The 72,089-nt window shown below is 38.4% G+C and overlaps 1 protein-coding gene across 1 annotated transcript; it reads left to right on the top strand.

Moving 5' to 3' along the window:
- The first annotated feature begins 30,534 nt into the window (after positions 1–30,534).
- Positions 30,535–56,968, top strand: LOC149247978 (protein RER1B-like). Its single transcript, XM_089458321.1, has 4 exons — positions 30,535–30,690; positions 30,781–31,345; positions 56,355–56,535; positions 56,695–56,968. Exons 2-4 carry the CDS (start codon positions 30,999–31,001, stop codon positions 56,743–56,745), a joined length of 579 nt encoding a protein of 192 aa, XP_089314447.1. The 5' UTR covers positions 30,535–30,690; positions 30,781–30,998; the 3' UTR covers positions 56,746–56,968.
- The last annotated feature ends 15,121 nt before the right edge of the window (positions 56,969–72,089 follow it).

The raw sequence follows: 72,089 nt of genomic DNA, 5'->3' as shown, positions 1-72,089 counted from the left end.
ATGCACACATTCCATGTGTCGACATGAAACTTTATTTCTTTATTTTAAGTTTTACTTAATTTAATATTTTTTTTAATTTAACTCTTTTTATTTTATTCACTTTTACTTTTTATTAATTTTGTTAATTTTTATAGTTTACTTATATATATATATATATAACTTCAGTTTATTATTTATTATTTTATTTATTTATTTATTATTATATTCTCTTCATTATTATTTATTTATTTATTGTTCTTATTTTTTTTACTTATATTTTAATATTATATTATTTTTATTATTATTAGGGGACATTAGATACACATACAATTTCTGCAATTTCCTTCTTCTGTTTCGGCACTTCACATTCGTGGATCTCCTTGGAGGTCACCCACCTAATATAAGAACAACAAATTAGTATGAACCTTAAGTCAAAAATTAAAAAGCAATATAATATATATGTCTCTCAACACAAACATTTCATATCACATACTTTGCAAACGCTGACAATCGACTTATGGCATTCATTAAGTCAATGATAAGACATGAACCCCCCTAATTTCCAATGGCATGATATGCTATCAAACAAATTTCTCAAAGGTCATTACTAATTTTTCTCACAACAGAATATTAAAATATATTTTGTACTTAATAAAAATTACCAGTAAAAGTTTAATGATGATGTTAGATATAACCTTCACGAAATTATGAAAATCATGTGTTTTAAATCTTGTCAGATGTACATCAACTATAAAAGGTTTTTCCAATGATGACACATAGCCAATAGGTGTCCTCGTTGAATGGATGACTTTTTTAGTTGGTCTAGCTCTATTTTTTTTAAATCCATGGAACTTCTGCATATGTTTCATTTTCCCTATTTGGGCACAAATTTCCTATATCAAATTTGGTACATGAAAGAGCAATATCTCTCCTTGAAGGCAAGATGTCATTCTCTTTGCCTAGTATATGTCAAAATATAGATTATGGGACATTTTTGAAGATGTGTATAGGATCTAATAGGGGAGCTATTAATAGATCCTTCTAGTAAGGGAGCTCATAAAAGGTGGATTTCCTTTTCATTCCCTCTAGGATATTAACTACAACTTGTCTTCGTTCTTCAATTGAAATATCTCTATCAAAAAATCCTCCCAAGCTTTTGATTCAACATCTTCATACTTCTTAAGTCAATCACTTGGACCCATAATCATGGGAGGGCCTCTATTTTCAACTTTTCCATCAAATTAATTCTTTTTGTGATTTCTAAACTTATGATCTAGTGGTAGAAAAACCTGGTTGTTTGCATAAATAAATTTATGTAGATCTTTAGAATAATGCCCTTGAAATTATTTTGCACATCTTGAACATGTAAATACCCCGTTTGTTTGAAGCCCTACAATTTAATAAGTAATGTTAATAACATCAAAATAATAATATAAATGTAAGTATGAAAGTTGGGATGAAAATAAATTATGAGTGTAAATACGTAAATATTTTAACTTACCAGAACAAACACTAAGTCCTGGGAAATCATTAATAGTCCAATATAGCACATCATACAACACGAAGGACCTATTTTATGGAGGATGTGATATGTCATGCATTCTTGTGCTTTTCCATAGCAATTGTGTCTCATCAATAAAAGAAACAAGATAAACGTCCATTTTTTTTACTTGATGTTTTCTTGGAATAATGAGAGTCAACATAAGGTGCTCCTTTATAACACTCATCCATTAGGGATATTGCATACTCTTAATCTGACTGGTCAAACACTATAATTTGACCTCAGGAAAGAGAATGGGTACACTTCATCAATTGCAAGACCAACCCTAATACTACGGGGTTCATCTTTGAATTTTCTTGGCCATTTTTCCTCTATGTGTTTCATTGCTTTGGAGTCAGTCGGAATTCACATGAATCCATATTTACTCATGTTCTTTGCATGTCAGTCCATCAATTGTGTAAGTGAATTGCAATGAAACATTCGTTGAAGTCTAGGTATAATTGGCATGTGACGTAAAACTTTCTTTGGAATTGTAGGACCTTGTATACTTGTACAATAGCTCTTCTCTTTGCATATAGGGCATTCTACCTTGTCTTGATATTCATCTTTGTGTAAATTGCAATCATTTTTACATGAATGAATCTGCTTGTATTCAATCCCCAACTCGACCAACAACTGATGTGCTTCCCTGCAAGTTGGTGGTAATACATTTTTTTTAGGGAATATTTTAGTTTCTAGCACCCTACAAGATTGCTTGCGATTAAATCAATTGAATGTTTGAGTAGGAATTCATGTTTAATAACATCTTTCACCTCTCTAAACACCACATCGCGGTTGTACACAACCTTCCTTGTTTATGGGTTCCAAAACTTATAACCTTTTAAACCATCCTTATACCCAATAAAGATGCACCTTTCAGATTTACTATCCAACTTGGTTCCTTTCTCCTTTAGAACATGTACATATGCATCACATCCAAATACCCTCAGATGTGAAAGAGAGGGTTTCTTACCAGTCCATACCTCTTGTGGAGTCTTATGCTCCAACACTGATGAAGGTGATTTGTTGACCAGGTAACATGCAGTCTCCACCGGCTTTGCCTAGAATTCTTGTCCTAACCCGACACCACTTAGCATGCTTCTTGCCTTTTCCATCAATGTCATGTTCATTCTTTTTGCAACTCCATTTTGTTGAGGTGTGTATGGAGTAGTATTTTGTTGTGCTATACCACACTTCTTACAAAACTCTTCAAAATTCTTTCTTGCAAAACTCTCCATCGTTATCTGTCCTCAACACATTTATCTTATTATCTGTCTGGTTTTCCACAAGAGCCTTAAATTCTTTAAACGTGTCAGAGACTTCAGATTTCTTCCTGAGGAAATATATCCATGTATTCCTTGAGAAGTCATCTATAAATGATACATAGTACACAGGCTTACCCAGTGATGGAATCGACACAGGTTCAAACACATCATTGTGCACAAGCTCTAATATTCATTTCGCCCTCTTAGCACCAGAGGGGAAACTCACCTGATTCTGCTTCCCATATACAAAATTTTCACATAAATAAAAATCCAGAGAGAAATTATACATACCTTCTACCATACCATTACCATGAAATATTCGAAGGCCCTTCTCTCCAATATGTCCAAGCCTTTGATGCCATAGCATGGTCTTTTCTCCAGAGACCACTAGATTTTCTGCTCCACTTTCAAGAACCACAGAACTGTTGCACCCATCAATAACAATGCTACCCAGAAGCTTGTATAGAGTTCCAATCCGAACTCCCCGCATCAATACCAGTGCTCCTCGAACCATCTTGCAGGTATCTTTCTTGAACACTGTTTTTACACCTGCATCATCCAACTTGCTTATAGAAATTAGATTTTTGGCCAATGCAAGAATATGCAAAACACCCAAAAGTGTTCTAATCCTTCCACCTTGCAACTTCAACTTGAATTTTCCGTGACGGACGATTCTAGCCTTCCTGTCAATCCCTAAGAAGACATCACCACGATCATATTTATCATACTCGTAGAACCACTCTCTGTTGGGAGTGAAGTGAAAGGATGCAATTGATTCAATCAACCATGCCATGTGATCTACATGTGTACTTGAAGAAGAAGCCAAGTACACATCCACACCTTCATCTGAGGTGGTTTTCGCCTTTGTAGAAGGAGCATCATCATATCCCTTTCCTTTCTCATAAGCTTTAGATCTACAGTCCTTTTTGAAGTGCCCTTCTTTTCCGTATTTCCAACACACCTTTACAGGTTTTCCTAGAGATTTAGATCTCCCACTCAAGGAATTATTTTTTTTTCTGTTCCAGGACCGTACTCGTAGAGACAAGGCATCACCATTTTGGCCCTCCATATTTTTTCGTCTCATCTCCTCCAACAATAAGGATGAGACTATTTCATCAAACTGCAAGGTAGTCACATTGCTACCTATTGCAACAACCAGACTATCCCACGAATCTGGTAGAGAACACAACAAACTAATGCACTTATCTTCATATGAAATTTTTATATCAACAGATAACAATTGGCTTACCATAGTATTAAAGGCATACAAATTCTCTGTCACCAAGTCTTCGTCCTTCATCCACAAGGTATACAACTTTTTCCGTAGGAATATTTTATTCACCAGAGACTTAGATTGGTACAAAGTCCCTAACTTGTCCCACAAAGCCTTTGTCAAAGCTTCCCCTGATACATTCAACAATACTGAATCTGAGATACACAACCGTGTTGTGCTCTTTTCCTTCCGATCCAACTTCGCCCAGTCTTCAACTGACATTGTCGTTGGTTTAGTACCTGAATATACTGCGATCCTTAATCTTTATCCACCAACAGAACCTCCATCTTGACTTTCCACAATTCAAAACTTTGACCATTAAACTTATCGATCTTTATCTTTCCACTGCTCGCCATCTTCTTTCACCACAAGAATCGATCCCGCAGATCTCCCACTGAACAGGGTTACCACAGGCCCGAGTAAAACCCTTCAGCAGCAAATGCGTCCCCTTGAATCCAAAACAAATCCGATACCAAATGTAGGTTTTAACCCCGTAAAAAAATTACTTGCATACGAATTCTAAAAACAAAAAATAAACAATGGCGAGAGCACAAAACATAAAATAGATATACACAAAGATTTTCCCCTGGATCCCAAAACCGGGACTACTAGATTTTTTTTTTTTTTTTTTATATTCCTTTCAATATTACAACATATATATATATATATATATATATACATACGAAAGCATCCATAAACACCAATCCATTAACCCTGGATTAAAACATAATCGTAGTCCCCTTGACTGGATCTACAAAATACCACCGAGAGAAAACCATCATGCCCAAAACCATGTGTGAAAATCACGCACAAAACCATAGGTAGGTCCACCCACCTAATATAGGGTCCAAAAAAAAATTCCCTGAGGCGCTGCCCCAGACCCCATAGAGGGGGCTACCACCCCCCTCAAACCCCCTGACCAACACGTGGGGCTAGTCTTGGAAAGAATATAACACAGACCCAACATCAAACATGATGCAACACTACATTCTAAGGTTAGGAATTTTCCAATCATGTCCCATTTCAAATTTCATTACCAAGAGTGTAATTGGTTTGGTCTCGAAGTGCATATTTCTTCTGACTATGATTATTGGTAGATATAATCAATTGTTATTCCAGCATACTTGGATTTCAGTGCATAAAATCTCATTTGTGAAAATGACTATGGTATGTTGCATAAAATGGTTTTATATTTAGGTTGGAATGAACATTATCACATAGTCAATTAAGTACAAGTCCTGGTGTGCATTTATTTAAGGCACACAAACCTTGACTTTAACCCTACGAATTTGATCCAATTTGGCATACTCTTGCACTACATAAATTTCTATGTGAAAAATTAATGTTAATTGTGAGTAAAAAAGTAATCTCCAAGTTGAATCATTCAATTTGGCCTTTAAATGAAGGTTGGGCGTGCATTTTTGTGAAGCAAGCCAATATTTCCTTATTTCACTAAAATGCACACCCAAACTTCATTTATTGGCCAATCTGATTGATTCAAATTACAGACTATTTATTTAATTATTTTACACACTTTTGAATTATTATATGTTTACTTTGACCCTTAAATAATTATGCTTCAGATTTCATACAACATTCCAAATTTTGCTTCAACTTGAATTATGTAAAAGTCATGTAGAGGTTTTTCTTCAACTTGTTGTTGGGCAGAACAATTGTCCTTTTAATTTAGAACATTAGTTCAAACTCTTCACATTAATTGTTAATCTGGGTAGGTTTTGTTATTGCAAGGCTATTATGTGAATTATATGCGAGGGAAAATGATGATTAGTGCTAATGAATCTCAAACTCAATCGTTGTAATCACACTCTTAACAATTCAACACTCTTGTTGTTACACTCTCAAGAAATAAACACATAATGCAAAATAAAACTGCTTTGTCACACTACCACTCTTATTCAGAAAATAACAACACTTATGGAAACCATTCTCTCAAAAAATGTTGAAACACACATTCAAATGAAATGAACACACCATCAAAATGTAACAAGAATTAAATAACTTTCACACTAACAAAAGGACCGGTCCAAGGCCTTTGTTGTTACACAATACAGAGGCTAGGATTATGCAATCATTAAAGCATCAACAAGACTAATAATAACAATAGTAACAACCACACATGAATTATAACTGAGAGGAGATAAATCAAACAACCATAGCACCTTCCTAACCAGTGATCCCTGCTAAGAAGGAGGGCCCTTCCTTCCTAGTAGGGGATGGTACATTGTACTGTTAAAATTATGCAACTACGGCTAAATTCCACTTTGGACAGCTCATATGATGAAGATATTAATTTCAATAGATTCCTCTTTTCGAGAAGACCAAAATCGACCTAAAGATCACCTTATTTGGAGAAGAAAAAGTTGATTTTTTTTAATTTATTTATTTAATCATGTATATTGGACTAGGTCGGCCCTAATCACATGTACAATTGGACATGTCTACCACAACATCAAGTGGACCCTCATGAAATTCTATATATAGAAGATACCTCAAGCTCATTTGGACACAATCATTAAGCACTCTCTTCTCTCTTCTATTGTTTGGTTCGACAGGTCTGACGGAGGACAGCTCGCGCAAAGGGTTTGAAACTACAGGGTTGAAGCTCATGCGTGTGTAGTGTTTATGAGGCAAGGACACTCGCACGTAACTAAGGTTTTTCGTCCTTGGACGCTAGCACATTATGGTCCTAAGAGCGTCCGGGAAGTCTAGGAAGCTCACACAAGGTGTCTAAGGGAGCATCCAGGAGGCTAGGGATTTTGCAGTTCTGTTTGGTCCCCAGACGCTCACATCCAGTTCTCCAGAGAGTGTCTAGATCAGTCTTGGATGCTCGTACTCAATATCTAAGGGAGTATCTGGGAGGCTAAGGCTTTTGGAGTTTTTTTTGGTCCCCAGACACTCGCATCCAGTTCTCCAAAGAACGTCTAGATCAATTTGGGATGCTTGCACTCAATATCTAAGGGAGCGTTTGGGAGGCTAGTGCTTCCACAGTCCAGATCTGTCTCAAACACACTCATCTAGTCCTCTAGAGAGCGTCGAGATCTACCTTAGATGCTTGCACTCAGTATCTCTGCATGCGTCCGAGACCAAAAGATGAGTTATTAGTATGTAGCAGTGTTCAACACAGTGACAACAATAACCAATAGTTAACTATGGTTAGTGACAATGCATTATAGTCCTCAGAATCAGGATCTTTGAGTATAAGTATATTTAAGGTCATGTTATGGATATTCTAGTTGTTTTGTTGCATAGATAAGGATATGTATCATTGTACTCTCTTTTGTTGAATTATTTGATGACGATCTAAGAAGAAGAGGAATTCCAAGGGTTTTCCCCATAATGGGTTTTACCCTGGTCTCCGACCAATCCTGGTGTCTCTATGTGTGCATGTTTTTCTTCTATTTTTCCTTTATATTCGGTTGCATGTATGATGATGATATTGTTCTTTCTATATAGTTGCATATGTTGATAAGTAATAATGTAAATCTGAATAATGTTATAATGTTATGGGGTGAACTCAATGTGTTAATGAAGAAATGCAATTATCAAAGCAAAGAACAATGTAGCCCTATGAAAATTAACATGGTTTCATAGTTGGGCTGAAGAAAAACCATGGAGATCACCCTGATGATGACACCATTGATGGAAGCAAGAAGAGGATGGTGGAGACCTAAAAGAATTCTAGGGTTTGAAGAAAACCCTATGCAACTTGGTTATTAAGGTTAGGGTTTGAGAGAAAACCCCGTTTATGGAAAAGACATGAGATATAGCATGGTCAATGTAAATATGCTCAAGCACTTGTGAAAGATTTGATGAAGCCCTAGATGGGATAATCCCTAGTAGGCCTAGTTGGTTGATTGAAGGCAATATTTTTATGTGGAAAATTGACATTAATGGCTCTTGAAGGTTGGTTCAAGAGGGAGAGGATCACCTCTCATTGAAGATAAGTATCTCTTGACTTATGATGCTTCTTACTTTTGTTTAGACTTATGGGCCTGACTATTATGTTTATTGTTTATACTTCGTGCATATGTATTTGAGTATATGGATGTTCCTAACCTCTTAGTTTAGATGTGATGAGTGGATCCCTCTTAAGGATCATTTGAAATGCAGGAAAGGTGGCTAGAGCTGGAAAATGTTAAGAGGCACTATATGAAAGGATGACAAAGTGCTTCAACCTGCCCATGTCTAATGAAAAGGTGCACAGGTATTTGAATACCATAAGGTATGCATGGTATGTTGCATTTCAGTTGTAACATTGATGTCTAGGTAAGCCCTAAGGTATGATGAGAGTGTCTCTTTCTTTAATGGCTCATACATGCATATGAAAGTGACTTGGATCTATGTTTCCCATGATGAAATGATGCACCTGGTATTGATCTTCTTGAGTTCTATGAGGCTATCTAATGTTGATACACTGATATACTTGATGTTTGGCTAACATCTATTTATTGGATATCTTGATCCTATAAATAAGGCTAGCACCTTGACTCTGGTAGATGATACTCTCGATTCTTGTCGTGCATAAGACATGACGAATTTCACATAGAAGGTTAGCTCGTTAATTATGATACATGACATTATTGATAATGCTTGCCATAAGGATGATGAAAGCTAATGGAAAGAGAAATTGACACTCTTGTTGTTTTGGTAAAAGTTTTATTGAATGACCTAACTTGATCCTATTGATCATGATAAGCATGGTAAACTTAATGTTAGAGTATAGCTATGAGATTGATATTCTAGATCTCTTACTACATGTGGTCATGACTTGATGGCATATGTTTAAATTGAATGCCCTAACTTGCAGGATTGTCTTGATAGAAAGTGTTATTGTGCTCATATGATGTCACATTTGTATGATGCCCTAATCTTTCTAGTCTAACCCTTGATGAAAGATTGATGACATGATGTTGATGACCATGCCAGATATATGGTTATGATCTAACAGATCTGTTGTTGCATGACACTACTAGAGACAGGTTGGTGACATGAATGAAGATGAATGAAGTAGATTCCCAGTCAGAGGGAGAATCTCTTCTCATGATTCTTACTCATATTACTATTTACATGATGTAATTTTGAAGTATGATTTATTTTCATATGAATTGCAACAAGTCACATATCTGAAGCCCGTACAAAAATTAGGGTTTTTTAGGTAGATCAGACAGTATTGGTCCCCAAACACTCGCACAGAGTGGTCAAGAGAGCGCCCGGACAGTCCCAGATGCAGGCATAGTAACTAGAAGAGAGTGTCTGGGAGTTTGGAGTGGTTATGGGTAAGTTTTACCCCAGACACTAACACACAGTCTTCTTGGGAGCATTCGGGTTAAACACAGACACCCTCACATAGTGGCTTAGAGAGCATCCAGGATGCTAAAGACGCCCCCATGCTAACTTGAAGGGAGAGTCTAGGGGTTTGACTATAATTGACCATCATCTAAAGTTTTTTGAAGCTATCTGAACTCTAAATCTAGGTGTCTCTGACATATTCTGCCACTGTAAACTTATTTCTGAAGATGTTTAAATTGTTGATCACAATGAAGTATGTGCATGAAACCATATATTCACCTGGAAGATATATGTATTACAAATGTGTTGCAAATATCAGTAAGAGCTGAAACCAGGAAAAGCTTGAATGTTTGCCATAATATGAACATGAAGACTAAACTTGTGTTTGCAGGTGACCGAGACATACATATAGATATGTCATTATGTTTATGGTTTGTGCTACAAGAGTTTGGCATGATTTGGCTAGCTGATATAGATGAGCTGTATTTGGAGCTTTGACATGATGATTTACAATGACTTAGAACTTTGAATTGATGATTGTGATATGTTTTGGACTACAGATCTCTCTACGACAACAAATTTGGACTTGACCTAATGACTAATGATTTGATTTGACAATTATTGATTTGCCCTGATATCAATTCTATGTGGGCATAATAACCTTCAATGACTTATGTGAGTATTCAATTTTTTTTTTTTTGTATTGGCCTCCTTGTTCCTAGCAAAATGGTTGAAGTATTGATAGTTGTGATTCAGTACGAAGATGAAACCTGCATGACCTATCCTTGGTGTTTGCATTCGCATCTAGTGACATAAATGACTTGTATTATGATTATGAGAATGACTTGATGAAGTTTTGGATTGATATTGTGTGATAGATGACATACTTGTTGGCATGATAATAAATAAAGTCAAGACTTGCTATGAGCTCTACCTGTAACCTGGTTGAAAGAATTGATACTGCGATATTGATGACTTTGATAATAGTTTTGATTTGACTTCTAAACTCAGATGAGATGACTTTTCTTATACAACATTAATTTACATAAGGTTGATTATGTTGGCTTAGTAAGGCATTATGCTTGCAGAGAACATTACATGAAGCAAGCTCCCCAATCTAGATATGTCCATAATTGACAATTATCTGATGAAGTCAGGACGATGAGTTCCAAGGTATGACTTTGATTTTGATTATGGGTTTGGTTTTACACACTCATAGTCTACTCTTGACAGGTGATGAGCCCATGATGATCTAAGTAAGAGGGAGATGACTTCTGAAGCTTGAAATGATGTATCATGGCATGATGAATCAATTTCTGAAATTTGGGAAAGAAATTTTATATTGCAAGGTCGTGGAAAAATGTTTTTCAGTAATGGAAATGCAAATCCTTGGATACTCTGATTTGAAGTTCAAGATGTTATTGAACTTAACATGGCATCCAACAGTTGATTGAAGCATTGATGTCCCGCTTTGAATACACACACACACACATATATATACTTGATGTGTATAAAACCTGAATAAATGTATGATTGAGCAGCTTCATTAACATAAATTTGCCACCAAACATCCTTTAAAATGTTTGCATGAGATGTTCTATTTTTGAGGCTAAGATATTTATCTTATGATATGTGACTACAAGGATCTATTGTTGTTAATAAAGATTATTTTTTATGAACACATATGAGTTGTACCTTAATATGAGATTTTCCATGATATTATTGATTACAGGTCCACAACTTTACACTCAATTGAGATTGAGTATGATGTTGCTAGCATGGCTAGTTGCGAGGCAAGATGTAGAAGCTCCTTAGAGATTCATTTGATCAGGATCTGAATATGGCATGGATACATTCTGATAACACAGAATCCCATATATATAGTTGGGACTGAGATACTTCCATATATTGAGACAATGCAGTTGTTCGAGACAAGCTAAGCCTTGTTACTGACACCTCCTTGAGAGGGAGGATAATTGTGGTATCCTTTTGTGATTTATATGATTATTTATGATCTAACATGATATTTGATTTAATGTCCTGTATGAACAGGAAACAATTGTTATTGAGACAAGCATATACCAAATTTGAGTATGATGAGAGCATTGTTGATCGAGGACACTAAGCCAACTCTTCCTCCCTCTCTGAGCTCCCAGGGTGAAGAATTGAGATATAGGGATCCTAGGGTTGAGGGAACTTTGGACAATATGGTATGACCCCTATCAGTTACCCATAGGGTTGGATATGTTGCTCCCCTATATTCATAGGGTCGAAGAATGTTTCTCCCCTATCTGGTCTTTGCAGAGTATACCCCAGTTGGCATCATACCCACAAGTAGGGCTTGTTGGGAATATGCTCCTTGTCTGGCCAGCGAGTTGAGAGTGTACTTGGGGTGTACAACCCAAGTCGATTACGATGCAGGTGTTCTATCAGATGATTATTCAGGGTCATCGATGGGAAGATCAATAAGCAATAAGATGGGTTGAGATAACCCTATGCAGTTCCGAGTTGAGGTTGAGCTCCCTGATGTGATCCCAGGGTCAAGACATGATCCCCTGTGTGTTTGGATATCCTATTGCTCGATATGGGGTTGTATACGTATAGCTCCTCCATGATACTATGGTTCGAGATGTGCTCCTTTATGTGGTTACAGGTTGAGATGTGCTCCTTGATGATATGCTCTCTGATGATGATTTATGATGATATTTCGGGTAGTAGCCAGCTGGCAGAGATTCCACGTAGTAGCCTGATGGATAGAGGGCGGTAGCTTAAGCTCCCATCCAGTAACAAATTCTTCTTCTTTTAGATTCGAGAATGTTCAGCATATGAGCGAAAACAATCAAGAGATAAGCAGGAATAAGCAAGGGATAGATCAAGATGTACATTGATGATTTATGATGATGAGATAATTGAGATGGGCATGGCATGTTGACTACATAATAGATATGATCAGTGATGATACATGATGACACTTGAAGATACCAAAATGACATATTGATCGATGGACATGTATTGGCAGGTGGAATTCTCCCTAGTTGAGAGGGAGTGTTAAAATTAGGCAATTGTGGTAAATTTCCACTTTGGAGAACTCATATGATGAATATAATAATTGTAATAGATTCCTTTTTTCAAGAGGACCAAAATTGACCTAAAGATCACCTTGTTTGGACAAGCAGAAGTTGGTTTTTGAATTTATTTATTTACTCATGTATATTGGATTGGGTTGGCCCTAAGCACATGTACAATTGGACAGGTCGGCCTCAACATCAAGTGGACCCTCATGAAATCCTATATATGGAAGATACCTCAAGCTCATTTGGACACAATCATCAAGCATTATCTTCTCTCTTCTATTGTTTGGTTCGCACGGGTCTAATGAAGGAAAGCTCGCGCAAAGGATTTGAAACTACAAGGTCGAAGCTCACACGTGTCTAGGGTTTCTGAGCCACGTACTCTCGCATGTAACTAAGGTTTTTCACCCCTGGATGTTGGCAGAATATGGTCCTGAGGGCGTCTGGGAAGTCTAGGATGCTCGCACATGATGTATAAGGGAGTGTCCGGGAGGCTAGGGCTTCTGCAGTTTTGTTTGGTCCCTAAACGCTCACATCTAGTTCTCCAGAGAGAATCCAAATCAATGTCGGACGCTCATAGTCAATATCTAAGGGAGCGTCTAGGAGGATAGGGCTTCCGCAATCTAGATCTGTCCCAGACGCATTCATCTAGTCCTCCGGAGAGCATCCATGTCTACCTTATACGTTTGCACTCAATATCTTTGCATGTGTCCGAGACCAAAAGATGAGTTATGAGTATGCAACAATGTTCAACATTGTTCATCACAGTGACAACAATAACCAGTAGTTAACTACAGCCAATGACAATGCATTACAGTCCTCAAAATCATGATCTTTGAGTATAAGTATGTTTAAGGTCATGTTATGGATATTCTAGTTGTTTTGTTGCACATATAAATATATGGATCATTGTATTATCTTTTGCTGAATCATTTGATGACAATCTAAGAAGAATAATAATTTCCAAGGGTTTTCCCCATAGTGGGTTTTGCCCTAGTCTCCGACCAATCCTGGTGTCTCTATGTGTGCATGTTTTTCTTCTATTGTTCCTTTATGCTGATGAATAATAATGTAACTCTGAATAATGTTATAATGTTATGGGGTGAACTCAATGTGTTAATGAATAAATGAAATTATCAAAGCAAAGAACAATGTAGCCCTATGAAAAATTAACATGTACAACACACAAGTTAGTAAACATAAGGGTATGGCACCATGAATGATTGAGATTTAGTGAAACATACAATATTACAATGTTGGTGCTCTCCCCCTCTATCTCTGGCTTTTTGTTTCTATATGTCTATCTCATGCGGGTAGAAAGCACACCTCTTTATAATTTCAAATTATAAATGATAAGATCATCATGAGAATCTCTCAATTCTAATGTGATCTAATTTGAGAATACATATTAACAATTTGATAACAATTTCCAAGGTTAGGACGAAGTTGTAACAACTTTTTCCAAGTTACATTAATTATCAATAGAAAATCCTAATTGTTTCAGCAAAATTTCACAAAAAACAATTTGAGCTCCAACAGCCCCCCAACATAAAAATGTTATGCTCTTGTTATGCTCTTAACCTGCAAAAAGATACCCAAATACAGAATATGCGAAGAAAGATACCCAGAATATAGAATAATGAGAGACAACAGCAAATATTTTATTATTTAGAAAGCAATGTTCATTGGCCTCTTCGAGGGGGCAACCTCCAATAGAGCAGAGCTCGATACAAAAATAAGACACGATGCTCCTCGTAGGGAGTCTCTATCCTTTATATATGACTCATACATGCAATACCACGGATCAATACCATGGGTTTTATTAATACCATCTATCTAATACTACGACCCATTTGCAACTAACTGTGGTCCTGTCATTAATTGCGGGTTAACCACTTACAATTATTAATATGGGCTTTATTGACTCTTGACTATGACTCGATCCCATTACATAAATAAGGGGGTTAGGGTGGGACCCTAACATGCCCTCCCCCTTAAGACTAGCCTTGTCCTCAAGGCTGAAGCTGCGGAAACTGCTGAAGAATAGTGGCTGGTTCCCAAGTTGCATCTTCCGGAGAGGTGTCTTTCCACTTGACGAGGACTTCCCTAATCATGCGGCCCCGCAGGTGCCTGTCTCGTGTGTCTAGGACCTGTTTAGGTTGGAGCCAAATTGACCCTTCTTCGTCCAATTCAGGTAGACTGGTTTGAATTCTGCAATTGTTCCCAATCACTTTCTTGAGGCATGAGACATGGAAAACTAGATGGATTTTTGCAGTAGGTGGCAAAGCCAACTTGTAAGCCACTTCTCCAATGCGCTGAAGTACTTGATATGGTCCGTAGAATTTTGGGGATAATTTCTGACAACCCTTGTCTTTGAGTGATGTTTGCTTATATGGTTGCAGCCTCAAAAATACCTGATCCCCTTCTTGAAATTGGCACTTTGAGCGATGTTGGTCTACCTGTTGCTTCATGCGGTTTTGAGCTTGATGAAGATTCTCTCTAAGATGAGTGAGCATGGTTGCGCGGTGTTGTAGGAGTTGATCCACTGCTTGTACTTTTGAGCACCCCTTGATATAAGAAGTAGGGGAAGGAGGGAGTTGACCATATACTGCTTCATAGGGAGTCATTTTGGTGGTGGCATGATAGTTGGTGTTATACCACCATTCAGCCAGAGGTAACCATTGTACCCAAAGATGTTGCTTTTCTGAAGTGAAACACCTAAGGTAGGTTTCCAGACATTTGTTGACCGCTTCAGTTTGACCATCCGTTTGCGGATGATAGGAAGTACTAAGTTTTAGTTGAGTGCCTTGTATCCTGAAGAGTTCCTGCCAAAAATTACTGGTGAAGATCGGGTCGCGATCGGACACAATAGAAGTGGGCATGCCATGCAATTTGAAGATCTGATCCATGAAAGATTGAGCGACCAAAGTTGGTGTAAACGGGTGGGGTAGGGCGCAGAAATGAGCATACTTCGAAAGTCTGTCCACAACCACCATGATGACTGACTTGTTTCCTGACTTTGGAAGACCTATAATGAAATCCATAGAAACCTCCATCCAAATTGATGTCGGGATGGGCAACGGTTGTAATGTGCCTGGTGTGTTGACGGTCTCCCCTTTGTGGCGTTGACAGACATCGCATTCTGCTACGAAAGTAAGGATGTCCTTTTTCATGCCTGTCCAAAAAAATGATCTTCTGGTGCGAGCATACGTCTTCTGAAAGCCTGAATGTCCTGCAATGGGGGATGAGTGCAATTCTGCCAAAATGCGACTTTTGAGGGTGGATGTTGGTGCTATTACGACTCTGTCCCTGTAGCGAAGAATCTCATCCTGCCACGAGTAGCCCTTGGTGGAATTTGGTGCAATTGAGAAATGAGTTGGGAGAGCCCGGGATGTGAAAACCATTCCCTGCGAGCCTCTTCAATCCATTATGGAATGGGGAGGGAAATTGCTAGCAGAATACTTTCCTCCTCAAATTGGCGAGATAATGCATCTTCTACACTATTGTCTTTCCCTTTCTTGTAAATGATCTCATAATCATATCCCAGCATTTTGGCGAGCCATTTATTTTGTTGTGGGGAGGATAGGCATTGCTCCAAAAAATATTTAAGACTGTGATGATCTGTGCGGATTTGGAAATGTCGCCCCAATAAGTAAGGTCGCCAGGTCTCTACTACATGTAAGATGGCCATCATTTCCTTCTCATAGGTAGATTGGCCCAGATTCTTCCCACTTAGTTGTTGGCTTGTGAAGGCCAAAGGTCACCCTTCCTGCATTAAGACCGCCCCAATACCTGTACCCGAAGCATCACATTCAATGACAAAAGATTTGGTGAAGTCGGGTAGTGCTAAGACTGGAGTGGAACACATGGCATTTTTGAGAGCTGTAAATGCCTGTTGTGCTTCCTCATTCCATAAGAATGAATTTTTCTTCAGGAGTTGAGTGAGGGGCTTCGCTATGTGACCATAGTTGTGGACAAATTTACGATAATAGCCTGTGAGACCCAAAAATCCTCTCAAGCTCTTCAAGGTCTTAGGTTGAGGCCAATCCTGCATTGCCTGGATCTTTTTGGGGTCCACCTTGACACCTTCATGCCCCACAATGTGGCCCAAATACTCAACTTCTTCCATGCCAAACAAACACTTGGACATCTTGACAAATAATTTATGCTTGCGGAGCAGTTGCAAGAGTAGATCTACATGCTGAAGATGTGCGGCCCAAGTGCAACTATAGATGAGGATGTCATCGAAGAAGACAAGGACAAATTTCCTGAGATATGGTTTGAGAATGTGGTTCATAAGGCTCTGAAAAGTAGAGGGGGCATTACAAAGACCGAATGGCATGACCAGGAACTCATAATGGCCTTCATGAGTTTTGAAAGCAGTCTTTGGAATGTCGACTTCCTTCATGCGAATTTGGTGGTAGCCCGAGCGAAGATCCAACTTAGTGAAGAATTGAGCCCCATTGAGTTCATCCAACAAATTGTCAACCACCAGAATGGGAAATTTATCTTTGACTGTCAACTTATTGAGGGCCCTAAAGTCTAGACACATCCGCTACTCCCCATCTTTCTTGAGCACCATGACCACCGGTGATGAATAAGGACTAATGCTGGAACGAATGACACCTGCTTCCAAAAGTTCCTTGATTATTTTTTCTATTTCATTCTTTTGGGTGAATAGATATCTGTATGGGCGCACATTTGGAGTTTGGGCCCTTGGAACCAAGGTGATGCTATGATCATGTTCCCCTCTCGAGGGTGGAATCTCATGAGGCTTGTCAAAGACCGGCAGATGGTTATTTAAAATCTGTTGCATCTCAGGATGAATCGGCAAAGACTTGGTTTCAACTGCCTGGATGGCATTAAATTGAGCTATAACTCCATGATGGCCCCTTTTTAGCAATTTTTCCATCCTATGCGAGCTGATGATAGAGGGAGCTCCCGCCTGGAGTCCACGGAGGGTATGTGTGGAGTTGTTCTGCTTAAAACTCATATATAACTCCTGGAAATCCATTGTGATTGGCCCAAGAGTGCGGAGCCATTCAGCGTCGAGGACAATGTCGCATCCTCCCATGTGTATGGCAAACATGTGGGTTTTCAACTGATAATCCCCCATTTGAAGTTTGACATTTTCACAGCGGCCTTCACATTTCATTGTGCCCCCATCCGCAATTTGGACTTGGAAGTTAGAAACTGCTCGTACAAAACAATGCACTGCTTCTGCGACTTTTTGATGGATGAAATTATGTGTACTTCCACTATCAATCAAGACTACTACTGGGCGATGTTTAATAAAACCTCTGATTTTGAGAGTTTGAGGTGAAGAAATCCCTGCCAAAGCATGCAGCGAAATAACTGGTTCGTCAGAGACATTGTCCTTTTGGTTTTCCTCTTCTAGCGCCTCATGTTCCTCAAGTGGTGGATCTTCCTCTGATGAGCTGTAGTCAGTGGCATCAATTTGAAAAAATTTGGGCTCCTTGCATTTATGACCTGGGGAGTATTTTTCATCATAGTAGTAACATAATCCTTGCTTTCTTCTTTCGGCCATTTCTTCAGGTGACACCTTTTGGACCTTAAGTGTTTGAGTCGTGTTGGGAGCCTGTGGGGGGCGACCTTTAGCGGAGAAAGTTGGGCGACTATACTGGGCTGCTAATGCACGTTCCACGTTACGAGCTACCTTGCAAGCCTCCGTCCATGTGGGAGGGTGGTGCAGTAGGACTTGGGCTTTTATGGCTTCTTTAAGACCGCTGATAAAACATTCTGTGTAGAACACATCTGAGAGACCCCAAGTGTGGAAGGCTAAGGCTTCAAAGGCTGTAATATATTCATCCACTGTGCCAGTCTGTCGGAGCTTAGTAAGATGACCCAAAAAAGAAGATTCCTGGTCAAAGCGGTCTGTAAGAGCTTTTTTGAATTTGGTCCAAGCCCGAAAAGGTCCATTGCAACGTTGATGCCATTCCCACCATTGCCACCTTTCATTGTCCAAGTACATGCTCCCCACCATAAGCTGAGTCTCATCATCTAAGATGTTATTCAGATTGAAATACTGCTCCATTTGTGCTATCCATGCTGCCGGGTGAGAACCGTCAAATTTATGCATATCCAACTTGGGAGGTCGCTGACGGGATTGTTGGTGGTTGCGCCAGACGTGAGGAGAGTGGCTAGACTCACCCTCACTGTGTCCATTGCCATTATATGCCTCCTCGTGGGCTTCCTCCTTGCCCTTCTGGATTATGCTCGGGATCATGCTATTTAGTTGGTCAAGCTGAATTCGGAGGGATTGCAAGGATTCTTCAAGTTTGTCCATCCTTTCATTGGCCATAGCTTGAGCTCTAGTTTCTACCATGCACCGACCTGATGTTCTTGAAAATTGGGACCGCCTAATTTTTTTTTTTCACTAAGAATTGAATGGTACCACCGTGCTCAGCTCGTCGTCCTGATTCTGATGGGCCAAATCCTGTTGTTGCTGCTGCACCTCTTTGCACGCTGATCTAGCAGAGATGATGCGTGATCCCCAGATAGAAAAGGGAACTATGGTCTCGAGGAGTGTCAGGTGCTACAGATCGCAATATACATAAGGGTCTGACAGTAGTACTCGGCCCAATGTTTCAGGGCTCTAACTAAGGAGGAGTATCCTTAGCCGTACAACCCGACTACCTTATTGTACGGGCGAGTAATCTCTCTGAGTGCTGTTCTCGGTGTACTGTAGCAGCAAGACGGTCGACGGTTTATCTATGGCCAGGTTGCAGAGGAGCTAAGGGCCTTCCGATATACCAAGAAGGTACTTGGAAGACAGTCCGTACGCGGTTCTGTCTAATGCGCTACTACTCGAAGGGGTACCCACAGGGGTTACAAGGGAGTCCAACAAGCGTGACCACCTCTTGTATTTCCTGCGTGCATGCCTCCCCAAATACGCAGGTTTATGCGCTCAACGACAGATCCCGTGGTTTAAAGATGTCGGAACACGTCTCTAGCCAAAAAAAAAATTGCTAAGAAATAGAGATCCCACTGGCCCTGGAAAGTGCTTTGATACCACTTGTTATGCTCTTAACCTGCAAAAAGATACCCAAATACAGAATATGCGAAGAAAGATACCCAGAACATAGAATAATGAGAGACAACAACAAATATTTTATTATTCAGAAAGCAATGTTCACTGGCCTCTTTGATGGGGCAACCTCCAATAGAGCAGAGCTCGATACAAAAATAAGACACGATGCTCCTCGCAGGGAGTCTCTATCCTTTATATATGACTCATACATGCAATACCATGGATCAAGACCATGGGTTTTATTAATACCATCTATCTAATACTACGGCCCATTTGCAACTAACTATGGTCCCGTCATTAATTGCGGGTTAACCACTTACAATTATTAATATGGGCTTTATTGACCCTTGACTATGACTCGATCCCATTACATAAATAAGGGGGTTAGGGTGGGACCCTAACAAAAAATGTGGCTTGTCCTCGAGCCACTTAGTCCTCCTTCTATCCCCATGGATTTGGTAACCTTTTTCCTTACTGAGGTTGTCTTCAAGCCTTTGGTACAACAACTGTAGGGGCAGTCAGGGAGCCTGGTTGCTCTGGAGCTCTTAAAACAACCTAGGAGGGGAGTGCCACATCCCCCCTCTCCACAATGACATGCTCGAAAAAAGAATCCTTGCCATCACTATTGCTCTAGGGTCAAGTTCTATGTATGTCCTTGGCCCTTGTCCCCTTCTTGTTGCTACACCCGCTCCTTCCTCTAACAAGCAATGGCTAGATTTCGATCCTTTAGCCTTTTCCACGATTTACTAACATTTATTAAAATTGTTGCATGTTTTAAATCATTGGAACGACATCTTAGTTGTGACTTAATTGAAATTTATTATGGTATATATGCGCACTTTGATATGATGTAATATGATTATGGTTTTGTTTTGTATGTTGTAATATTATAAATTTTAAATAAATATTAAATATTGCATGAAATAAATATTAACTTTTCATTTTGAATGTTTTTTTTTTTCGTTTGCTGCTGGACATGGGTCTACCAAAATATCTAGTTGATCTTGAGATCGATCCAGATTATGTTAGATATGGTTCAAACTTTCAAGATGATTATGATGAGGTAGTTCAAGAGGACACTGAGGCAGGCAACGACGATGATGACATTGACGATGATGATGATGTTGATGATCATGATATACACGATGATGATGATGTTGATGATCATGATATACACGATGATGATGATGAGCAATCTGCTAGCAGTATCTAATGACATTGATCATATAGACTCCATCATGGATCATTGTTGATAAATTGTTACGATGCCCCTTTTCATGTTTATTATCATATGCATCGTTTTCACCTGTAGTACCATATTGAGTTGTATCATTTTGACTTATATCATTTGGACATGTATTATCTGGATTTGCATTATGTGTAGTTGGACACAAACCAACAACCTTTTTTTATTAATAATATTAAAAACCGCTTATAGTTAAAAAAAAATCTTGTTATTTTATTCCAATATTGTGGTGTGGTTTGTAACTATAAGAAACTTAAAAGAGCCCTGCTATGGAAATCTCTATGATGTGAATTTGGGCCTGCATTATGTGTAGCTAGTCATGATTAACAATTTTGTTTATCAATAATATAAAAATACCGGTTATATTTAAAAAATAAATAAAAATTGTTGTTAGTTTCTATGGATGTCCATTTCCCTAAAAATCCTTTATAAATGGTATGCTATAAAATATTTCAAATGCAAGACTTACTCTATAATCATACAAGTTATTTAAGAGGAATGATATAGTACTTAACTAATTTAATTGAAATAAAGAATACTAAAATAATAAATGGAAGCTATAAAGGAAGCATCATGAGTTGTTAAAATGGAAGCAGAATGTGGCTCTAAAATGGAAGTAAAATTCGACATTAAATTGGAAGCCATACTTGGAGCTATTATTGGCTCTAAATAGGAAGCTAAATTGGTTGCTTAACAGGAAGCAAAATTGGAGGCTAATTAAGAAGCAAATCCCAACACTAAAAGGAAGCAAACCCTGGACCTAAAAAAGAAGCAAACCTAAGCACTAAACAAGAAGCAAAACTTCCAACTAAAAGGAAGAAAACCATGAGGCTAAGAGGGAAGCAATTCTAGAAGCAAAAAATGAAGCAACAATGGAAGCCAAATTAGAAGTAACATTGGAAGCAAAATTGGTGTTACATAAAAAGCAAAAAAGAAGCAATTTAGGTAGCAACAAAGAAGTAATAATGGAAGCAATACTAGTAGCCAAACTTGGCGTTACCTTATAAGCAAAAACATAATCAATTCAGGTAGCAAACAAAGAAGTAATAATGAAAACAATATTATAATCCAAACGCCGTCCCTAAGAAGTAAACAAAGAAGGCATTCAGGCAGCAAACCAAGAAGTAATAATGGAAACAATACTAGCAGCCAAACTTGGCATTACCTAAGAAGAAAAAACAAAAGCAATTCAGGTAGCAAACAAAGAAGTAATAATGGAAGCAATATTAGAAGCCAAACTTGGTGTTCCCAAAGAAGCAAATAAAGAAGCCATTTAGGTAGAAAACCAAGAAGTAATAATGGAAGCAATATTAAAAGCAACAAAAGACACTATAATGGAAGCCATATTAGAAGCTAAAGAAGATGCCATAATGGAAGCAAAGCTAGATGCAACAAGCGATGCCATATTGGAAGCAAAACTTGGTGCAAAAAAGGATGTTACAATGGAAACATAACTTGTCGTTAATTAGGAAGCCAAAAAATAAGCTATTTTTGATGCCATACTAGAAGCAAAGCAAGAATCACAATTGGGAGCAAAACTCGAAGTACAAATGGATGCAACAATGGAAGCAAGAATGGAAGGAACAATTTTTGTCGCTATTCCCGATGTTATGCATGGCTCCCAAGTGAAGATGTGAGTTTGCATCGGTTTCTCAATGCCAACTAAAGCCAATTCCCCTGCTCAAAAACATTGGATTCCAACTCTATTTCAGGTGCTAATGGCTTATTTTGTTATAGTGATGTGGAACAACTGCACGCCTTTGAGGAACATGACGGGGAAACCTATGTTTGCAAATTGGAGAAATCCCTCTATGGTTTGAAGCAAGCCCCCATGACTTGGTATGCTTGGATCAATGGATACCTTATGAAGCTATGATTCACTAGAAGCAGTGTTGATCTGAACCTCTACTTCAAGGTTGTCCAATGTATGCCTTTGATTTTGGTTTTGTATGTTGATGACTTATTCTTTACAAGAGCAGAGCCTCTGATCATCCAGTGTAAGAGGGAGCTTTCCTCCGGATTTGAGATGAAAGATCTTGGGTTGATATGTTATTTCCCAGTCTTAGAGATGTGGTAGAGACCTAGAGAGATCTTCCTTGGCCAAGGAAAACATGTTGTCAAAATCTTGGATAGATTTAGGATGGTGGATTGCAAATCCATGGCCACACTGATGTAGGCAAACTTCAAGAAGTTATGTGGTGAAGTTGTGGGACCAAATCTAGCGGATCCTTCTTTGTATCAAAAATTGATTGGGCTTTGATGTTTCTGGTCAACACAAGACAAGATATATGTTTTGTTATTAACACCTTAAGCCAGTTCATGGTGGAACCTTTACATGCTCACTGGGTGGCCGCAAAACATGTGTTGAGATATCTACATGGGACAATCAACTATGGACTGAGATATACGTCCAACGATGAGTTGAGACTGCATGGATATATAGATGCAAATTGGGTTGGGATAATTACTAACCAGAAGAGCACTTTAGGGTGTTTTTTTAGCTTAGGATTTGTCATGATTTCTTGGATGAGCAGGAAGCATAAATTTGTCACTCTCAGTACAACTGAGGTAGATTACATTGCAACTAGTATGGCTAGCTATGAGGTAGTATGGCTACGAAAGCTCTTTGCAAAACTATTTGAGCAGGTGCTTGATACGATTGTGATATACTGTTACAATCAAAGCGTGATCAGACTTTTAGAGAATCTAGTATTCCATGAAAGGTCGAAGCACATCAAGATCAAGTACCACTTCATTAGAGATATGGTACTGAGAGGAGTAGTGAGGATCCAACACATCTCAATTGATGAGAAAGTTTTAGACATTCTTATCAAGCCTTTGCCAAAAGTAAAGTTCTTATTCTTTAGAGAGTAGCTTGGAGTGCATGAGAATGTATCCCTCCCCTAGAGGGAACACTCTTGATCATGAACACTGAGCATATGCTTTCCCTCGGTATTTCGACTAGCCATGGACTTGGTGAAGGCGAGATTGAGCTGCAAGGCTCCTAGGTGTGAGGGTACTCCTTAAATCCATGGACTTGGCTAAGTATATGCCTTATTATGCATCCCACCCACAAGTCACCTTCGTGTCTTTATTGACTAAAGGGCCATGGACCTCGTTAAGCTTTTTGGGATTGCCACCCATCTGGACATTGGGTGAGGAGTGTTAGGTGTGTGTGATATTTACCAAGGGCGGATGTGCCTTCCATGGACTTGGTTATGGTAAATTGATCTCCCCTAAGTATTGGATGTAGGTGTTCTACCACTTGACTGCTAAGGATCGAGTTAGGTGAGGGCTAGTTAATGGACATAGGGTGTGTGATCTTTACCAAGGTGATTTATGATTGCCATGGACTTGGTTGTGGTAAATTGAACTCCCCCTATTATTGCATGGATCATTCTTCTTCTTTTATGGATCGAGTCATCATTTTCAAGCTAAGATGAGATGATATGAGACGATATAAGATTCTCCTATGTTGAGACATGCACATCCGAGTTGAGAATTATGGTGTAGCCAGAAATTCCTCCCTAGCTGAGAAGTAGTGTTGAAATTTGGGCAACTTTGGTCAAAAATTTCATCAGCAATTAGTGAAAAAGTCATTTTTTTAATAACTTTGACCAGGTCGACCTTAAAGTCTACAAGTTAGCCCCACTAGAAGAAATTGTCCCTCCAAAACCACATATAAATTACCTATTGTTGGGGGTCATTTGGAGCATCACTCGCTCATCACATCACAAACAATTCGGTCTGAAATTGCAGGAGACATTCCACACGTACAAAGGAGGAGAGAGAGAATTCTTACCTGTGTTGACATTTTTGTTTTGGGTTGCTTTGACTTGCATTGACCTAGGCACTTTGATTTTGATTTCACTGAGCTCTTTTATGTGGTTGGAGGCTGAGAATTCAAGGAGACTTTGAATATATTGACTGAACCTATCTAGGTACTTTGATTGGAGTTGACCGCAAGTTAAACCTCTGTTTTGATCGAGATTTTCTGTTATTGATTTGAGCAGATCTTTGACTAGAATATTCTGTTGTGTTGATTGAATTTCTCTCTTTGCATTGATCGAAATTAGAGCATTGACTGAGGGTTTGACTGAGGAATTAAAGGGTTCATTTACTATGGTTGATCGAGCCGCCATAGGCCAAATTTCGGCCCTCTTTTACATATTGGTATCCTTGACTAGATTTGACTTTCTGTCTCATTATAGACTGATTTTGGATTGGTTGACTTGGAAAGTCAAAGCATTGACTTTGATTGGTTTATGGATGTACTATTTGGGCTATGTATCTCACATTGAACATTGATTGACTAATAAGAAGAATAATTGATTTTGGGTTTTCCCCCTTGTGGGGTTTTTCCCTGGTCTTTGACCAAAATCTTTGTGTCTCGTTGTGCTTGGTTATCTTCTATTGTGCATTTATTGCTTAGTATTCTATCTATAATTGATTATCCATTACTAGGGTGATTGAAGTTGGAAGAAATTGTTTTAAGTCATTATAACAACATATAATTGTGTGGAAAATTAACATCTTGTTGACAAAAAGGATGCCAAATTCTAATGATGCCACTTTGTTTGCTAATTGATCCATTATGAAGTTGCTATGTCACACGGCATGGAACATTGCCATTCAAAAATTTCAAATGGGATAAAATCCTTTTAAATAAGATGATGAACTTGAACTTGAAATATGTTGCAAAGAAACCAAGATGATGATACTTAATTATACTTCTGGTGGCCATTATTATGATTAGATTCCGAAAACTGAGCAATAAGGATTGGAATAGCCCTTGAAATAACACATAAATACTTACATTAATCAACAAGTAGATTTAATAATCATTCAAGATGCGTTGTTGCCACATGCCGATGCAAAACTCCATTTCCTTCCACAACCAAAATGTTTTCCCTCGAAGAAGATGGGCTCAATAATATATTTTATATAAATAGTATAAATATATTATAGCAATGGGGATAAAGTACGTAAGCAATGGAAATAATTAGTATAAAAGAAGCGTGCTTAAACAAACCAAAGTTCAATGGTAGTGTGGATATGGGGTTATGGGTCAAAGTAATTATAATGAGATCATGTGATTGGTTCTAGGTGCTAGAAATATGACATGAAAGACATGTTTTTAAGAAAGTTTGAGATTACACCATCATATGCAAAATTTTGGAGAATGTATTTTTTAATAAGAGAATGTGAGTATAACAAATAACATGTATTGAAATAAGAATACACATGCTAAATTTTTATCAATTGGTAGAAAGAAGTTGAGAAAAGCTATGAAGAATGATATTTCAACTATAGGCAAAGGCATTAGAGAAGAATCACGATGAGTAAATGATTTCAATCACATTCATATTTGTTTCTTGTTCTAGATATTTTTTTATTTACTCTTATAAAAAATCTATTTCTATTTATGTTTCCTATAGGATGTTGAGATGAGCTTTGATGACGTATGAAATTCATGATATCGCTACTCTAAGCACCTACAAGTAGCTCATTTATTTGACATGAAAAGTGTCACATAATGGTTAAGGAAAATTGTAGATGGGAGGAATAACAACGACAAAATTGCTAATAACATCAAGGAAGTCAATATAACACAAAATTTTACTCATTCTCATAATGATAGGCAATTAACCAATCTTCCATAATTATCAACATAGCAAGAAAACAATATTTTAAAAGAGGTTGTATGGAAAATCAAATTCCCTCATATTAATACTCTGAACATAAATAATATGCTTATGAAGAACACTTTTTTGGTGGGGCAAAGACTCATGGTTTAACACCTTCTTTACTCTATAATGACAAAAGTCTAAATCCAATTCACAAAGCAAAGTAGAAACTCATACATAACTACTTGATTGATTTAACGAAAGCAAATAAATAAAACTAGTAGTAAACCACAACACACAATTAGAGAAAATCCGAGGTCTAAAATGGGCCTCCTAAGGAAAATTATAAAGCAATAATGAAAATAATAAAATAAGGTTAGATTACCTCATCAAATTTTGGAGTGAAAAAGAAAAAATTACTTTTCAATTTGCATTTTCAACTTATATCCTTACGATTTTACTCAAATTTCGAGCAGGGGTACTAGTTGGATGCAAAATTTAATTTCCCATCCAAGGAGTACCCATGTTGAATACTTTTGATGGATCCTATTACAAACAATCACGTTTTTCGTTTATTTCTCATTTTTTTATGTAGTTGTGTCCAACAAAGTATTCAACATGGGTACTTCTTGGATGAGAAATTAAATTTCGCGTCCAACGAGTGCTCTTGCTCGAAATTTGACTAACATTGTAAGGAGATAAGTTGATATAGATATATATATATATATATATATATATATATATTGTTTACTCCAAAAATGGTGAATCATCCCCATGGTTGACATTATCATCTTCAATTATATTGGTTCTTAGAAAGTTGATTTTGGTTGTACATTTTTGTATCAAAGCCCATTTTTACCTCAAAATTTACATGGGGGAACGAAAGAAGATTCCATTACAAGTAGAAGAGATTGTATCAATGGATCATACCTTGCATATAAATAGAGACGACTACAAATCCTTCACCTCAAAGTTCATTCCTTGCAATTCTTTCTTTAGGACAATTATTTTCCATGTTTTCCTCTCAATCCGCAGCCAACAAATTGGGCAAGTAGAGACAAAAGTGCAAATTGGGCATTCTTTTGTATGTGAAGAATAATATATTGTCATAAATTCACGTAATACCCAACAAATGATGAGATCCCCCGAGTGAAGGATACATTTTTTTTTAGGTTTCCTAGTCCTTAAAAAGATTTTTTGTTTGTTTGGAGGCTCCCTAGTCTTACATTAAGAAATTGGTTCATACTTTGGAGATTTCTTGAAATATCTATGCTTTGGTTGAAATATCTATGCTCAACAACATGTTGTGGTCAAGTTTGATCAAGTATGACCTTGTCAATAAGGAAAATGTTGGAAGTGGCATATTGCTAATGCTTATTTTGGGGGGGATATATGTGTTATTCGATATACCGATGAAAACACGATATTTTTTTGTAATTTTGGGATATTCTAATAATTATATATTAAATAACACATGTAACAATACATTCCATAATTAAGACTACTTACTACATGCAAAATAAAGCTTGCCAATAATACCCCATTTATAGGTTCTAAATTGAATATAATAAAATTGAATGATACTATAATTTCTCTTTTAAAACTAGTTCCTCACACACACACACATATATATCATCGAAGTTTGGATTTAGATTACTAGTCAAATAAAATTCCATTTCAGCGTTTTTTAGAGGTGAGGTGATAAAATTTATCATAATCTAGTGGTCAACTTACAATGAAAAAAAACCATTTGTTGTTATTTGTGAATGCATGCTAATTCATCACCATTATATAGGAAAACCATGTCTCTTACAATGCCCAAAGGGATGAATTCATTGATGAAAAGCGATGAGTTTTTCAGTGTTGGGTAAGGTTTAATTCCCATGAGAGCCTAACCTTGAAGCCATGAGGGCACCTTGAGGTAGTGGTTGAATGTGTGATTGCACCTAGAGAAACAATATTAAAAATGGTTTTGTGGCCTGTGCACACATAAGTGGATTAAAGCCCACCCTCATGCACTTCTTCCAATTTTTTGAATTGGAGTAGGTAGGTTCAAATCATGTGGTTTTTGACTAGGGTTTCTTGTGTATAATTGTCCATGGCTTGTTTAGTGGGAGGGGGCTCAACCCCCTCCTCCAGATAGATTATCTTAGGAGTTCATAGGAATGCTAGATCGATCAACAATTCATCCCAAACTTCTTATCATTCACATCCTTTTTAAAACTCAACTAAAGGTAATGGAGATTTCAGTCACTCAAAGAAACCACTACTTAGAGCATTTTGGCAAGATAAATTTAAGGGCGTTGTCTACCTAAAGCAATGTAAGATCCAAAGTATGAGGTCAAATCTAACAAGATTGCAAAATACATCCAATATATGTAGGATCATGCTTTGATCTGCAAGTTCATCGGATGGCCCTCTCAAAGGTCCCTTATTAGTTAGATAAAAAATAAATGGAACCTAAAGGGACAAATAGATCTGGAGCTAGGAGCAAAGGGCTTCTTCATAGTATTTTTTCTAGCTTGGAAGATAAAATGACGATTTTTAAAGGAGGGCCTTACTTTTTACAACGTTGGGTTCCTTATGTGATTTTGGAAAGAGTGGTACAATCTTGAGAAGCAAGACTTCCTTGCTACCCCGATATGGGTTTAACTCTTTTCTCTTCCAAAGGAATATTGAAAGGAAGAAATCCTTGAAGGCGTTGACAATGCCATTTGTAGTTTTATCAAGGTTTCCGAGGCAACTAAGAGAGGGAGATACACATCCTATAGAAGGGTCTATGTCTATATGAATATTTCATTGCCTCTTCCAACTTCAATAAACATTTATTATCAAGATAATCTTTGTAAACATAAATTGGATTATGAAATATCTCATTCAGATGCATGCATTGTAATGAATATGGGCATCTTTCTAGAGACTATCCTCTATTTGCAAACGATTTACCAATAGATCAATCAACTCACAAAGAACATGAAGGTTTTGGAAAATTTCCCAAAAGGACAAGGAGTTTGAGACCTCAACGAATGACAAATTCTGATCAAAACCCCATACCTAGAAACAAGTTCATGTCTCTCTTCTTTGAACAAGACCCTAATGTAATAATTTAATCAATCAATCCCCCAACTAGCCGTTAGAAGTATTCCCAACTCTTTTTCGCCCCTAATAGAGCTTGAGAAAAAGAATCTTAAAGGTAATCTGCAAAATTCTTTGCCAAAGTAGCCAACTAACTCAGTAATGGAAGAAGATGAGATTAAATACCTCCTATAAGACATGGATTTGAATATTACATGATTGCTCACAGAAAGGCTCGCCTCAATAACAATTCACAATCAATACCAAACCATCAAATATATTACACTCATTCTAGTTCGAGTTCTTTAAATTCCCAATTAAGGACTCATACACAATCTTTCAAAAATTCCCCAAAATGGTCAAGGAAGACAAAAAAAAAGAAAGAAAAAGAAATAAGAAAAAGAGAAAAAGTGCAAGAATATTAAAGCCTTCATAAAAAACCAAAAATTAGTTAATTAAAAAAAATCATATCGATATGGAAACATTCCTCCTCAACCAAAAAAAACCCTAAAATTTTCATCCTAAATCTGCAGAGAATAAATATATTTATAAATTTACCAATATCTTTGATTGATGTGCCAAGATTTATAATCTTTTTATAATAAAAGACTATAAACGGTAGTTTATGGACTTTGAAAACCTGGTTACTTTTAATCATAATTCGCAAAGAAAGTAAGATTACCGTATCACTTAAAATAACTTGATGGTAATTCCCAAAAGGTAAACTTTGACGCAATACCTTTGAATTTTAAGCTGTACACCTAACTTCTTTCCATCTTATGTTAAATTAAAAACATTTTTTAATCCTACTACAAGATCAACTTTTAACTTAACCTAAACACAATAATAAATATTAACCTAAACGCTCCAAAGATTCTTTCCAATTTTCTCACTTTAATTGACAACAAAAGTGTCATATTTTTTAAGGCTTTACTTTTGCATTTTGTTAATAATTTTTTTACGCTGTAGTTTAGTGGTAAATCAAAATAGGGTTAGATCCCCACTCATTACGGCGACAAAAGGTTTCATCCGCGCCAAATTGAAAATATGTAAAAACTTCTATCGTGGGGCAGTGTTGTGCCCTTCGCCAAAACCAAAACATAAATAAATTACACCTGTTACTTCAGATTTCTCACAGCTGCTTGAAAAGGACTTTGGACATGCTTGTCCTCGCCTCACCAACATTAGTTTCATTTGGCTGTGGCCATCTCACTCTACTTACCATGGAGTCCATCGGCTAAAAAATATATCAGGTTCGTCAAATATAAACGGAATTTTGCTTATTTTACAACTCTTGAATTTAAATCCCTCCACAAAATCACATCTGACCCTTTTATCTGCAGCTAACGACGTTCTGGGAGCTCAATCTCGAGCACCTGTAGCTCCGGAACGGGCCATCTACGAAGATCACAATCTCGGAACAGTTTTTCACATTTCAAAGCTGGTCACGACAGGCGAAACCCCAGAAAATTCGACGAAATTGATAATATCACAAGGAAATCAACGCTCAAACCCTTCGGACTGGACAGAGGAGCCAGAAAACTTTAGAACCCTAAGTGCTATGGAGGGGAGTACAGGTGATGGCGGATCTTCCGCTGGCCTGGCCAGATGGAGAAACGATTTCTCTCGGAGATTTCAATATTACCTGGACAAGTCAACGCCACATCCTGTTGGGAGATGGCTTGGATCTCTTGCTGCGGCGACTGTATATATTTTGCGGGTTTATTATGTGCAGGGCTTTTACATCGTCTCTTACGGATTGGGGATTTACGTCTTGAATCTGCTGATAGGGTTTCTATCTCCTCAAGTTGATCCTGAGTTGGAAGGGATGGACGGGGCTTCTTTGCCAACTAAGGGTTCGGATGAGTTCAAGCCCTTCATTCGCAGGCTTCCTGAATTTAAATTCTGGTTTCTTCTTATTCCCAGGCCTTTTTTTTCTTCTCGTGTCATGCTTTTAGTCTTTTCAGTTACATTGTTATGAATGAATTTTTAGGTATTATAACACCCAAGAGACTCAATTTGTCTGTATGAGATAATTTGCCCGACCAATTTATTTTTGAAGATTATGGCTCCGGTCTAGATTTCGTTATAATTGATTTTATCTGATGCCATCTGTTATCAGAGTCTACAATAATATATGGTTTATGTTTGGCCAAGGTGTTGCCAAAGTTTATTGACTACTGCTTCTTAAGGAGTCCATTTCACTTGATTTCTAAACGTTTCAATCGGCTTTCCATATCAAAATTGTTTTAAACAGTTCAAAAAATTATTTAATAGATTAGTGCATAGTAGTCATGTTCATTAAAAAAACAGCAAACAATAAACAAAAAGGGGGATAGACATGGTTTGGTGTAGAACCAATGATAAGAAAGGTCATTTAAACTATTTTTGATGACACTTATGAAGTAGAGGAATTGGGTGCCTCCATTATTTTGTCACAGTTTCCAAGAATGAGCAGCGTGCAGCATGGGAACAGGTCCCAGTAGATAAGGTTCTAGATAGAAGCCACTAACAGTCAGCACAGGTCAGTTAAGCATGTTCTTCTGTGGTTGACTAGATAAGGCTTTCAGTGTAGGATTCGTTCCAGCAATAAATAGCCCCCAAATACCAAACTGAACGCTTTTTTGGCTTCTGATGCCCTGTTCATCAATGTTGGATACTTTATCCTCAATGTTCCAAAATGAGGGCGGAGTGCGATCATTTTCCAATTGGTTGGTGGCATCTTTTCCTTAGCATCAGTGGTGGTTCCTTTCCAAAGGTATTTTTGCATTAGTTTGTTAATCTTCTTCAAAACCTCCACATGAGTAGATATCATAGGGTGGTGCATAGATTAAAGAGGCATTGTGGGGAGGGCATTTTAAACTAGCATCTCTCTCCCTGAGATTAAGCTAGTGGAGCCCTGACATTGAGATTTTCCTTCTTAACTATTCTAATTTCAGTGCCCATTCTTTATTTCACAAAAGTTTTATTGCTGTGGGGATCCCAAGGTAGTCCAAGGACTGCTAGTTAATCTTGGCTGAGAACTTAAGTACATACACTATTCTATTTAATTTGGGGGCTTCTTTGTTCCATCAAAATATTTTACTTGTCATGTTATTTACTTCCCCCTACTCAAGCTGGTAGGAAGGTGTCAAGGTCATTTAAAAATCTTTTGGTGATTATTAGTTAGGCACTTCCCAAAATTAGTGTGTTGTTCACACATTGAGCTTGATTCAAAGGATTTACCCACTTGAAAATCTAATCTTATCTTATATTTATATATTTATGTTTATTACATTGCCTTCTCCTTTAGAAATGCTTTTGTCCTTAAATCATATTCATGGAAAGGCTTTACATCTTTGCTCTGGCTTGTAATGTCTTCACCTGATTATTTGTCCTTGATGTTGTCATGGTTGATGATATGGGGTGATGTAAACTTCTAAGTTCTAAGTAGAATTGTCAAATTGCAAATGGATTTGACCATCCAAATTTGATCTTTGTGGAACTATGCCCTCATATGACTCCCAAGATGAATTGGCTTTTGTGAAATTGAATTGCATTGATATCAATATTGTTTAGAAGATATGCCAATTGTTTTCATTTGGAGCGATGTTGATATAATGACTGGTTATGTTATCTAATTTTTTGGTTAGGATGTCAATAAGGTGTCTTTGTAGCATGACTTCCCCTTATTGTACTTGTAGTGTTTTCTAGATTTACTTTTGGTATTATATCTTCTTCATGCATTGGTGGTGTTTTGTTGATCATTGAATTTCTATCAGTAAGTACACTTGGAATTTCCATTGTTTGTACTCCAACATCTAGAAATGTCCTTTCTTTTGATAGAATTGGCACCTTCTTGAGTTTGTGATGTTGATTGGATCTATATTTGTTCCTTTCTCCACAACTTGGATTTTCACATTTGAAGATTTCAATGCTTCCTTCTTGATAAGTTGTTCTAACTTGTTTTTTCTCTTATCACCTTTTAATTTCCTAATTAGTGCTATCAAGTTTTGACTATGGTTTTTGAGGCAAAAAATTTCATTGTTTTTATTTACAATAGCTTTGTCAAATTCTTTTTTGTTAAAATTGGCAATTAGGGCCAAACTCCACATGGGTCATCTTATTTATGACAACTGATATCTTTCTTGGATTCCTCTCTCTGAGAGGTGTAGGATTGATCTAAAGATCATCCAATTCCGACATGTAAAAATGAAGATATGAATTTATTTATATTATGGACAAATTGTCAAGGTCGGCCAACAAGCAAAACAAGCATTCAAACTCCCAGCTCATCCTCAACGTTGCATATAAAAGGAGACCTCAAGTCATTTCATCCTCATCTCATCTTCACTATTCTCTCTCTCCTCACTTGATTGGGTACGCTAATCTGGGCAGCTATCTCTCACACGTGTGAAGGAAGGAGGACATTTTTTGTTTGGTTGCGTTGAACAGTTTGACTGAATTTTAGAGGCTGCTGTTTTGGGATGTGTTGACCAGCGTTGATCTTCTTTTGACTGCGGATTTGGTGAGGTATCTTCCTCTTAGCAGGCCACGGATCTGGGCACTGAAATTGAGGTGATTTGACCTCTCATTTGACCACCCTAGGGCTGGCTGCAAATCGACTTTTGTTGACCAGCTTTTGACTGGACTTTTTCGGACTGTTTTGGGCTGTTTTGGCTTGTTGTTGGAGGTCAAAGTTGGTTGGGTTTGACTGAGCTTTTTAGAGGAAGAATTTTGCCCTGTTTGACCAGTGTTGACTTTTCTGGTTAGGGCTTTTTTGTTGCTGTCATAAATTATCAGATTTGTAATTTGTACTATCCCTCTCTTTGCTGAACTAGTGAGGAATATAAGAAGAATTGATCAAGGGTTTCCACACATTGGGGTTTGTCCTTGACTGGTGCCACATCTTGTGTCCTTTTGTCTTGGCTTGTCTTTTACTGTTTATATTTATGTTCTATCTGCATTTTACTATCATGCTGATGTGATTGCTAAACTGGATATTGATATTGGGCTAATAAAGAATTTGAAGTAAATTGCTCTTAAGCATAGAACATACCATTGTTACCTAAAATTAACATTTTTGCATCTTTTGCATATACTTTTCATAATTTTGAAGGATCACCTTTGAGATATCTTGAATGCCTTCTATTGTTACTGAATTTGCCTCAATGTAGCATCTTGTAATGTTATCATTTTCTTCTCATAAGAGAATGCCAAAAGCTTCTCCTTCATGTTTAAGATGAAAGTCTATTAAAGTTGGCAAATATGGCCAAATTCCACTTTGGACAACTCATTTGATGGAGATAATTATTGCATTGAACTACTGTTTTTGAGAGGACTGAAATCGACCTAAAGATCACTAAATTTGGACAAGGAGAAATGTGTTTTTGAAGTGAATCCCACACATGTGCAAATTGTCAAGGTCGGCCACACCATCACGTAGGCTCATGAAGCCCAAGAGACATGTCTTTTGACCCACATCGACTCATATAAATAAGAGTGTCCTCCAACCTCATTTAGCACCTCATCAACTCAACATATCTTCTCTCTCCTCATTCCATTGGTTTGTACAACTAAATAATTGCAAGCTTCTCTCACGTGCGAAAAAGGACGGAAAAAATCTTAGGGTTGAAAATCTGAAGCTGTCTGCAACTTTGACTAGTGTTGACTTTGACTCTCTGGGCAAAATTTTAGTTTGATCTTTTGGGTATCTTTTTGTTTGGGCAAGCCACACTATTTGGCATAGAAACTGAGAATTTTTGGGGACTTTGACCTGCATTGATTGTAGGCCTATTTGACCGCAAGGTGGACTTTAGGTTGACTAACTTTGACTGTAGATTTGTTGATTGTTTTGGGCTGACTTTGACCAGTAAGAGAGGTCGAGTTCCTCTCTCCTTTGACCGAGTTGTTTTCGAGAAGTTTGACTAGAGTTTGATTGTTTTTGACTTTTTGGTTAGCGCTGATTTGACAGCTGTTCACTGAGAGCATAATTGCAAATTTGTTAGGGCTATTTTGGATAGTGATTTGGCAAGTCGATTTTGACTTAGACTTATACTATTGTACTCTCTCTCTTTGCTGAACATTTGATATTTATAATAAGAAGAATTGATTAAGGGTTTTCCTCATCTTGGGGTTTTTCCTTGGCTTGAGCGAAATTCTTGTGTTCTCTTGTTTTGGCTTGCTTTCTGCATTTTATTGTTTATGTTCTATCTACAGTTACTGTCAATGTGATTAATATTTTATGTGATTGCTATTGGAAAATAAATGGAAATCATCATTAGGCTAATAAAAGGACATTGAAGTAATTGTTGCAAGCATAGAACATACCATTGTTATCTAAAATTAACATGGTATCAGAGACTAGGTGAGGACAAAGCCCAAGAAAGAGAAAGAAAAACAATCATTAAGAGATTTGTTGGACAAAGATTATTAGACAAGTCTCCATGGCCTCTACATCTTACTTCAAGTATGAGGACAAGCTCAATGACAAATCTGACTATCATGCATGGAAGATGACTTTGGACTTGACTTTGGAGGAGCATGAAGTATTGGATTATGTGCAGGGAAAAGTGGTGGAGCTTCCTTCAAATGCACCTGTTGCTGCAAAAACGAAATATAAAAAAGGTGAGGTCAAAGCAAATTTTTTTTTGATTGACTCCATTCAAAACATTTGGTTGCCGATATTTTTGATTTGGGAACTTCTAAGGAAATATATGATAAGTTGGTTGGGATGTTCAAAGTGAACAATACAAATCGAATTCTCTTTTTTAAGAGCAAGTTGAAGGATATCAAGATGGATAAAGGGGAGTCTATCCAATCATACTTCATGAGAATAACTCAAATCAACAATGACTTCCAATTTGTTGGAGAAGTTATTGCTGACAGGCTAGTTCACTCTTATTGCTCTTGGAGGTCTTTCACGACCATGGGATGTATTTGTCACCACTATTTTCAACAATGACAGGATACCTGGTTTCCATGAGTTATTGGCTAGACGCACTCAAGAAGAGACAAGGATGATGGAGAGAGATAAGTCCTCCAATGGAAATGAGCCTACTGCTTTCTCCGCTCATGTGAAAAGGAAGAATGACGTTGGTTTAAGGAGACAAGGTCAAGTATCTAAGAAGGGATTCAAAGGAGGAAGAAATGAAGATGCTACAATTGTAATAGGTTCAACCACTGTCCTTGATAGCGCCCTCACAAGAAGAATCTTCCAAGGGATGATGACAACAACTACAACAACAACAACAATTACAAAAGTAATGACAATCTAAGTAACAATAGGTTCAACAACAAAGGAAAGAGAATTGCTCTAGCTGCTCAAAATGGAAATGGTTGACCTCCCACATGCCAGGTATGATGAAAGTAACGTTGTAGAAAAACAAGATGAGTTCTATCTTATTTCTGCTCTATCTATTGCCCCTCCTTCAGATACTTTGGATCATTGGTTGATTGATAGTGGAGCTTTAAGGCACTTCACTGGATACAAGGAGGCCCTCTCAAATTTAGTTGAGAAGAAAACTAATTTAAAGATCATACTTGGAGATAATGCCACCTACCCCATGAAAGGGATAGGTATTGTCACTCTTCACTTGAATCGAGGTCAAACCATTCATCTACAAGAAGTATTATATGTGCCCGATTTGAAGAAGAACTTGGTGTCTATTTTTGCGATGAAAGACAAAGGCTTCAAGGTAGCCTTCATTGATGGAAAGATACGTATTTGGCATAGAAACCCTAAATATGCATTTACTCTTGGATTTAGGTTTTATGGTCTCTATCAAGTTGGTGGAAGTCCTTTGGGAGCTTTGGTGAGTGATACTTCTCTTCAATGTGAATTATGGCACCGGAGGTTTGCCCACTTACATTACAAAGCCTTACTTGGGGTAAGGAAGATGGTCACAGGGATGCTCGACTTTACTATGAACCATGGAGTTTGTCAGGGTTATGCGGTTGGGAAACATACAAAGGGACCTCGAGTGAAAGCAAGGCAACCGATATTCTTCAGTTGGTCCATTTTGACCTATCTGGTGCCTTGCTTGTAACCTCATTTGGAGGATACACATATTATGCAATCTTTGTGGATGACTTCTCACGCAAAACATGGATCTATTTCTTGAAGAGGAAGGATGAAGTGTTCAAATGGTTTCGTTCTTTCAAAGCATTGGTGAAAAATCAAATAGGGAAGAAGATTAAGACGTTGAGGACCGACAATGGAACCAAATATGAATCAAATGAATTCAATGACTTTTGAAGAGAGGCTGGTATTAAGAGGGAGACAACGGTTCCATACACTCCTAAGTAGAATGGTGTTGCTGAAAGGAAGAATCAAACAATCACGTAAACCACCCATGCCATGATCTATGATCAAGGTCTATTGAAATTCTTATGGGGAGAAGTTGCCAACACTATCGTATATGTTCAAAATAGGAGCTCGCATCAAGCCTTGGATTTGAAGACACTGGAGGAAGTCTTCACTAATAATAAACCCGATGTTTCTCATTTTAGAATTTTTGGTTGTTCGGTATACTTTCATGTGCCTAAAGAGAAAATGAATAAATTGGAAGTTTTTGGGAAGAAAGCTATATTCGTCGGCTATAGTGAAAATTCAGAGGCATATAGGATCTATGTACCTGGTCAAAGAAATGTGAAAGTAAGCTGAGATGTTACCTTTGATGAAGACATTGCCCTCGGGATAGCCAAAGATCTCCCCATCTTAAGGAAGGACAATGATGATGTTGTCGAAAATCAAGACGAACCTCTGATGGATGAGCCTATACTTGATATTGATGGATCGATGGATCCTATTGATACATCTCTTGGTGATTCCTCTACCTCAAGGAAAAGACCACTATGGCTTGAAGACACTCTCGAAGACATTGAGAGACATATTGCTCCAAGGGGGAGATTTCGCAAAAGTAAGACGTTGAACACTTGTGGTTGCTATCAGTACTATTGTCCAAGCTGAACCATGCACGTTCGAAGAAGCCGTAAATTACCAACTATGGAAAGATGCGTTGAATGAGGAATATGAATTGATCATGAAGAATGATGTCCGGAATGTGGTGCCTAGACCTAAGGACAAGTTAGTTGTCATCTCAAAATGGCTTTACAAAATTAAACATGGAGCTAATGGAAGTGTTGAAAAATATAAGGCTAGGTTCATAGCTTGTGGCTTCTCTCAAAAGGAAGGATTGGACTATGATGAAATATTTGCACCAGTTGCTCGATATACCACTATCTGATCCATTATTGCTCTCACTGCCAACCAAGGTTGGAGTCTACATCAAATGGATGCCAAGATTGCATTCTTGCATGGCTCATTTAAGGAGAAAGTCTACTTGGAACAACTATAGGGGTTTGAAGTAAAAGATCAAAGGACACGTGTACTGACTGAAGAAAGCCCTCAATGGGTTGAAGCAAGCCCTTAGGGCTTGGTATGAAAGGATTGACAATTATCTCATGAAGTTGGGTTTTACTAGAAGCTATGCTGGTCCAAACCTATACTTCAAGGTTGAAAAGGACATGCCTCTTATTTTGGTCCTTTATGTTGATGATCTCTTTTTGATTGGTGCAAACCCTCTCATTTATCAATGCAAGAGGGAGTTGACTTCCGAGTTCGAGATGAAGGACCTAGGACTGATGCATTACTTCCTAGGCCTTGAGGTCTGGGAAAAGCCAGGTGAGATTTTCCTTTTTCAAGGAAAATACATTGTGAAGTTGTTAGAAAGATGTGGGATGGTGGATTGCAAGTCTGTGACTACTCCGATGGAACTAAACTTCAAGAAGCTATGTGGAAGTGCTCTTGGGCCCAAATTGGCAAACCCTTTTGAATACAGACAACTTGTGGGGGCCCTGATGTTCTTGGTAAACTCCTGATCGGACATATGCTTTGCTGTAAATACTTAGAGTCAATTTATAGTTGAGCCTCATCACATACATTGGGTTGTTGCAAAGAATCTCGTAAGATACCTTAGTGGCAATATCAACTATGGGTTGAGATACACTGCCGAGATTTTGAGGCTACATGGATATTCTGATGCTGACTGGGTTTGCAGTGTGGTGGATAGAAAGAGTACGTCAAGATGTTGCTTCTCGTTGGGTTTTGCTTTGATTTCTTGTATGAGCAGGAAGCAAAAATCGATTGCTCTAAGCACCGACGAGGTAGAATATATTGCAGCTAGTATGGTCTGTTGTGATGCTGTTTGGTTGTGGAAGCTCTTCAGTGAGCTATTTGAACACCTGTTGGATACCACTGCTATCTAATGTGACAATTAGAGCGGGACTCGCCTTTTAGAGAATCCCGTGTGTAAAAATTTCAAGTTTGAAATCGTATTGCAGCAGCGGGAATTAATTCTTCTAATTGTTAATTAATTTAACGATTTATTTGCTACGACAAATATTGAATAAATCAAACTGCAACCTTCACAAATAAAACTGCGGAAAATAATAGTGCTGGAAATTGAGAAATAATCTACTACACACACAAAATTATGACACTTATTTTTGGACTAAAGTTCACGAAAAAACCCAACTTGGGAAAACCAGTGTAGCAACTGAGGGTTTTTATTATTATGCAACAATGAATTTATTCAAGTACAATCTGGATGCTGAACACTGGCAAAAATCTAGTGAGGAATTTTCCTCACCCCATAAGCAATTCGACATTGAATACTGGCAAAAATCTAGTGAAGAATTTTCCTCACCCCTTAAGCAATTCGACACTGAATACTGGCCTTTGAAACCCCTCCACGAATTGCCTTGCATCACCCTTTGTGCAGGCACAAATTTGTATGGCTTGGATCTCACACTGAGCTGCCTCCTTAGCTTGCCACAAACACTGGCAACGTTTCTCCCGACCTCTGTGAAATTATTTTGCCTCCGGAACTCTGAAACAACTTTCCGAATTTGCAAATCAAACTACCTCTTAGAGGCTTTTGCGTTGCCTCATTGTGGCTATCTCTACCTCTCTGTAGTGTACTCTCCGGATCTGGAAAATCTTCCCTCTAGACTCACTGCCCCTGCCCCTCTTTGTCTCTGCTTCTTTCTTTGGTTCGAACTCTTCCTGCTACTGCCTCTGGAAACTCAAACTCTCAAAGGAAATTGATCATTGCGTGTCTCATAGGTGCGTTCTCCATCTACCCATCGAATTCTTGTAATCTTCTATTGGACCTCCAACAACCAAGATTAAAACTTAATTAAGGGCCCAAATTATTTCCTAGTCAATCCGTGTGAGTTTCTAGATGATTCACACCTTATCTTAATTAATTATGATTAGTTAACCACTTTTCCTAAGTTTAGAATTGAATTTCTAGATCATTCACTCCTTATCTCAATTAATTTTGATTAATTAACCACTTTTCCTAAGTTTAGATTTGGGAAATATTTAAAAATAGGCTAATAATCTAATTGTGACACTTTTAGGGGGAATTTTCAAAAATGATTTGTGGGTTATGGAGAACTCTTGCATTTTAGCCTCTCCACAAAGTTTCGAGACTAGAACACCTCTGATGCTACACAAACTAATGCTCCCTCTTAGCAAGGAAGGTGTTCTAGTGCGACACTGTTGCTACAACACCAAGTCTCTGTATCACTCTCTGTCATGCTGCTGATGTCTAGCCATTGTGACTGCCTGCCATTGCCCACCAACCACTGTGCAACTCTGATGCTGCATATGTGTTGCTGTTGACATTGCCATACTGCTGCCAACTTTACATTTGCACTGCAACTCCCTCTCATCTGTTGTTGCTAGAATTGACAAGCATCCTAAATACTGAATCAACTGTGTTCAATATGATGCATCTGTCTCCCGAGTCCTGACTGCTACTAGTTGCTGCACTGTCCACTGAAGAATCTGCATTGCTGCTGACTCTGCATTGTGCCACTCTGGACTGTGCTCAATAGCATCTGACTGCTACTAGTCTGCAACTGTCACTCCAGAATCTGACTGCATCAACTGACACTGATCCACCTCGCTACTGAATATTGTGGGCCCCCATAGCAAGGTAATGATCCATGAGGACACCTCAATGGACCCTAGCCTTGTCTGCATTGCTCTGGGACTAAAGCTCTAGATCGCCCCACCTCTCTCTTGGCGGTATAGCTGCAAATACCGCGAAATCTTCTTCCAACCTAGAGGACAACTTATCGATCTTAGCGGAGGCTGTTACCTGGTCTTGCTTCTACTACTTGTCCTTCTTCCTGAGAAGACACTGCGTACTGTAGTGGCCAAACTTCCCACACCTGAAGCTCTTGACCTTTGACAGGTCCTTCTTCTTCTTTTCCCCCTGTCCCTGATTTGGACCCTTTGATGCTAGGGCCACATTCTCCTCTTCCTTCTCACCCTTCAAGAACTTTCTACTGCTTCTGCTGATGGTGCTCTTTACTAGAACCTGCCTCAACTCCTCCTGTTGTAGGTCGGACCACATCTTGTCCCACCCAGTGAATGTGTTTCGTCCCAAAATACTCCAGACGAAGACTTGCCAATCCTTCGAGACACTGTTTAGGGCCAACTGTACAAGCTTTGTCGGACATCCTAGCCTTCCAAAAGACATAGTTGGAGGCTCCCTCCAACCTATCCTGATCTCTAAGCCCAGCTGTGGCCATCTCTAGATCTGGTCGAAAATTTCCCTCTTTCCCTTTGCTTGGCTATTGGATTTGCTACATGTAGTCCCATTTAGAGTGAGGAAATATGCTCACAGCTACTACCAATCTGCAACTGGAAAAATTAGATCTCTAAAACTTGAGATCCCCTGAGAGAAATTTTCCCTCTGTGTGTGCTATTTCTCTTCCACTTGACGTTGATTCTGCTACTACAAACTACTGCAAAACCCTTCTGCGCCCAAACAAGGAATCTACTAAGCGAAAATAACTCAGTTGTTGCTCCCTTTGCCTGCTGCAATCACTGAATCCAGCAAGTCGAATTTTTCTGCCAACCTGCGATGAAAAATTGATCTGCCCAACAATTTCGAACTGCCTGGCTTAGAGTCTATGCAACCCCTAGAAAAATCGTCCTGCTGCTCCTTTTGAACAACGAATTCTTCTGCCTCTGCTTCTAAGCTTCTCCGTTTGATCAATCATTCTCTGATACCATGTGAATTTAAAATCTGAAATCCTATTGCAGCAATTGGAATTAATTCTTCTAATTGTTAATTAATTGAATGATTTATTTGCTATGACAAATACCGAACAAATCACACTGCAACCTTCACAAATAAAACTACGAAAAATAATAACGTTGGAAATTGAGAAATAATCTAGCGCACACACAAAATTGTGACACTTATTTTTGGACTAAAGTCTACAGAAAAACCCAACTTTGGAAAACCCGTGCAGCAGTTGAGGGTTTTTATTATTATGTTGCAGAAAATTTATCTGAGTACAATCTGGATGCCAAATATTAGCAATCCTACAGAGAAAATACTGGCATAAATCTAGCGAGGAATTTTCATCACCCCACAAGCAATCTGACATTGAAAACTGGCCTCTAAAACCCCTCGACGAATTGCACTGTGTCACCCTTTGCACAGGCACAAATCCGTACGACTTGGATCTCACATTGAGATGCGTCTTCAACTTGCCACTGACTTTGGAAACGTTTTTCCTGGCCTCTGCAAAATTCTTCTGCCTTTGGAACTTTGAAATGACTTCCTGAATTTGCAAATTGAACTGCCCCTTAGAGCATTTTGTGCAAGCTCTCTGTGGCTATCTCTGCTTCTCTGTAGTGTACTCTCCGGATCTGGAAAATCTTTCCTTCGAACTCACTATCGCTGCCCCTCTCTGTCTCTGCTTCCGTCTCTGGCTCGAACTCTTCCAATTACTGCCTCTGGAAAATCGAACTTTCCAAAGAAATCGATCTCTATGTGTCTCACAAGTGTGTTCTCCATCTACCCATCGACTTCTTATAATCTTTCGTTGGACCTCCAACGCCTAAGATTAAAACTTAATCAAGGGTCCTGTTATGCTCTTAACCTGCAAAATAATACCCAGATACAGAATATGCGCAGAAAAGATACCCAGAACACAGAATATGCGAAGAAAAGATACCTAGAACACAGAATAGCAATGATTTTATTATTCAAAGAGCAATGTTCACATGCCTCTTCGAGGGGGCAACCTCCAATAGAGCAGAGCTCGATTACAAAATAAGACACGATGCTCCTCGCAGGGAGTCTCTATCCTTTATATATGACTCATACATGCAATACCACAGTATAATACCACGGGCCAATACCGTGGGTTTTATTAATACCATCTATCTAATACTACGGCCCATTTGCAACTAACTGTGGTCCCGTCATTAATTGCGGGTTAACCACTTACAAATATTAATATGGGCTTTATTGACTCTTGACTATGATGTGATCCCATGACATAAATAAGGGGGTTAGGGTGGGACCCTAACATGCCCTCCCCCTTAAGACTAGCCTTGTCCTCAAGGCTGAAGCTGCGGAGACTGCTGAAGAATAGTGGCTGGTTCCCAAGTTGCATCTTCCGGAGAGGTGTCTTTCCATTTGACGAGGACTTCCTTAATCATGCGGCCGCGCATGTGCTTGTCTCGTGTGTCTAGAACCTGTTCGGGTTGAAGCCAGATTGACCCTTCTTCGTCTAATTCAGGTAGACTGGTTTGAACTCGGCAATTGTTCCCAATCACTTTCTTGAGGCACGATACATGGAAAACTGGATGGATTTTTGCCGTAGGTGGCAAAGCCAACTTGTAAGCCACTTCTCCAATGCGCTGAAGTACTAGGTATGGTCCGTAGAATTTTGGAGAGAGCTTTTGACAACCCTTGTCTTTGAGTGATGTTTGCTTATATGGTTGCAGCCTCAAAAAGACCTGATCCCCTTCTTGAAAATGGCGCTCTGAGCGATGTTGGTCGGCCTGTTGCTTCATGCGGTTCTGAGCTTGATGAATATTCTCTCGAAGATGGGCGAGCATGGTTGCGCGGTGTTGTAGGAGTTGATCCACTGCTTGTACTTTGGAGCTCCCCTTGAGATAAGAAGTAGGGGAAGGCGGAAGTTGACCATAGACTGCTTCATAGGGAGTCATTTTGGTGGTAGCATGATAGTTGGTGTTATACCACCATTCAGCCAGAGGTAACCCCACTGTGCCCAAATGTGTTGCTTTTCTGAAGTGAAACACCTAAGGTAGGTTTCTAGACATTTGTTGACGGCTTCGGTTTGACCATCTGTTTGCGAATGATATGAAGTACTGAGTTTGAGTTGAGTGCCTTGTATTCTGAAGAGTTCCTGCCAAAAATTGCTGGTGAAGATCTGGTCGCGGTCGGACACTATAGAAGTGGGCATGCCATGTAATTTGAAGATCTGATCCATGAAGATTGAGCAACCAAAGTTGGTGTAAACGGGTGGGGTAGGGCGCAGAAATGAGCATACTTCGACAATCGGTCCACAACCACCATGATGACTGACTTGTTCCCTGACTTTGGAAGACTTGTAATGAAATCCATAGAAACCTCCGTCCAAATTGATGCCGGAATGGGCAATGGTTGTAATGTGCCTGGTGTGTTGATGGTTTCCCCTTTGTGGCGTTGACAGACATCACATTCTGCTACGAAAGTAAGGATGTCCTTTTTCATGCCTGTCCAAAAGAATGATCTTCTGGTGCGAGCATACGTCTTCTGAAAGCCCGAATGTCCTGCAATGGGAGATGAGTGCAATTCTGCCAAAATGCGACTTTTGAGGGTAGATGTTGGTGATATTACGACTCTGTCCTTGTAGCGAAGAATATCATTCTGCCACGAGTAGCCCTTACTGGAATTAGGATCTACCTGCAATTGAGAAATGAGTTGGGAGAGCCCTGGGTGTGAAAACCATTCCCTGCGAGCCTCTTCAATCCAGTCTGGAATGGGAAGGGAAATTGCGAGCAGAGTACTTTCCTCCTCAAATTGGCGCGATAATGCATCTGCTACACTGTTGTCTTTCCCTTTCTTGTAAATGATCTCATAATCATATCCCAGCATTTTGGCTAACCATTTATTTTGTTGTGGGGAGGATAGGCGTTGCTCCAAAAAATATTTAAGACTGTGATGATCTGTGTGGATTTGGAAACGTCGCCCCAATAAGTAAGGTCGCCAGGTCTCGACTGCATGTAAGATAGCCATCATTTCCTTCTCGTAGGTAGATTGGCCCAGATTCCTCCCACTGAGTTGTTGGCTTGTGAAGGCCAATGGTCGCCCTTCTTGCATTAAGACCGCCCAATACCTGTACCCGAAGCATCACATTCAATGACAAAGGATTTGGTGAAGTCAGGTAGTGCTAAGACTGGAGTGGAACACATGGCGTTTTTGAGAGCGGTAAATGCCTGTTGTGCTTCCTCGTTCCAGAAGAAGGAATTTTTCTTTAGGAGTTGAGTGAGGGGCTTCGCTATGCGGCCATAGTTACGGACAAATTTACGATAATAGCTTGTGAGACCCAAAAATCCTCTCAAGCTCTTCAAAGTCTTAGGTTGAGGCCATTCTTGCATTGCCTGGATCTTTTTGAGGTCCACCTTGACACCTTCACACCCCACAATGTGGCCCAAATACTCAACTTCTTCCATGCCAAACGAACACTTAGACATCTTGACAAATAGTTTATGCTTGCGGAGCAGTTGCAAGAGTAGATCTACATGCTGAAGATGTGCCGCCCAAGTGCCACTATAGATGAGAATGTCATCGAAGAAGACAAGGACAAATTTTTTGAGATATGGTTTGAGGATGTGATTCATAAGACTCTGAAAAGTAGAAGGGGCATTACAGAGACCAAATGGCATGACCAGGAACTCATAATGGCCTTCATGAGTTCTGAAAGCCGTCTTGGGAATGTCGACTTCCTTCATGCGAATTTGGTGGTAGCTGGAGCGAAGATCCAACTTAGTGAAGAATTGAGCCCCATTGAGTTCGTCCAGCAAATCGTCAACCACCGGAATGGGAAATTTATCTTTGACTGTCAACTTGTTGAGGGCCCTGAAGTCGGGACACATCCGCCACTCCCCATCTTTCTTGAGGACCATGACCACTGGGGATGAATAAGGACTAATGCTGGGACGAATGACACCTGCTTCCAACAATTCCTTGATGATTTTTTCTATTTCATTTTTTTGAGTGAACAGATATCTGTATGGCCGCACATTTGGGGGTTGGGCCCCTGGAACCAAGGTGATGCTATGATCATGTTCCCCTCTCGAGGGTGGAAGCTCATGAGGCTTGTCAAAGACCGTCCGATGGTTATTTAAAATCTGCTGCATCTCAGGATGAATTGGCAGAGACATGGTTTCGACTACCTGGATGGCATTAAATTGAGCTACCACTCCATGATGGCCCTTTTTTAACAATTTTTCCATCCGATGTGAGCTGATGACAGAGGGGGCTCCCGCTTGGAGTCCACGGAGGGTATGTGTGGAGTTGTTCTGCTTAAAACTCATATATAACTCCTGGAAATCCATTGTGATTGGCCCAAGAGTGCGGAGCCATTCAGCGCCTAGGACAATGTCGCAACCCCCCATGTGTATGGCAAACATGTGGGTTTTCAACTGATAATCCCCCATTTGAAGTTTGACATTTTCACAGCGGCCTTCACATTTCATTGTGCCCCCATCTGCAATTTGGACTTGGAAGTTAGAAACTGCCCGTACAAAACAATGCGCTGCTTCGGCGATTTTTTGATGGATGAAATTATGGGTACTTCCACTATCAATCAAGACTACTACTGGGCGATGTTTAAGAAAACCCCTGATTTTGAGAGTTTGAGGGGAAGAAATTCCTGCCAACGCATTTAGCGAAATAACTGGTTCGTCAGATACAATCTCCTTTTGGTTGTCTTCTTCGACCGCCTCCGGTTCCTCAAGTGGTGGATCTTCCTTGGTGGAGCTGTAGTCAGTGGCATCTATTTGAAAAAACTTGGGCTCCTTGCATTTATGACCCGGGGAATATTTTTCATCACAGTAGTAACATAGTCCTTGCTTCCTTCTTTCGGCCATTTCCGCAGGTGACACCTTTTGAATCTTAAGTGTCTGAGTCGTGTTGGGAGCCTGTGGGGGACGACCTTTAGCGGGGAAATTGGGGCGGCTGTATTGGGCTGCTAATGCACGTTCCACCTTACGAGCTACCTGGCAAGCCTCTGTCCACGTGGGAGGGTGGTGAAGTAGAACTTGAGCTTTGATGGCTTCTTTAAGACCGCTGATAAAACATTCCGTGTAGAACTCATCTGTGAGACCCTTAGTGCGGAAGGCTAAGGCTTCAAAAGCGGTAATATATTCATCCACTGTACCCGTCTGTCGGAGCTTAGTGAGACGCCCCAAAAAAGAGTCTTCCTGTTCAAAGCGATTTCGAAGAGCTTTGGTAAATTGGTCCCAATTCTGAAAAGGTGCATTGCAACGCTGATGCCATTCCGCCCATTGCCATCGTTCATTGTCCAAGTACATGGTCCCCACCATAAGCTTAGTCCAATCATCTAGGATATGATTCAATCTGAAATACTGCTCCATTTGTGCTAGCCATGTTGACGTGTGAGAACCGTCAAATTTATGCATATCCAACTTGGGAGGTCGCTGACTGGTTGGTGGATGGGTGTGCCAGACGTGAGGAGAGTGGCTCGACTCACCCTCATGGTATTCAGGGCCCTTATACGCCTCCTCGTGGGCTGGTTCCTTGCCCTTCTAGAGTGCTTCCTGTACCTGGAGAGTTAGTCCGCTAATCTCACGTTTGAGGGAGTTCATCGCAGTGTGGATGGTGTTCACAGTGTCTTCAAGTTTGTCCATCCTTTCATTGGCAATTGCTTGAGCTCTAGTTTCTACCATGCACCAACCGGATGAAAAATTGGGACTGCCTAAATTTTTTTTCTAATAAATTGAATGGTACCACCTTGCTCAACTCGCTGTCCTGATTCTGATGGGCTAGATCACCAATAAGCACCCCAGCAGATCTCAGACTCTTTCTTTTTTTGGAAAACTCCTAACGGAGTTTTACTCCTCCTTTATCAATACTACAGTCGCCAAATCCTCAAAATGTCAATGCTGCCAAAAGTCCTGCGAAAAGTAGACCCCGGTATAGGAACCCTTCACAACAACTCCGATCTGGTGGATCTGAGAGATCTGAATGGTGGAACAACTGCTGCTGCGGATCTGATGGAGCTGCGGGACTGATGTCTGCTGCTGCGGCACGTCTTTGCACACGCGGATCTGGAATAGATGATGTGTGATCCCCCGATAGAAAAGGGAACTATGGTCTAGAGGAGTGTCAGGTGCTACAGATCGCAATATACATAAGGGTCTAACAGTAGTACTCGGCCCAATGTTTTAGGGCTCTAACTAAGGAGGATCGACCGTACCCTTAGCCGTACAACTCGACTACCCTATCGTACGGGCGAGTAATCTCTCCGAGTGCTGTTCTCGGTGTACTGTAGCCACAAGACGGCCGAAGGTTTATCTATGGCGAGGTTTCAAGGAGCCTAGGGGGCTTCCTATATACCCAGAGGGTACGTGGAAGACAGTCCGTGCGCGGTTCTGTCTAATGCGCTACTACTCGAAGGGGTACCCACAGGGGTTACAAGGGAGTCCAACAGACGTGACCACCTCTTGTATTTCCTGCGTGCATGCCTCCCCAAATTCGCAGGTTTATGCGCTTAACGACAGATCCCGTGGTTTAAAGACGCCGGAACACGTCTCTAGCCAAAATTTTTTTGCTAAAAATTGGAGATCCCACCGAGCCCTGGAAAGTGCTCTGATACCACTTGTTATGCTCTTAACCTGCAAAATAATACCCAGATACAGAATATGCGCAGAAAAGATACCTAGAACACATAATATGCGAAGAAAAGATACCCAGAACACAGAATAGCAATGATTTTATTATTCAAAGAGCAATGTTCACATGCCTCTTCGAGGGGGCAACCTCCAATAGAGCAGAGCTCGTTTACAAAATAAGACACGATGCTCCTCGCAGGGAGTCTCTATCCTTTATATATGACTCATACATTCAATACCACGGGCCAATACCGTGGGTTTTATTAATACCATCTATCTAATACTACGGCCCATTTGCAACTAACTGTGGTCCCGTCATTAATTGCGGGTTAACCACTTACAAATATTAATATGGGCTTTATTGACTCTTGACTATGATGTGATCCCATGACATAAATAAGGGGGTTAGGGTGGGACCCTAACAGGTCCAAATTATTTCCTAGTCGATCCGTGTGCGTTTCTAGATGTTCACACCTTATCTCAATTAATTCTAATTAATTAACCACTTTTCCTAAGTTTTTTTTTTTGGTTTGGTTTCTTCTTCTTTTTTGATTTACCCAGTACGAAAAAAGCTTGATTGTATTATATAAAAGGTATAAAATCAGGATATTACATCTAGGTATAGCCGGATAGAGAGAAATAGCCAAAACTTTTCCTAAGTTTAGACTTAGGAAATATTTAAAAATAGACTAATAATCTAATTGAAACACTTTTATTTGGAATTTCTAGAAAGGATTTTTGGGTTATGGAGAACTCTTGTGTTTTAGCCTCTCCTCAAAGTTTCGAGACTAGAACACCTCTAATGCTACAAAAACTAACATCGTGTTCCACAACTGCTCCAAGCATATTGATATCAAGTACAACTTTATTTGGTATATGGTACAACGAGGAGCAATAAGGTTCCAAGACATCAGGATTGATGAGCAAGTTGTTGACATTCTCACGAAGCCCTTGAGGAAGGTCAAGTTCTTAACCTTCTGAGAGAGACTTGGAGTCGTGGAAGGACCCTCCCATGAGTGTCCCGCTTGAGTTGGACATTGAGCTCTGGGAGCTCTTGGGGGCCTGGGGTACTTCTTAGAGCTATGAGCGACCATAGGGTGAGTGGTTCACCTTCCCCTATAGGTATGTTGTATACAGGGTGAGCGGTTTACCTTCCCCTGTGATACCCCATGATGATGTATGAGAGCATAGGGTGAGTGGTTCACCTTCCTCTATGATTGATGATATATGCATAGGGTGAGTGGTTCACCTTCTCCTATGGCATATAAGCAGGATGAGTGGCTCACTTTCTCCCACGGATGCCCCAACATACATCCTACCCATGTAGTTTGAGACTCTTGGGAAGTACCTCTTATCTGTCCAATGAGTTGGGAAAAGAGAATAGGGACCATAACACTACAGATGGATACATTGTGTATTACTGTACTCCCTATATCTAGGATGCATGATGTTCAACAACTTGATCTGGGATCAAGTTAGATTAGGGTTCTACCCTGGCTATGTGGATTGACTTTTCTTAGTGGAGAGTGGCAAGGTCTTGTGACTCACTCTCGACCGATTCTTCTTATTATCTATATCAGTGTTCAGCAGAGCCGAGACGAGATGCAAAGTTTGTTCATGATGAGCTCAATATCTTTTCTAGATTAGCAATCACATCAGCATTAAAGTAAATTGTAGATAGAACATAAACATAGATCGCAGAAGACAAGCCAAGACAAGAGGACACAAGATGTGGCGCTAGCCAGGGACAAACCCCAATGTGGGTAAACCCTTGATCAATTCTTTTTATATGTTCTTCAATAGTTCAGCAGAGAGAGAGAGAGATAGTACATTTACAACAGAAGTCAACACTTTTATCTAGATAAGAGCATAGATCATCTCTACGAAGATGATACATGAGATCAGTTGAAGACATGCTGCTTTAACTGATTCTCCTGGGTGACTCCTTCACCTATCATTGTGCTGCATCTCGTCATCATGCTGCACCTCACCGTGCTGCACCCATCATCACAATGCTGGACCTCATGACCATGCTGTACACATCATACTACTGCACCTTATGCTGCACTGTTGTCCCATGTGCCATTGTTGCACCATGCTGCCACAGCTGTCCTATGCGGCATACTGCTGTCCCACTGTTAGTGACATAGTCATTCCGTGTTTGCTTGCTGTCCCATCACAACTTGCTATACCTTGCTGCTGTCCCATGTGACTTAGCATACCTTGCTGCTGTCCCATGTGACTTTGCGGCACTAAGTAGCCTTGCTGTCCATGCATCTTTGCAGCACTATGTAGCCTTGCTGTCCATGCATCTGCTGTTCCAATGCTGCTTTCATTGCTGCTTATGTGGTGACTGGTTAGGGCATCTGGCAGCCCTTACACACCCAGCTATCAGTCCACAAACAGTCCCTTAAGGACTATGGCCCACCTAGGCAAGCTTCTTTACTAGCAACGTTGCCTCCTTAGGATGTGAATCAGCCCTTACACCCTTATCGCACTCATAGCTGTGTGCTTAGGCCTGCTGCCAAGTACACCAACAATCTTGTTGCTGCTGTCTCCACAGAATGCCCACAAATTTGCAGCGTATTGCTTTTATTCTCGTCGACCTGGCTGCTTGCCTCTTGTGCTCGTAACTGTCCTGTGCCTACGCTGTCCCTACAGCCCTTTCACGCTGTCTAGGGCGGCCTCCACGCTGTTCCTTTGATCCTTCATGCTGCGGCTAAGGCTCCGCTGTCCACAAACCTTTCACGCTGTCTAGGGTAGCCTCCATGTTGTCCCTTTGATCCTTCATGCTGCGGCTAAGGCTCCGCTGTCCACACAGCCCTTCACACTGTCTAGGGCAGCCTCCACGCTGTCCTTTGACCCTTCATACTGCGGCTAAGGCTCCGCTGTCCACACAGCCCTTCACGCTGTCTAGGGCAGCCTCCTTCTTGACTGCGTAGAGGCCAGCGTATAGGCTAGGGCTTCTTCTTGATAGCGTTAGTGCTTAGACAGCGTATTTCTTTTTCTAGACTGCAGCTAGGTTATGCATAGAAGCTAGGGCTAGGACTGCGGCTAGGGCTTATTGTTATGCCTCCTTTTCTCCTGTGTGTTAGGGCTACTTCCTCCTAGATTTCTCTCACACTAAAACCCAAGACAAGTGGAGAGAAATCAAGAGAGAAGTTGTGTGTGAAATGACTCTCAAGTCATCTCCTTTTATACTAAAACGTTGAGCACATGTGTGGGTTATTGGGTTGCTGGCCGACCTTGACGAATTGTCCCATAATACAAATAAATTCATAATTCCATGAATACTTATCAGAATCGGAGGATCTTTAGATCAATCCTACACCTCTCGATGAGAGGGATCCAAGAAAAATATCAGCTGCCATAAATAAGATGACCCACATGGAGTTTGGCCCTAGTTGCCAATTTTAACATGATCTTTGTTACACAGCTGTTCAACTACATCTTCATCCTCGCCAATCTTCCCCATGGCTGACTCAATATTTTCCTCTTGATAATCATCACCATCCCCGTCACGTTGTGTAAAAGCATCTCCTCTGTTAATTTTACCTACTGGAAGACAAGGTTGTGATAATACATCTTGTGCTACATCCTCCATGTCATAAGAAAGGTCTTTCATTTCCTTTTTCCCCTTCACAATTGAGCATAAGTTTAGAAACTCAACATCCAGATTTCCTTGAGGTTCAAGCTGCAATTTATCTCGAGGTTTTTCTCCATTCAGTGGCCCATTCTCTGATCCAACAAAAGAGTCATTGCCGACTGTATGCTTTCACTGTCAAGATGCTTTACCAAATTCATGTCATTTTCACAATCAAGGGGTGCACTAGCTGTGGCAGCTAAAGTTGGCATTCCATCTTTCAATTGATGGTTGGACAATCCATCACAAATACTGTCTTTGTTTCTTTCAAGTAAGTCTGGCTGATTGCCTACCTCCTCTTTAGGGGGATATGGCCATGTCCATGCTTTTGCCTTTGCTTCAACTTTTCTTATACTTTGCTTTTCAGGCTTGGGCTTATGATCGGTATCCCTCGATTTGTTTTTCTTGCAACTAGCCTAAAAATCGTTCCATTTACCTGCTTTCTGCTGCATCCCCACATTATTCAATTTGGGTGTTTGATCAGTCTTGAATGTCACGGTTGTGGCAGCCATTATATTCTGCTTAGTGGGTTGACCAAAGGTGCGCTGCCCAAAAACTGGAGATGATATGCCAGCGAGCCCACTGGAAGCAGCTGGTTGTCTGATCAAAATTGCCAATAGAAAATACAACCCAGTCTGGGCATGATTTGGTGATTGAAGGAAAGAAAATGCACCCTGTGTCTGGGCATGATTTGGTGATTGAAGGAAAGAAAATGCACCCTCTGTCTGGGCATGATTTGGTGATTGAAGGCCATTGAACAGGGAAGGAGTTGATTGTGCAAGGCTTGCTGGCTTGCTCTGTGACAACATTGTTGGTGTGCTGCTAGAGAACAGGTTGCTCTCAAAAGCAGGAGTGTTTTGGCCAAATTTTGGTGTTGAAGATTGATTCATTCCAAGTGACTGAGTACTTCTAAGGGGCATGCTCTTATCATTAGGTTCAGAAGATTGATCTCTTTTATTCTAACTTCAACTTCTTTGATTCCTCAAAAGCCCTTCTGTTCGAATATTGCAATTTTTTCATGGTTTCCGCTTGCTGCTTTTCCAACTTCTGCCATGGTTCTGCATATTCCTCACCAAGTATTTTTTCCTATGGTTCCACCTTTAAACACCCTCGAGGCTGGCAGGAGAGCCAGCTCTGATACCACTTTAGTGTGATAGGGTAATTTGGCCCTAGGGCTTCTTAGGGGGACCAGTGTTTCAGCAGAATTTATTCTTCTTGTACAAGAATTTAATTCAATACATATAACATATATTTCAAATAAACAGAGTTGGCTTTTCAATTAGTGCAATAAATCCAACAGTGCTATCATTCAACAGATCCACAAAATGATATTATCCAGGTTCAAAAGTTAATAGTTTAATAGACCAGAATAAATTCAACAGCACAGCAATACCTTAACCAGATACTTGACTTCATGATCAACTAGTAAGAAACCCTATGTGAGTTCTATCTAAATTTTTCCATAGATTCGTACTTGTTTTCTGCCTGGGTAATATCTTCAGAGCCTTCTCAACTCTCTGCCTGGACCTACTCAACAAGTTGTGCAGACTTCAGACTTCATAGGTCTTGGATACCTTCTCTGTTCCATTACAGGGGGCCAAATTTCCTTCAGGACATCAGATCTATAGAACAGGCATCAAAACACTTCATATTGACCACTGGAGTATCACAGGAAGTCATTCATCCTCAGAAGATGCTCCGTATGCTCAGAGAATCAACTTCGGGAGGTTTCCTTGCCTCAGAAAAATTGGATTATTTGCCTTGGATATATTTTCGGTGCCTCAGATTTCGTCTAAATAGCTACAGAACACGATGACTGCCTCAGAAACTCGTCACTCAGCAGGCATTTCGCTCAACCTTCAGAGGAGCTCGGATTACTAGTAGCAATGCTTAGTCTGTCACAGATTCCAGCCTAAGTACTTTGGAAGCCACAGAAAGACGGGAAACTCTACATACAATTGCAGAGGCTTCTGGTCCAGATCTTCGTTGGCTTCAGGAGAATCTGTTTCAGGAGTATGACACAGTATTAGGCTATTCCAACTTCGTCTAACCTCCAGATCAACTCACATTGCCAAGAAAAGTGCTTGAATTGTCTTGCTACATATGAAGTTGTCCTGGAACGATTTGCCTTGATGAATCTCTTCAGACCAGAGATAATCATGCTCCAGGGCAAGTAGAAAATAGGAAAATAGAGAGAAAATAACTTTATCAACTAGGGTGGAATCTTTCACTACCAAAATTTATAGGAAAAAGGGGTCGTAAAACCCTCAGAGCCTCAGGCTCAAAGAAAAACAGAGATAAAATGATTCAATCCAACGATGATCCAAATGAATTCAACCCTCTTGTATTTATAGATTTCCTCGAGGGGATTCTCTCCTTAATTAATTGAGTAAATTCACTCCAAACCCTAACCTTGGGTTTCTTTGCCCAGATGCCCCAAAACTTGCCCAGACATTGGGTATTTTGGGGTTTTTCCCCTTTATCAATGACTAGAGCCTACAAGGATCGATAGGCTACTTCGTCTCGGGGTTTTTCCCCTTTATCAATGACTATAGCCTACAGGGATCGATAGGATACTTCGTCTCTTGGACAATTAATTTCTCGGGAACGTTACATTCTGAGTGGTTGTTGCAAGACAAAATGCTGGTTGATGGATCAGTGATCAAGGAGATGAAAATTTGTTTTTCAGTAGCAAGTGCAATGCTAAAGCATTGCACTGTATCCAGCAAGAAATATTGAATTTTTAATTGGTTGGAAACACTAAGGCCATGTTGGCTATATGAGAGCATTTCCCCTAATGCCTTGAGTAGGGTTACCTCTCTTTAGGGTCACGTTGCTGTAATCACACTGGTATTTTTCTCTTCACTTATTTCTTTGGTACTTTATAAATTTGTTTACAAGTTTGGATTATGTTTGAAAGGAGTGTGGGGATGTCAGGAACTGCTGGAGAGACCCCCAAAATTTTGCAGGACAACACCTCCAAAATATAAAAATTACAAATTTGAACATTTAGATATCCATTTTGATGTAATAAGTGATTATTCAATACCCTTTTATAACATTTTATATCCAATTTAACAGATGGTTTAAAACCACTGGTGGAATCTCATCTGAAACTCAGAAGTTATTAAATGATTGCAACATGATGGTTTGTTTCAAAACCTCTTTTATAAGATTGACTAAGTGGTAGGATCCATCGTAGAGAGGAAATATGAACAAATAGCAAAAAATATAATTTTTATATTTTAGATGTCACTTTTGGTGACCTTCTCCCTGGAGGATGGTTGATGTCCCTAAATGGTTGAGGGATGTGTGCACATCCCCATAACATCCTGCGTGTGCTGGGCACATCCCAGGGACATGAAAAAACTGTCGCTGGCATCCCATTGATGCAGGGGGCATGGAAAATGCATGTCCCTGTCCCCATGAAATGGTGTGTTTGACTGTATTTGTTTTTTTGTGTTCGCTTGCTAAAGATAATTTATGTCATCGTTACCTCTAAAATCAGTGGAAATCTTCTAAGATAAATATTTTATATTTCAATCTGGCAGGTATTCTATAACAAAGGCATTCTGTATTGCTTTTGTGATGACATTTTTTTCAGTATTTGATGTCCCCGTATTTTGGCCAATATTATTATGTTACTGGGTGGTGCTTTTTGTGCTTACAATGAAGCGCCAAATACTGCACATGATCAAGTACAAATATGTCCCGTTTTCTATAGGAAAGCAGGTATACTCTTTGTTTGTTTGATTATATTTAATCATTTATTTATATCGTTCAAGTTGCCAATATTCTTGTGTTTGCGTCTTGGTTGTCTTTCTAATGTTACTGGGTGGTGCTTTTTATGTTTACTAAATGTGATTCCCTTTTTTTCCCTTTGGATTTCAGAGATACTCAGGGAAAAGGTCAACTGACAAGGCAGGCTCTTCTAGGGATTGATTGTCAGATTAAAAATTGGGGACATTCTATATTTTCAGTGCCTACTTGTGTTGCACTTCTGTATAAATGCCTGTCTGATTACTGGAAGTAAATTGGGCATTGCTAACAGGCATGTAGTTTTTGTTTAGGGAGCATGACAAAGGAATTTGGATCATATAATTGTAATGCAATTTCCAGTTTTCAACCATTTATATGAATATTTGCCCCTTTTTCCAGCTCAAAATATGGCTCTTATGATATTTGGGTAGGTTTGATTTATGTTAATCATTATTCATGGGTTGGACCTTGTCCATGTAGTGCATCTTTTGAATTTAACCCATTATTGTTGAGATTTGCATTGCATTGTCTCTGATATGCAGGCGACAATTGAACCAATTGAAAGAAGATATGTCTCTATCAGATAATTATGATTTGGAGTCTCTGTTAGTTGTTAGCAAAAATTACCTTCAAGGCAAGGCAAATTTTTATTCAATCATCTTGCATATGACTTATCTTCTTGCTGTTCTGTCAGTTATCTAGGGATTGGATCACTAATGGATTACAGATTGAGCTTCAGCTGCAAGGGTTTGGTTTTCAAACAGCTTTATTCCATGCAAGTTTTCCCAACAGTGTGATGTCTTTGTCAAAGCATTTAAGCTGCCAATATATTTAACAAGCTTCCATGGGAGTTAGTCCTCAATTTTACGATATGCTTTAAAATAAGGATAGCAAGGGCATGGATCTAAGGATCCAGTCTGATGATCATGTTCAACAGACAGGCACTTGGTTAAGTGTCTGGCTTTTGTTTTGATTTCTATCTTCATAGGGGTTTCTGCAGACTCTTCTTTATCTTGTTTAACTGTTACCCCAAAATATCCTAGTTAATCTTATTTGAAGCCTATTTCACTTCTGTGTGGATAATTAATGCAACAATATCATTTGTACAAAATTTCCCTCAGGTAATATCTCTTGTAATATAAAACTTCTATACTGCAAAAATTTGTAGTGGTGAATGTACTACATATAATGTCATGGGATCAATTTCCCCTAGCTTTAACCTATTGTGCAACATGCATCCTGTTTACCCATCAAGTGGTGTTTTGACCAAATCGTATTTTGATAAAATGTTTTACATTTGTATCTCCTGATCTTTGAACTTCCAAGCGAATTGAATGATACTGAATTTTCCATTTTGCTTCTTTGGTTTTGAATTCACAGCTTATGGGCTGAGGTTTTCAAAGAGTTTGGCCCACAATTTTTTGAAGTTGGGTAAAATTTTCTTGGGATAATTTTTGCCTGTCTTCTAGGATGAGGATTTGACGGATTATTACAATTTGTCACATGTATTTCTAAACGATCACATAATTAGAGTTAGGCTTGTCGATTAACTATAGAAGGGTAGTGGATGACAAAATGCAAGATAACTATTTCTCAGAAGTAAAAGAATCTTCAAAATTGGTATTCATTCTCTTCATGTGCTTTACAAGGTGCATCAACAGCGAGGATCTTTTACAAGTTGAATTCTCGATTTATTTATTCGAACAAACACTTCGTGTGTAGTTAAGATTTTCTATAAATAGCATTAGCAGCTTTTAGTTTAACCCATGCATTATCGAATAATTACATTGTGCCACAAAGCAAGTGGAACAATTATTTGTCAAACAAGGCTTTATTATCAGCGATTTATACCCTTGGTAAGAAGTCATCTTTAAATCTCGAGCATTGCATATTCGATTTTTATGCATGTGCAAGCAGGACTGTCATCCAAGTGGTATTCAGATATGTATGTCAAATATGTCAAATATAACAAACATGCTTGAAATGTGCTAGGGAGCAATTATCTGTCTCATTTTTATTTTGCAATCTTCACCTTCAAATATAAATCTTCCTTCTCATGTCCAATCCGGAGATGAGTAGGTTTAAGCTAATTTACGAACACATTATCGAACTTAATTATCAGACACGTCAAAGATAACTAGTATATTCAGAAAGCATTACGGAGAGCTAATTTCTCCAGACAATTCTCCTTTTTCTAACCGTTTGAGCTGCGAACACTGAACTCAATCCCAATTCTTGAAATATCAAATCCTCCATTATCTTAATTCATTAAAGTGTGTGGACATTATTGAATATAAACTATGTAACAGCAGTACCAAGAAGCAACTGGTGATTGCTACATTTATTTGATTTATGTCTTCTGACAACTAGTAAAACAGAACATATTAAAGTGTCTGGACATTGATGAGTATTAACCATATGAACAGCACTATCAAACAGTACCTAGAGATTGCTACATGTTTTTGTTACCGAATGTATGCCTTCTGACTCCTTACAGTATAGAACAGTTAGACTCACGTTTATAGAGCTAATAAAGTTTTTCATGAACTGTTAGAAAATCTGGTTATAGAATTTTATTTCAAACGAACAACCAGAGATTCGTTTTTCTGTATTAAGCTTCCCATCTAGCATATATTTCTTAGTATTTGTGCTCAAGCCATGTAAAATGAGCACATAGCCCTCTTTTCCCAGTGACATTGTGTTTGGATACGGGCTCATACGTATAGGCGAAGTTGATTATTGGGTAGAGTCTCTGCGTATAGGCGGATATTAATTTCTAGGCTAATTCAGATAAATATTTCATACATGGGCTTTTCGGTATGTACTGTCTTTGCACTCAACGTTGTATGTGTATGGCAGTCGAACTGTAACAAAAATGCTAGATGAAGAAATGATAAATATTGCGTTTTGTTCCAAATGCTAACTACATATCGTAGCCCTACCATTGCTAAAACTGTAAACTATACAATATAAATTCAACGGTCCTGAACACATCATGATTGCTAAAACTATAAACTATACAATATAAATTCAACGGTCCTGAACACAACATGATGCCGATTTCTTTTGACAGGGTATTATTTTTAACAAAAACCGATTATATTAATTGCTAAAAGAATTACATATAAGAAAATAGGTGGTTTTATAACCAAAGCGTAGAACATAAGTAACTCGCTAAGAGTCAGAAGACACTATCAAAACACCGAATATATAGTGGAGGATTATGAGAAGTAAACTTACTGTGTAATAGGTACTTGACTATTTTCAAGAACTTACACCTTAACACATGCTAGAAGAATGGCCCTGGGGTTCTGCACCAACGAATCTGCTGTATGAGCATTAAACATTGTGACTATTGAAAACATACATCAGATATGTAGTGGAGAAGAATGGCTCTGGGGTTCTGCACCAACGACTCAGCTGAAAATATGAACATTAAACGTTGTAACTATTGAAAACAGACCATCAGACATGTTGTGGAGAACTCTTATTGAGTAATAGACACTTTATGATTATTCTCAACGACTTACTCAATACATGCTAGAAGAAAATATGAAAAGATGAGAATATGAGCATTAAAGGTTGCGACTATTGTAAACAGCACGAATTTTAGATCACTCATGCCAAGATGCAATTGTAGTTCCAAGATTATTAGTGTACGTTCACACATCGAGAAATACATGATTAAAGGTACACCCGACCAAGACGATTTTAAACGGTCTCTTTATGTTTAATGGTACAACCTCCCCGTTTAAAGATTTTTAAATGATACTATAAGAAGGAATGGGCCATCAAATACCATTTTTCTTTTGATGAAACAAATCTTTCACAGAGATTGAAGAGAAACTTGGATTCTATCAAGGGCTATGTAAAGATATCTGTAACATGTTTTTGTACGATAGTATATCAAGGAAACGAATTGGTCTCGAATAAGCCATCAAATAAAGTGCATGTGTATTTCAATGTGCTTGTTGCATTGGTGCTTGATTGGGTGCTTCATATTCTAACTGACACTCTCAATGCTGCATCATTAAGTAACGACATGTCCTTGCGGAAAATCATATTTAAAGTACTTTTAAAGTGCATATTACTATGCAAAGGATATTCTGCTATACTCTAAGTTGGCTTGAATCAAGATTGTCAGGGCAGTTGTTTGCGATGGGCTTCTGATCATGAGGGCCATCAGTGCAATGGGAGTCTGTGAACCCCATAAAACAAGTAGAATGCCTTTTAACATAAAATGCACACAGAACCACATACTAAATATACCACATTAAATCATACCCCAAATGTAGTGGAAGTATTTACTTTGCTATTTTTTAATGACTCTCATGTTGACCTGCTTAATGTGAGAAACTAGGCCAACAACAAAATAAATGTGTATAAATCCATTGCAAAACATCTATAAGTTAGGTATAAGCCATTTCCAAACATCTATCTATACAAATTGGGATCTACCTTGGGTGTGGTAAGACTTGGTAAGAAGTTCAATTCCAGATATAAAGGGTGCTGGTGCTGGTTTATGTGAAGCCTTAGAAGAAATTAGAGTGCTTACCTAGGCTGAGAAAGGTAGGTAGCTTCATTTCTTTGCAAAGTCAAAGACCAAGAAAATAATGTAAAACACGTAACTCTAGTGATATCAATTTTACTTTAGAGACCTAGTATCTCATGGTTGATTAAATCACCATGGCTTTCAATGAGGATCAAATCATCAGAAGAGCTTATTGTTTACACATTTAGTGCAACTCATGATAAAAAAGAAACTAATCCATCTTCCCCTACCAAATGTAAAACACCTATCTCTAGTGATCTCAATTTTATTTTTGAGATTTGGTATCTCATGGTTGATTAAATCACCATGGCTTTCAATGAGGATCAAATCATCAAAAGAGCTTATTGTTCACACATCTAGTGTAAACCTATGAAACCCATGATAAAAAAAGAAACTAATCCATCTTTCCGTTCACACATCTGGTGTAAACCTAGGAAACCCATGATAAAAAAAGAAACTAATCCATCTTTCCCTACCAACCTTATGGTGTTCGTTGGAGTCCATTAAGAAATTTCATGAAGCGGTAAATAGGAATGATGTTCTCTTGAATAAATTAGAGAGGTTTCTCCATATAAGATCTATGCAAAAATGATTTCTTCATTTCTATCTAATAAACCTTTGGCTACAAGTAATGGACCCTACAAACAAGTGAAATACCAATTAATAATAATAATAAACATTGCGAGCAAATTGAAATACCATGTGGAAGCTAAAGGGAAAAAGTGTACATACTACATTCTCATGTTCCATATTTAGTAATCTAATAGAATGTTCCACAGTAATGTAATAGCCAAATAAAAGTTTTTTAATAACATTCTTTGGTGAGCACGATTGATTTCAGTCAAACTTTAGGAGAACATGTTTATTTGGGTAGATCATGAGGTGGGCTTGCTAAGTTGAGATCATCTTAGGCTTTCCAAGAAAGTAACCTAGGTCACTTTCCAACCTTTTGGGTAGGGATTTCACAAGCTTTCTCAGTAAGTCTACATCAAAATTTGGATTGGGAGGGATTGAAGAATGAAAGGTGAAGCTACATCAAAATTTGGATTGGGAGGGATTGAAGAATGAAAGGTGAAGCTACAGGAGATGATGGAATTGTGTTCAAGGTTGAGTGATTTTATCAAGTGAGATTGATTAGGTCTTTTATGATTTCAACAATGGTTTTTGTTATAGTTTGAATAATATTCTCACTAGTTCTCTTTCATCTAGGGAGCAATTGAGCAATGGGCAACTTGCTAATTTTAACAAAGTATTATTCTAACTAGTGAGAATGTTATGCAAACTAGTACAAAAAGTACCTAGGTAAGTTGACAAAATTTGTTAAATTTTTGATTAGGAACAACATACAATTGTGTAGGCTTTGCAGAAGCATGATTCTTAAAATTAGTGACTGTGTTTTCAAAAACTTGTTCATGGTAAGAACCAACACCATAAAGATTGTAACTTGAAGTATGTTATGGGAAATTGCTATACAAATTATCTTTATTAACCATACAGTGACAACCCTTCTTCTAGTGCCAAAATTGTTATTGGAGATCTTGTATAATTAATAGTGATTCTCCCCAATAAAAGGTTTCAATTAGATCTTACCCTATTTGGAATAGGGAATCTATGTTACGTATGGCATGCTATCCTTTTATTGGTTTTGAGAGGTTTTGACAATTGGGATAGGGTCAACTATTTTTTTTATGTGATGCAATAAATAAGATACAACTATTCTATAACTTACCCAACCCCTTTTATACATTGTTGAGGGTATGAGGTATCAAAATTTTGCTTCAATTTGAAACTCTATTTTGATATCACCATCACCTTCTATTAATGGAGAGCTTTTCAGCGGTTTAAACTTTATTAAAATCCAAGTTTAAATCATTGAGATATGATTATTTGAAGATTTTCATCCTTTGCGCCATGCCAATGTTACTAAACAATACCCGTGTGGTAGATGACAACGTACCCTGAATCCATGTGTCACACCATGTGGGATGTGAGTCAAAACCAAGGCCATACAACTTCACCATGTCATTTACTAGCTCCAATTATTTTGCTTTATGTGTATTTGCATAAGTGAGATTTTAAATAAAACTTTCATCCATTAATTCCATTTAAATACTTATATTTCAGCTTATTTAAATAACAATTAAACCTCACATGCAAATAGAACTCACTAGGTGAACTCCAAATTTTTTGTTGATAGCTAAGAACACCAAACTTTTTACTGACTCAGGAAGAGGTAGAACCTTAAACTTTTTATTGAGAAGTTCAAATCCCAAACATTTCCCCCCAATTTTTTTATCAATAGTTGATGAGTCTAACCCCCAAATTTTTTGTCAACAAGACTCATCAACCATCAATGAAATTTAATATGCTACCCTTTGGAAAACTTTATTCAATCTTGTTGATAGCAAATGACGTTATTGGCCATCTTTAAGGCTTTTACTTTTTTTAAGCCCTTAAACCATTCCTCTATTGTTATGTTTTGGGAAACTTTATCTAATCTTGCTGATCATAGTTGATACCCTTTTGAAAACTTCATTGAATCTTGTTGATGGAAAATGACATTATTGACCATCTTAAGGCTTTTAAATTTTTAAACCCTTAAACCATACCTCTACTGTGGTGTTTTGGAAAACTTTATCTAATCTTGTTGATAATAGTTGACATTATCGACCATTGGTGAAATTTAATACTTTTACCTTTTGAAACCCGAAAGTCATTTTTGGACAACAAATGGCAATGCTATTGATGAATTGCATATATGATGATAAGGAAAACTTTATCTAATCTTGTTGATAGTAGTTGACATTATCGACCATTGGTGAAATTTAATACTTTTACCTTTTGAAACCCGAAAGTCATTTCTGGACAACAAATGACAATGCCATCGATGAATTGCATATATGATGATAATTTGTAAAAATCGTTTGCACTTCCTACATTAAATCTAAGCGAGTTTGCATTAAACATTAGAGAGGATGATCTCTATTGAGGGAAATCAATCAAATTTAGGAAGAACACTCTGTACATCAAACTCCAAATGATCATTGTTTGGGTAAAATTCTTGCCCATAATTCCCTTTTTTTAGATATATTAAACATTCATGAATATAAGTGACCATATGTAGATAAATATTCTTATATGCAAAGCATTAAAGGAAATTTTACTCTTGGAATGGATTATCATTAGAATTTACACATTCACTTGAGTGAAAAGATTTCTTACCAATATTTAGTAACCCCAAAATTTATGTAGACATTGTCTCATATACCTAAGAACTTATATATTTGAAATTTCAAATTCAATTCCTAGGAATAAGGAAACCTTAGCTATTTCTCATACTCACATGAATAAACATAATTAAGAAGAGTTACCATAATTTAAGCAAAGTCTTTAGACTAACTAGGTAGGATTCATATGTAATTAAGCATACTTACCAAGAGTTAGTGCTCACCATTATTTAAGCATTTCTTAGCACAAATATAAATAAGAGTAAAAAAGAAATGGGTAGAGCTACTGGTGGTTTCTACCCACCTAAATTTATGCATGTTTTTTCCCACTTCATATATCAATTTATTGCCAAAACAACTTTTGTAAATTTACAATAATATATAATCATGTGGAAATATATCTAATTTAAACATAAATTTAGACCTTTGCATGAGTATGTATGTATATACCTTAATCATATGACCAAATTTTCATCATAAGAAGCAAATTAACAATAAACAAATGAACAGGGACAACACAGGTGAAATTCCAAGAGGTCAATCGATTTGGGAAAGAGTCTTTTCTACTCAATTATAGGCTTATATACAGATAAAATTCTACAACTGGCCACCCACTAGCAAACCATGATACCATAAAACTGATAACTCATTGCTAATTGGGCTAGATGAAAACAACTTTCATTCACACATAAATTAGAGTTAGGAATTTCCTTTCCCAACTAAGTTCGAGCTTTATGATCTTCAGATGTCGCTCATCTTGGTTAGCAAAGAAAATAAGAGAATCCCTTCACTTCTCTACAATCCCTCAATGGTTTCTTCACCTCTTACTTGTCATGCTCAACTAATGGATATCAAAACACAACCCACTTTGCCCATCTACAACATAGAACTCTTTTGCAAGTGTTTGATAGGCATAAATTCTTTTTTAGGGAGACCAAAACACAACAACATCATTCGAATCCATGTTCGACACTTTTTTGGGCATATTTGGGTACTCAAAACACATTCTAAACATTGAGAATGCTTCAACAATCATTCCACTCGAAATCGACAACATTCTACTCACAAATTTCACTACTCTGTACTTGTGTGTCTCTGATCTCTATGGGTGTCTCTCTTTCGGCATGAATGAATAAATTCCTTGTGTCCATGAATGTCTTACACCCATTTCCCTTCGTGGGTCTTTGCACCCTTCTATATTTTTCCATAATCAATGCAATCTACTGCTATACAATCCCATATTGTCCTCAATCATCCAAGAAATTTGTGGGTCAACTTTAAAACCTAAGAAATATGCTTAATGCATTCCTCCCATTAAGTTCTGAAGCACTATTATAGTTGCCACACCAACTTCCAATTTTATGATGGTGACTATTCGAACTACCCATTCATTCACAATCAATTGGTTCTTGGACATGAGGGAAAAAGGCTCAAATTTAAATTCAATTATCAAGGCGACGCTTTGGCAAGACAATTACTGCAACACCCTTATTGTTTTCCCACTAGTGGTACCATAGCGTGTATGAGTGCTTCTATCTTCTTAGTTGGCAATGTTAGCATATCTATTAAGCAAACATTTATATTACATATACATTGTTCTTAGATTCATACAATTCATTTTTGTTGCAATATTGACACATTCATGTGGAAACATGAAATATAATGCCATCAACATAATTAATTACTATCAATTACAAGTTAATTCGAGGGTCAAGATGGGGATATTACATATTCTAATATGTAAAAAACAGAGTGATGTCTAGGTTAAACTAATAAAATTGATGAGGTATTGCAACACAAAATATATTACTTGTTTATTTATTTAACAAAAGTTTCTAGAAAAAAAAAATTTAAATAACTAGTTGCATAACAAAAAGTTTGAAGTTTGAAAATGAACAACCAACTGTAATAATATGCACATATCTATAAACAAACAATTTGTGAGATAAACAAAGTAAGATAAATTATTCATACATAATAGATATTTATATCATAATAGCAAATGCTTACACTATTACAAACTTAGTAAAAGTTTTACACATCATAAGTTTTAGTATTGAAGTTTGTCTTTTAAATAAATTGGTCAATAATGGTTTCTCATTTATTATTTATCTATAAAGTAAATTGGCCAACAATGGTTTCTCATTTATTATTTTTCTATAAAATAAAGGCCAACAATGGTTTCTCATTTATTAATTTTTTATAAATTTTACAAAATTGTAGAAACAAAAAGCCACTCTTTTCAATCAAATTCATCTTATTTGTATAAAAGGAATGAGGAAACTAATGGGTTTGATACACCGCAATAAACTAAGTGGGGCAGTTTTTTGGTGATTAGTAGAATTAGCAATTGGGGTGGTTTTGTACTCATATGACACATGGTCCATTTCATCAGCGATTACTATGACCATTAGTAGTACGTTTTGTACTCATATGATAAAGGGTTTATTCCATCCATTACTATAACTATTAGTGCACTACGTTTGCTCCTAATGTGGTCACAGAGATTTTTGGTGATTAGTAGAATTAGCAATTGGGGTGGTTTTGTACTCATATGACACATGGTCCATTTCATCAGCTATTACTATGACCATTAGTAGTACGTTTTGTACTCATATGATAAAGGGTTTATTCCATCCATTACTATAACTATTAGTGCACTACGTTTGCTCCTAATGTGGTCACAGGTAAGTGGGGTTTGAACCAAGGACCACATAATCTTTACATCTCACAATGTAGGCATCTTCAATGAAGGCATGAGTGGAAGAAAGAAAACATGGATGAAACAAAACTACACATGGATGCAAAAATGGAATATCTACCTCAATGCTTGTCCCGCAAATAGCAAGGAGCTAAAAAGTTTTGTTATGGAGAAGTTTCGTAAAAGTGTATGGGGAAAAGAGTTGGGTAGAAAGAAAAAGTACTACATTGAGGAATTCAACCATATGTGTGAACAACAAAAAGAGTTCATTGGAGCTAACATTTTGTGGAGGGCAAAGGTTCTTATTGCTCAATTAAGAACCAACTCGCATTAACTTCGGTGTGAAACAAGATGGTGGAAAAGGCGTAAAGAAGCTTGGGAAGAGCCAGGTGTGTACATTTTGCACGTCGGAATGTGATGCATTCAAAGACATCAGAGAAAGTTATGGGAATATGTTAGCATCGGTTTTTTTGGCATTGTCTTTTCAGCAAGGGGATTGTTGGAAGGTTGGGCCAACTCATCCTCAATTTGAATAAGAAAAATATTGAATTACAAACGACGAAACGCAGAGAACTTAGTCCCATAGACTATTTTTAGTGTGGTGGACGTTAAAATATTATTTCATTTCAATTTTATTGCTCGTTAGCTACCCCTATAACTTTGTCTTCTTTCCCATATCAAGATTCGAGTCCCTTTGATTCTTCTCACCTTTTATTTTACTGTTAAAATTTTCTTTTGGTTGTTTGAATTTCTCTTTTATAAGATAATATTTTAATTGATTTTAGGAAGCTCCGTGCAGAGGCTTTGTTATGTTATCAAAGTATTATGCATTTTTGGGTTATCAATGTAGTATGAAGGTAAGATGAAATGAGGAGTCTTCAGGAAAGCCAAGAGTTTCTCATAAGAATTTGAAGTGAATACCAATAGTTTGTAGTTTTTTGTTGGGGGTATATCACCAACTCTAAGTAATTCCTATTCATGACAGTGGTAGTGTAGTTCTAACTCCATGTTCCCTCTTAGAATCACTCCTTCCCGCTCATAATTTGCGCGCGCTTCACTACCTGTTTCCCAAAATCTCTACCGAGCCCTCGATGCTTCTTTAGCTTGTAGAGACGCCTGAGATTTTCGTAGTGCCTCTCTCTATAGTATTATGTGGCGAGCAGTTGAATTATTTTTTGTGCCCTCCCTTCTCTCCTTGTGTCTAGCCCGTCTATAGCACATCTGTGTGCAATCTTGGCTAGGGTTTCGAGCTTAACTATTAGCATTTCAGATCTACAAACCCATGATGATCTGCACTGTCTAGATTATTCCTAGACAGAGTTATGAAGGCTCTCTCGAATTTGGAGGAGAAATATTAGTTATCTTGGGCCATTCTGCTAACATAAGTTAAGGTACGATTGTTTAAAGAAGGGTTGATTCTTGAGAAATAATCACTAATCTGTCAAATATGGTGCTACCAAAACACACCCAAAAGCCATTTTCAATTTAGATTTAGTGAAGGCACCCCAAAATTTTTCGGCGTCTCTATGCTCGCGCATATGAGGTTAAGTTCCTCGAGAGAAGACCTGCACTTTTACAGTTAGATAGATGGTGAAGAGGTGGTTTTTGTAACAATACATTTAGTTGCGGAACCGTAAATGAGAGACTCAGGTTTTTTTTTCTCATAGCAGAAGATGATCTCACAAGAATGATATTGGTAGTGTTCTGTGCATCGATCCCTCAATCGATTCGAAACATTTTCTTTAGAGTTTGAAACGCATTGTCACAACACATCCTTGTTGCTCACTGGTGCCAAGATCGAACCTTGAATCATTATTGAGTATGTAGCTAAGAAATTGGCATAATCCACCTTATATATCTGCCCTCGCCAATCTTGTTAATGCAGTCCATTCTGGTATATAATTTGTGCGTATATCTTTTTGATGTTCTCTGTTGATAGCTTATTTGTCATCCATTGTGGTCTGCACTCCATGGATGCTTCTCCTCTTCTTGATGCACTGAGAGTCCAAGTTGGTCTTTGTCTGTTTCTTAGTGCTTTTCCATTTTCTGAGTTTCTTACTACGAATTTCAAGCCTTGTTCATTGGGTATTCCATTGTAGTAAACTTTATAAATGTTTCGAATATCAAACCTTCGGGAATCAATACGGTCAAGCTTAAATTGGTTGGATCCCAGATTTTCTGTTACATGATGTGCTCTATCTCCTTGGGTCATGTAAAAACTTATGTTTTTTTTTTTAAGTATGGGGGATTTACGCAGTGCATTATATTAGATATCATTTTTGGGATTCAAGCACAATACTTGCTAAGGTTTTGCAAATGGGGTAGCAAGCTAAGTGGGCTTGATTGTGGGAAAAACTCCACAGTTAAGCGCGCTTGAGCCAGAGGAGTTCTGGGATGGGTGACCTCCTGGGAAGTCCTGGTTACCGGGTGCAAGCCCCGGAAGTGATGATTGATGCTATGTGATTCGTTCTCCACATTTCACTAGTTTCAATCCCACTTCTTCACCCCTGTGAGCATCACCCGATGCAATGAGTGCTAAGTGAACTATTCAAAAATCATGAGAAATTAGTCAGTTACGACTACCTCTCATGGAAATGGTCATACGTTTGAATGACTTACTTAACGCAGTTGAATCCCAAAAATGATATCTAACTTATGTTTTTTTGGTGCACATTTGACAACAAGGTTGTTCTATTCACTTATTTGATGGAAAGGTTGAAATAAAGAGATCTTTTTACAAGGTTGTCATGACATGATGGGAGGATGAGAAACTATTGAAGTTGAGAGGGACATCTTCACATGGGCATAATTGTGCATACCTCTCTCACCATGATGAAGGTACATTGTCTTCTAGTATTTTGTGGCATGCTAAATTTGGACACATTAATTATTATAGTTTTCACATTTTGAAGAAAAATGGTGTTTTTGGTTTACCCACCCTTCCAAGGAATTTGAAACATTGTGAGGCTTGTATCCTTGGAAAGATAGTAAGCAACCTTTTCATGACTCTAGTTCAAGAGCACGTTGAAAACTTGGATTAATAGATTCTCATTTGTATGGCCCATGCCCATTCCATATGCGAATGGTAATAAATATATTATCACTTTCATTAATGGTTGCACCCATATGTGTTGGGTGTACTTGTTGAAAGATAAATCACAACCTTTTTGATACCTTTAAATTTTTTAATGTGTGGATCCAAAATGAAGCACAAGGATCACATATTGGCTCTCTTTGTGTTGATAATGGAGGAGAATATATACATCTAATGAATTTGAAAGCTATATTTGCTAAAATGGGATTCAACATCAAAACCAAAATGCCATACAATGCTCAACAAAATGGTGTCATTGATGTGAAATTAATGTTTTGTGTTGATGTAGTTCTATGTGTAGCATATGTGAAAACAAGTGTCCATCTCATGCATTTGGAAATAAGACTCCATAGGAAATGTAGTATGACAATGTTCCTTCAGTGAGGCATCTCAAGGTCTTTGGTTCCACTTGTTATTCTTCCTATGGAGTAACACAACAAGCATGTTTCGAGAAGTCGAAAGTGAATCTTCTTAGGGTACTCAAATACCACCATGGCATATCATCTTTATCATAAATTAAATCATGTTTATCAGAACTTAAACAAGGAGTTCATTCTTTTCAGAGATGTAATTTATCTTGAATCTTCCAACATTGACAAAACTATTAAGTGACAACTTGATCATCTAGATAGATTCGCTCATGTAAAGACCTCATGAATTTGATAATGAAATTCCTTTAAAGGGGGGATCCTTATCTTGGATCAATCTTTGGATTCTCCTTTTAAAGCGCCATCTCCCTATCATGAAGTTTCGAACATTTGAGATGATCCATTGGATAATGCGACTGAGAGTATTGAAAGGATAAACCTTGATGCCGCACCATATCAAGCAATGGAGCAACCTGGACCATGTTAGAAAGGTTGCCAAAGTGCCTTATCAAGGCACTTGAAAGTGTTCATCCTGAAAAGGACCTTAGAATGACAAAAACTAGAGGTTCCATTAGACAAGATGGAGGTGATGTAGATAATTCTGATTCAGTTGATGTAGATGATATGGATGTTCCATATGATGTTGAATTGGATTTATCTATTAACTTTGAACCAACTTCCTTTGAAGAAGTTACTTCTCAAGATGGGTGGAAAGAAGCAATGTAGGAGGAGTTTGATGCTCTCATCAAGAATGGGACATGGAAATTGGTGGATCCTAAATTCAAAACCAAACCAATTGGATGTAGATGGTGTTGGAAATGTAGTATGGCAACTATTAATTCAAATTTTCCTTAACCTTAATAATTGCTTGTGAACTTTATTATCTTCTTATGATTCTTTATTAGATCTTCTTCATCAAACAATTACCAAAAACAAAAATAGTAGAGACAGTGGACACAAAAATTAGGCTCCAAGCCAGGGAAAAACCCAAAAAATATCCTCTTCTTATAGAATTTGCTTCAAATGAGACAACAAAGACCCAAACCCTAGACCAAGTCCACCTCCAAGTACCAAGTCAAACCTTCATGAAGTCCTCCCAGATAGATCAACACAACTCAATCTTACATCAACTAGCTTGAAGATGCAACTTTGATCCTACATCTTTGTCTTGCAACTTTGGCCATGTAGCTGCTGCGTAGACCCTAATCCAACTTCTTCAAGAGATCCTCCTTTGAGAAAAATAGATCCTCCCAAGGTCAACGAGGTCAAGACAAAATATTCGCTCTTCCAACAACTTGATGTTGCAATTCAACTTCCTGTCGTTTTGACCTTCCTTAAAGTTGCAAAGCCCCTAATTCTTTGCACGTGTGAGATAGATAGAGCCCAAAAACAATTTTCTAAGACTTCTCCTTACTTTCTTGATCTTCGCTCTAGCCTTCTTAGTCCTCCCAACTTCAAATCGAATTTTTTTTGAGAGATCAAACTTGTGAGTGCGTGAGTGCCAAATGAGGTCGAATATGCTTCTTTATATGACCTTTCCAAGGGGTCAAATTCCCTTCTTTAGGCTAACTTGTACTTTAGAGGT

Source organism: Pinus tabuliformis, chromosome 7, assembly GCF_031772625.1.
Source record: "Pinus tabuliformis cultivar Carrire ecotype Pingquan chromosome 7, CPIR1, whole genome shotgun sequence".
Classification (NCBI taxonomy): Eukaryota; Viridiplantae; Streptophyta; class Pinopsida; order Pinales; family Pinaceae; genus Pinus; species Pinus tabuliformis.
The sequence above is the reverse complement of the archived record's forward strand: the minus strand, read 5'-3'. Positions and strand labels throughout refer to the sequence as shown.

Coding starts and splice junctions, on each gene's coding strand:
- LOC149247978 (XM_089458321.1), top strand. CDS start 30,999: ATGGAGGGGAGTACAGGTGATGGCGGATCTTCCGCTGGCCTGGCCAGA. Junction 31,346..56,354: donor CTTCCTGAATTTAAATTCTG/GTTTCTTCTTAT, acceptor TCAATCTGGCAG/GTATTCTATAACAAAGGCAT. Junction 56,536..56,694: donor CGTTTTCTATAGGAAAGCAG/GTATACTCTTTG, acceptor TTTGGATTTCAG/AGATACTCAGGGAAAAGGTC.